Source organism: Dendropsophus ebraccatus, chromosome 12, assembly GCF_027789765.1.
Source record: "Dendropsophus ebraccatus isolate aDenEbr1 chromosome 12, aDenEbr1.pat, whole genome shotgun sequence".
NCBI classification, from domain to species: domain Eukaryota; kingdom Metazoa; phylum Chordata; class Amphibia; order Anura; family Hylidae; genus Dendropsophus; species Dendropsophus ebraccatus.
The window spans coordinates 78,772,613-78,844,701 of record NC_091465.1 but is presented as its reverse complement, the minus strand read 5'-3'; the positions used below and the strand labels follow the sequence as shown (position 1 = coordinate 78,844,701).

The window sequence follows — 72,089 nt, the reverse complement described above, 5'->3', positions numbered from 1 at the left end:
CCCCAGGATACCGATATCTGAAAAACAAAAAGGGAGAAACACACAAAAAACACACAAACAGGAGCACAACACCCATCATTGTGAGCGGTGTTGTGCTCCTTACAGATCGCTGCTTACAGTCTGGCCCCCAAGGGGTTAAGGGAGGATGTATTGCATCCCCCTTAACCCCTTGGGGGCCAGATTGATGTCAGGCTGCACCCATCCCAGCAAGGAAGGGGTTAACTGACCCCCCCTTCCTTGCTGGGAGGGGTGCAGTGCTGGGGAGGGGGTGGGGAGAGCTCTATACTCACACCGATGTTGTCTCTTCGCTGGTCCGCAGCACAATGAAGTCACTGTGCTGCGGACCGGCTCATTATATGTGCGCTCAGCCGATCAGCCAATCAGCTGAGCGCACATATAATTCTAAATGTTTCTTCTAATAATGCTATTGTCATAACATAATTAGAAGAAACATTTGATGTTTTCATTAAAGTAAAGTGATGATTAGTACAGAAAGCTCTTTTGCCGGCAATATAAATTGGCTTATGGAGCTTCCTGTACTAATTAATATTTAATTAATAAAACACATTTTCGATGAAATAAATTCAGTTTCGTTGTTCAATAATTTAATTCTAACGAATCCATCATTGTGCAATTAAATATACTGTTAAAATAAATAGATATATAAATATACATTTATTTATATATCTATTTATTTTAACAGTATATTTAATTGCAAAATGATGGATTCGTTAGATTTAAATTATTGACCAACGTAAGTGACTTTATTACAAAGAAAATGTGTCTTATTAATTTAATAAATTAACTTTTAGAGGCATCGGCATTCGGCATCATTGCCTGCTATTTTAGAAGTACTCCGTACGGGCCGCCTGTCAATCCACGGCCGCGTTTCCAGCCGCAAACAATGGTCTTGTTCATTTTTTACGGGTCCGTTTACGATCGGGCCGTAGATTCATACATAGTGTGCACTGTGCAGCCGTATATCCTATACTTTCCAGCGTACGCATGAACCGCCAAAAATACCGCCACACAATTACAGCCGCAAATACAGCCGCACAGTTACATAGTCTGAACCTGGCCTCATTGGGGGAGGGGCTTTGGGGTACTTTGTAAAACTTTTATTTATTTATTTATTTTCACTTTTATAGTTCCCTTAGGGAACTATCACTGACATACATTAGATTGCTCACACTGATCCCTGCTATGCCATGTCATCTGTGATCTTCTGATTCAACCTGCCAGTGGCCTGAATCAGAACACCAAACCGAGGAATGCACGGAGGAAGGTAAGGGACCTCCGGCAGTAAGGAAATGAGATCGGGACCCCCGCAGACCCCCGATCGCTAAGTGACCGGAGATGCTCCGGTCACCTATACTTAAATGCCGTGATCCCGGCATTTAAGGGGTTAATGGCGGGTGGCCGTGCGACCGCGGTGGCCCGCCATTGAGGTTGAGGGCCTGGCTGCAGATAGCAGCCCGTCCTCACCCGCTATGGGGCGGGCTCAGGTCATGAGCCCACTCTATAACCCGGGGCCGCGCCAGGGCGTACATTTACGTCCTCCTGCGTTAAGTCCCAGGCAGTGAGGGCGTACGCCCCATGTCGTTAAGGGGTTAAGTAGGTGGGGTTTATTACTTTGATTTTTTTAATTCTTGACACTTCCAACTGTATTGAGAAGTGGGACAGCCTAGGTTTATCCACCAACTAAGTATTTAGAGAAGAGGTGTCAAATTGGAAACCTCCAGCTGCTTCAAAACTACAATTCCCATTATGTCTGGACAACCAAAGCTTTAGCTGTGCAGGCATGATGGGAATTGTATTTGTGAACAGTTGGATGTCCACAGTGAGCGATAGTGTTATGGCTGCTTGGGCACAGAGGATACTATTATCGATGATAATTTCACCCCCGTCCCCCCGCACCATTAAATACCCTCTCTGACAAGAAGCTAGTGTCAGGGCAGGCCAGCACTCCAAGCCGTACAATGCCAGATCATGCCATGTGTCTAGCTTTGACACCTAATAGTTGAAGGGGACAGATCTGAGAGGACAATGGTGCAATCTGCTACATACTCCCTCCCCATCTTCCAGAATTTGTCCCTCGGTGACATCCTAGGAAGCGTATAGGTGGATTTATCCTGGTTGGGTGTCATGAACATTTTCCACATCTTGGATAGTGTTCCTCTTCCAGTGTTTGCCATGCTGCCTGGCCCTCTCATCTCACCTCCTCGTTGGCCCATGCAGCCAAGTCCTCTGCTAGTAGCGTTGTAAGATGGGAAGACTTTGAGCAGTTTCTTCACTAGGGCTGTGTGGTATACCTGGACTTGGGTATGTGGTATACCTGGACCTGGACTGTGTCATACAGGTGCAGTGTCCCAGAACAGGCCCTCTTATCCTCACACGTTTATTATAGACAGTTCTGTTCTGGGAAGCTATGGTCCACTGTAAACTGTGTGTATTGTGTCACCCCTCTCAGTGTTCAGGTCTGCTATTCCATTCATCTCTTGTATGCATATTCAGGTATCAGTGCCTAATGGTAGTATGTCGCCCCCCCAGTGTTTAACCCCTTAAGGACAGAGCCTGAAATGGCCTTAATGACAGAGACAAATTTTATGAATATGACCAGTGTCACTTTAGTCATTAATAACTTCGGGATGCTTTTACCTATCCGGCTGATTCTGAGATTGTTTTCTCGTGACATATTGTACTTTACATTTCTGGTAAATTGGAGTCGATACTCATAACAAATCTTTATGAAAAAAACCCAAATAATGTGAAAAAATGTGAAAAAATGCATTTTTCCAACTTTGAAACTTCTTTGCGTATACAGAAAGTGGTTATACCACATAAATTATATATTAAATAGCATTAGCAACATGTCTACTTTATGTTGGCGGCATTTATTAAATTATCTTTCATTTTTTTTAGACGATAGGAAGCTTAAAACATTAGCAGCAAATTTCCAAATTTTCAGTAAAATTTCAAAATCAGATATTTTTAGGGACCTGTTCAGATTTAAAGTGTATTTGAGGGGCCTGTATGTTAGAAAGCCCCACAAAGCACCCCATTTCAGAAACTGCACCCCCCAAACTCTGCAAAAACACATCCAGTAAGTGTTTTTACCCTTTAGGGGAGTCACAGAAATAAAAGCTAAGTGTGTAAGGAATTTGAAAATTTTAATTTTCTGTGCAAAGATTTTATTGTAATCCAATATTTTTCATAATTATAAACCTATTACCAGAGAAATGCACCCCAATAATTATTGCCCCGTTTCTGCAGTTTATAGAAATACCCCATATGTGGCCCTATTGCGCTATTTGACGCAACCACAAGCCTCAGATATAAGGGAGCGCCTAGTGAATTTCAACGCCTCCGTTATATTTGGTCATTTTTGACTGTACCACTTAAGGTTGGCAGAGGCTCTGGGGTGTCAAAACCTAAAAAACACCCCTAAAGGGACACCATTTAGAAAACTACACCCCTCAAGGAATGTAACAAGGGGTGCGGTGAGCATCTGGACCCCACAGGTGCTTCACAGATTTTCCGAACAATATGGCGTGAAAAAAGAAAAATTTATTATTTACACTAAAACGTTGTTCTAGCCTTCAATTTTTCATTTTCTTAAAGGGATAAGAAGCAAAAAAAGACAAAAAATGTGTAGCGCAGTTTCTCCCGAGTACAGAAATACCCCACATGTGGCGATAGAGTGCCAAGCGGGCGCAGGACGAGCCTCCAAAGGGAAGGAGCGCCAATTGGCTTTTGGAAGCTGAATTTCACTGAAAAGGATTTCAAGGGCCATGTCGCATTTACAGAGCCCTCGTGCTGCCAAGACACTGGAAACCCCCCACAAGTGATTCCATTCTGGAAACTACACCCCTCAAGGAATCTAACAAGGGGTGCAGTGAGCATATGGACCCCACTGGTGACGGGCACAAATGTGGAACAATGTGACGTGAAAGGGAAAAATTTCATTTTTTCACTTTCATGGCACAAATGTGCCCGTCATCAAGGGGTCCATATCCTCACTGCACCCCTTGTTAGATTCCTTGAGGGGTGCAGTTTCCAGAATGGGGTCACTTGTGGGGGGTTTCCAGTGTTTTGGCAGCACGAGGGCTCTGTAAATGCGACATGGCGTTCATCATCCATTCTAGCCAAATCCAACCTCCAAAATCCAAATGGCGCTCCTTCCCTTCGGAGGCTTGCCCTGCACCCACATGGCGCTTTATGTCCACATGTGGGGTATTTACGGACTCGGGGGAAATTGCGCTACACATTTTGTTTTTTTTCTCCTCTTTTAACCCCTTGTGAAAATGATATATTCAAGGCTAAACCAACATTATAGTGTAAAAAATGTAATATTTCATTTTCACGCCACATTGTTCCACATTTGTGTCCATCACCAGTGGGGTCCATATGCTCACTACACCCCTTGTTACATTCCTTGAGGGGTGCAGTTTCCATAATGGGGTCACTTGTGGGGGGTTTCAACTGTCTTGGCAACACAGGGGCCTTTTGAATGCAACATGGCCCCTCGAAATCCATTCCATTAAAATCCAGCCTTCAAAAACCAAATGGCGCTTCTTCCCTTCGGAGGCTTTCCCTGCACCCGCATGGCGCTTTATGTCCACATGTGGGGTATTTCCGTACTCAGGGGAAATTGCTCTACACATTAAATGTTTTTTTTATCTTTTAACCCCTTGTGAAAATGAAAAAACATGACAAGATTAATGATTTAGAGTAAAAATTTTACAAAAATTACACTAAATGTTGGTCTAGCCTTGATTTTTTTCCATTTCCACAAGGGGTTAAAAAAGAAAATGAACACAAAACGTGTAGGGTAGTGTCCCCTGAGTACGAAAATACCCCACATGTGGGCATAATGTGCCATATGGGCACAGGGCAAGTCACCAAAGGGACAGAGCGCCATTTAGAGGCTGGAATGGAGGATGGAGGCCATGTCGCAATTACAAAGCTCCTGTGCTGCCAGGACAGTAGAAACCCCCGACAAGTGACCCCATTCTGGAAACTACACCCCATAAGGAATCTAACAAGGGGTGCAGTGAGCATATGGACCCCACTGGTGACGGGCACTTACGTAGAACATGTGCTGAGAAAATAAAAAATAAATTTTTTTTCATTTTCACGTCCCAAATGTGGCCGTCACCAGGGGGCCATATCCCCGCTGCCCCCCTTCTTAGATTCCTTATGGGGTGTAGTTTCCAGAATGGGGTCACTTGTGGGGGGTTTCTACTGTCCTGGCCGCACAGAGGCTTTGTAATTGCATCATGGCATCCTCTAATGGGAATGGCGGCCATACCTACTTAGCTGGGGAAAAGGGACAATTCTAATTTATTTGGGGGTATTAGGCCAATTATTAGTTTATAAGGTTGGAAATGACAGGTGTCCATCAAATTCAACCTGTGTTGATCCAGAGGAAGGCAAAAAAAAACCCTTGTAAGGCAGACGACAGTAGCCTCATCACAGGGAAAAAATTCCTTCCTGACTCCATAATGGCGATCAGAATAATCCCTGGATCAACGTGACCCCTGAAATAGGAATAAGGGACAGAATTTAGATAATGTAGAACCCCAGTGACGTGTGGTGCGCCTTGGAGCGATCCAGTATGCAGAGGCCGGGGCGATCAGGACAGGCGTCACACTGGAAAATGGTGTCCTTCCTGATCCCCCTGTTACGCCACACTCTGCACTTCTTCTGGGGTCTCCCTTTCTCCAGTGTGGGGGACGTCACCTGGAAAATGTTGTCCTGGTGCGATACGGGGTCCTTCATATCCAGAAGCACTGGGTCCGCTCCATGGCTGCTAAATATTAGGGCGCTATTACTACTTCTGATATGTTCGGATCGTGCCGCAAGCTACAGTAGCTCGGGCAGCAAGAGACCAGAGGAGGGGGGTGCTGGTATAAAAGTTATCCCCGTACAGGTGGTAACCTTTATCCAGCAGTGGGAAGATCAGTTCCCAGACGATCTTCCCACTAACTCCGAGGATGGGGGGGGAGGGGGCATCTGGGGGCTGGATTCGGGTGTCCCTTCCTACATACACTCTAAGGGTACATGCACACTGCGGAATCGCAACAGATAACCCTTCGTGCATTCCGCAGCTGGCACCCACCGGCGGACTGATGCAGGCGCACGTCTCCATCCATGTCATAGACTCCATTCTATGCACGGACGGATTCCGCTCTCCGTCCAACGTGTTCATTCTTTGGATGGACGACGGATTCCGCCCGTGCATAGAATGGAGTCTATGACACGGATGGAGACGCGCGCCCGCATCAGTCCGCCGGCGGGTGCCAGCTGCGGAATGCACAAAGGGTTATCCTTCGCCATTCTGCAGTGTGCACGTACCCTAAATCTGTAAGTGTACCCTGAGGTACTCTCACACAGTTTGTAGAATTTCACACCATACCGTCATCTCTTATTGGGACGGTACTGGCGGAAAAGACGTGTCTGGGGGGCAGCGTACGCTACGCTACCCCCAGACATGTCACTGGATGATGAGGATGATGAGGATGAATGGAGGAAAGAAGGATCCCCCATTCATCCTTACTGGCTGTTTCGGTGTCGGAGGCAATAATAACGTATCCCTCTGATGCCGAAAACACCCTGGGGGCCATCTTTATACAAGGATTAGTATATGGGGTATGTAGTGGTGTAGTGTCAAACTTTATTCAATGTAGTGTAGTGTAATGTAGTGTTTTTTACGTGTTTTTTTACAGTAAGTATAAAAAAAAAACCTACGCCAACAAAGGAGTTGCTGATAAATGCCGCACTTATGTGCGGCACTTATCAGCAGACCGTGGCAGTAGAATATAGAAAAAAAACACCCTACGCCAAAAAGGAGGAGTTGCTGATTAGCAGCGCACTTTCGTGCGATGCTGATCAACACTCAGCGGCGATAGGGTGCGGAAAATAGAAAAAAAAAAATTGAAAAAAAAATAAAAAATTTCTACATTCTGAACATCCCTGTAGCTGCTGATAAGTGTATTACACATATCAGCCGCTAGAGGGCAGCAGAGCGCAAAATACGGAAAGAGCCGACGCTGGAGCCGAAAATAGCCGAGAGAAGCCGAACGTGACGTCACGGAAGAAGCCGAAGACCCGAACGAAGACGAGGATGCCGCGAACCCGGAAGACGCCGATCAGGAGCCCGGGACAGGTGAGTAATGTACAAATACCTGCTCTGGACCCCTCGGCTACCTAGCTGAGGGGTCCAGGGCAGGTATTTACTATTTTGTGGGACTCTGATCGCCGTGCCACCGGCCCGAACGCCGTGAACGGCCAGCCGGCCGTTCACGGCGATCGGGCCGGTGGCACGGCGATCACCATTACTTTTTACAGTAATGGCGGTCGGTGCCGTCCTCGGACAGCACCGACCGCCATTTTTTTGATTGATCTGAATTGATCAGCCTATAGCGGCGATCGTAAGCACGGGGGGTGTTAACCACCCCCCGTGCCGTGAAGCTAAGATGGCCTGCTATGATTTATAGCAGGCCATCTTCCCCGACCGCTGTGTGTGAACACGCAGCGATCGGGGAAACATCGGGCGTAAATTTACGCCCTGATGCGCCAAGTACCAGGGCGCGAGGGCGTAAGTTTACGCCCGATGTCGTTAAGGGGTTAAGTATGGTACTTCTCATGTATATTTCTCTGTATATGCCTAATGGTGTGATGATGCAATGGCTGGATGTTACGTGACTGTGTCCTGTTGCCATGGTACCCCCAATGGTCATCGAGCTTTGGCTGGGGTTACCATGTGACTTCCTGTTCTACCTCAGTCTATTCCCTATCACAGAGGGCATAGGTTGTGTGTCCGTCCTCTCTCTCTGCTAAGAGAGAGGCCTGCGTGTGCTCTGCTGCTCCAGTCCACTGGCTGCGTTCCTGTCTCAAGTCTCAAGATTCTCATTTGGGTGTCGTTCTTCAGTCATTCCTCTCATCATCTTCTCTAATCATCAACAGCAAGTATTCATCTCAGTCTCATTCCACCCAGCATCTCATCTTCAGTTTCACTACTACTCCCATCATTCAGTACGCTATCATCACAGCCTATTGCAGCATCACCCATTGCTTTGCTTTATTCAAGTCTGCCTTATACCCGGTTGCATCCGGAGAGACTGTTGCTACTAGTTACCACCGTTACAATAAATACACAACTACCGTTGTTTCTGAACCTTGGCATTGGTGTGATAATTGGTGCCCTGACTAAGGACAACAAAGAATCGCATGCCCAGTATTCCCGCATGGTCAGGAGCCCGGTTTTCAGCTGCAATCCCTCGTGCCTACACCGTGACAACCATCCAGTTAGCAGCTGCCTTGGTTCCTGCCCGCAACAACGTCCTCTCAGCTGAGTGGCCCCTAGGGTTCCGGGCATCGCACAGGCAGTCTATTGGAAGGCTTGCGTAAACTGGCCCTTAGACCTTGGGAGTTCACCGTCCGAATACAGATGAGGTGGACAACTAATTTGACATGAGAGAACTTTTTAAAAGCTCGATTTGCCAAGTTCACCAAACTCTAATGTAGAGTTCAGGTTCATCCAAACCGAACTTTAAATGAACCACACCAAAACAACAAAATTGTTGCCGGCCAACACCCCCCCCCCCCCCCCCTTTGTGTTAGTAAAATGAAGAGTGACGGAATCCGCAGCAAGTTATCCGCATGATTTCCATAGTGTGTAAGGGCCCTACCAGTGTAAAACTGACCTTTGTCTGGCACAGTCCTTGTTATCCAAGGCTTCTGATAGGAAGATTTTTATTTTTTTTATGTTTAATCTGGCAGTGGCAGGTAGAACATTTTACTGTATACCAAATAGGAAGGTACATGTAAGCCATAGCAACCAATCAGATTACTTCTCTCATTTTGAAAAGACTGTTATGACTGTTATGACTGTAATTTATGTCTACATTATGTATTTTATGTCTACATTATGTATTTTAGTATGTACAGTTTTGAACTGAATCTATAATGGGGTCCTGACCCCCCCCCCCCCCCCCCTCTTTTCTCTCTGTATTCCCCAAGGTATTGTTGTTAAAACTAAAAAACTTCAATAAATAAAGATTAAAAGAAAACCTGCTTTTGACAGTGCCCGGCATGGACAGAGGGTGCAGCAGAAAGCACTGCAGGACATACAGCAGCTGATAAGTACTGGAAGACTTGAGTTGTTTAAAGTAAAATACAGACCTGTATAACTTTCTGCCGCTAGTTGATTTAAAAACATCCCTTTATCCCTTTAGGCTCAATAAGGTCCATGGCCAATCGCTGCAGGTGGCTGACATAAATCCTTACTCTGGATTGTTCTCTTATGGACGATTGTAGGTTGCGGCTCCAGAGTTGGATCAGGTAAAAATCTTTATATCTCTACACCTGGCAATAAAACTGCTAGTGTTGCTTATCAACAGGCTCTGCCATAGAATCCTATGGCTCCACCTCATACCCATCCTGTGACTCCATCTCTTACCAGTCCAGTAACTCCATCTCCTATCAGTCCTGTGACTCCATCTCCTACCAGTCCAGTAACTCCATCTCCTACCAGTCCTGTGACTCCATCTCCTACCAGTCCTGTGACTCCATCTCCTACCAGTCCTGTGACTCCATCTCCTACATGTCCTGTGACTTCATCTCCTACATGTCCTGTGACTCCATCTCCTACATGTCCTGTGACTCCATCTCCTACCAAATATGCAAAAGAACACTGCAGAGACACCATCACATGTCTCGACGTCAGTGAACTAGCCAGACCTTCCTCCCGGAAGGATCAACCAAGCCAAGGAATGTCTACAATTAAGGAAACCACCCAAGCAAGGTATTCATCCACAGACAGCTGTTTCGGGGTATTTGCCCCTCATCAGTGTGGAGTAGGATTCTGGCTAGTGGGAGCAATGCCTAGTAAGTACATGCAAAAGTTTGCTGATTGACCTCAGTTGTCCTTTTGCATGCACTTACAAGTCATTGCTCCCACTATCTAGAATCCTACTCCACACTGATGAGGGGCAAATACCCCGAAACATCTGTCTGTGGATGGATACCTTGCTTGGGAGGTTTCCTTGAATGGAGGCATTCCTTGGCTTGGTTGTTCCTTCCCGGAGGAAGGTCTGGCTAGTTCACTGACGTCGAGACATGTGATGGTCTCTCTGCAGTGTTCTTTTGCAAATTTGATTTCCAAGGGGGCAATGTTCTAGAATACACTGACGTCGAGACATGTGATGGTGTCTCTGCTGTGTTTTGGTTGATCTCCCTGAGGTCAACCAGCGTCCTTTTCCATCTCCTACCAGTCCTGTTACTCCATCTCCTACCAGTCCTGTGGCTCCACCTCTTACCAGTCCTGTGACTCCACCTCCTACCAGTCCTGTGACTCCATCTCCTACCAGTCCTGTGACTCCATCTCCTACCAGTCCTGTGACCTCTTATCCTACCATTTTGGCTCTTAGGTATTACTGAAGTTAAGGCTTCGTTCTCACTATGGGATTGTATCGGAAAAAGGCATCCATCTATCCATAATGACGGCCGCAAAGAACGATCGTGGTCATCAATAGATAACTGCCTTCTGCCGTTAAACGATGAAACAATCCCGTAGTGAGAACATAGCCTTAGGCTATGTTCACACTACGTATATGTCTGGCCGCATATTTTTCGCGGCCGGACATATACGTGTAAAACTCCGGACGGAATTTACGCAAGTTGCGGCCGGCTAAGTACGGTTCGCGAACTTACGCCCGTAGTCTACTTACGCTTCCCGAGCGGCGTACATAGCAATCTGACAGCGGTCTTTTACTGGGATATCTTCGCCTAGCCCCGGACACCCCACAGAACCTTTTGGATCGGCACAAAAAGCTTTAAAAATGAAGAAATCACCACTACGTACGGGACCGCATGTTACGCTACGGGTGTAAGTTACAGCATTTCCGTCCCGAAACAATGGTCTGGTTCATTTTTTACGGCGCCGCATACGATCCGGGCGTAAGTTCTTACGTAGTGTGAACTGTGCGGCCGTAGATCGTATACTTTCCATTGTACGCAAACTACGTAAATCTCCGGCCGCTTATTCACAGAGCGCGCTACGGCCGGAAACTTACGTAGTGTGAACATAGCCTAAAAGTGGAATTATCAGGAGGTATATAGAACACACAAACGTTTTATACTCTGTCGACACTGTATAATTGTTCTAGTTCTGTATTATTTATAAGCATCAGATAGACAAATTCTAGGAAATGCATTGTTATAACTTCTTAGTTACAATGAAGAATTTGATTGCAATTTATGGAAATATTTATTTTTCCCCTTGTCCTCTCTTCTTAGTTTGAAGGGTTTGTACACCCGAACATTCTTGCATCACGTATTTTGATTCCAATGAATGTGTTTACTGTAGTTTGGCAAAGAAATGGAGACATGCATCCCTTAAATGCGTAACTGACATCAACTCTATCTGTGAAAAGAAATCAGATTTACAATGAAGTGTTATTGGGAGGGAAGAATGAATGATACATTTTCTATAATTTGTCTGTTCCTGATACTAATAGGGAATTCCATCATTTCTTGTTCTCTGTCATCTAATAATCTGTAAGACGTCCGAAAATAATTGTCATGACTATTATTTTGATGTCCGTGCAGACGACGTCCGCCATTTTATACATTGTGTGCATTGGATGTCCAACATTTCATTGACTTCAATGCATTGCATTGAAGTAGATTAAATCGCAGCTAAAAGCTGACTTCTTTTTGAATAGAAAAAGCGGCCACCTTTTCTGTTTTTTGAACATCATGTGAACATAGGTTTTTGCTATTTTTTTTAAATTTTTGTCTCAGTGCCATGAAGCTGGAACACATGACTTTTCTGGGTGACTGGAACATTTTTGAATCCACACTCCCTGTTATATTGTTATATTACACAGTCCAGTGCCCACCTTCCATGTAGGCATTTCCCCTGTTACCCCCCCCCCCCCAATGTAGCCAGGTTACCCCCCCCCCCCATGTAGCCAGGTTATGCCCCCCCATGTAGCCGAGTTATCCCCCCACCACCACCATCTACAGTATGTAGCCAGTTTATCTCCCACTGTAGCCAGCTATGTCACAGGTTATTCCCCATGTAGCCAGGTTATCTTGCCCTGTAGCCAGGCACAGGCCAGGCCACAGGTTATCCTTCCATGTAGCCACTTATGCCACAGGTTATCCCCCCATGTGGCCAGCTATGACACAGGTTATCCCCCCATGTAGCCAGCTATGTCCACGGTTATCCCCCCATGTGACCAGCTATGCCAAAGGTTATGCTCCCATGTAGCCAAGTATGCCTCAGTAGCCAAGTCACCCCTTCCCCATGTAGCCAGCTATGCCACTGGTTATTACCCATGTAGCTGGGTTATCCACCCATGTAGCCAGGTAATGCCCTAGGTTATCCTCGCAGGTAGCTAGACATGCCACAGGTTATTTCCCATGTGGCCAGCTATGTCACAGGTTATGCCCCCATGTAGCCAGCTATGTCACAGGTTATGCCCCCATGTAGCCAGCTATGTCACAGGTTATGCCCCCATGTAGCCAGCTATGTCACAGGTTATGCCCCCATGTAGCCAGCTATGTCACAGGTTATGCCCCCATGTAGCCAGCTATGTCACAGGTTATGCCCCCATGTAGCCAGCTATGTCACTGGTTATGCCCCCATGTAGCCAGCTATGTCACAGGTTATCCCCCCCATGTAGCCAGGTTATCCCCCCATGTAGCCAGCTATGTCACAGGTTAGCCCCCATGTAGCCAGCTATGTCACAGGTTATGCCCCCATGTAGCCAGCTATGTCACAGGTTATGCCCCCATGTAGCCAGCTATGTCACTGGTTATGCCCCCATGTAGCCAGCTATGTCACAGGTTATCCCCCCCATGTAGCCAGGTTATCCCCCCATGTAGCCAGCTATGTCACAGGTTAGCCCCCATGTAGCCAGCTATGTCACAGGTTATGCCCCCATGTAGCCAGCTATGTCACAGGTTATGCCCCCATGTAGCCAGCTATGTCACTGGTTATCCACCATGTAGCCAGCTATGTCACAGGTTATCCCCCCCATGTAGCCAGGTTATCCCCCCATGTAGCCAGCTATGTCACAGGTTAGCCCCCCATGTAGCCAGCTATGTCACAGGTTATCCCCCCCATGTAGCCAGCTATGTCACAGGTTATTACCCATGTAGCTGGGTTATCCACCCATGTAGCCAGGTAATGCCCCAGGTTATCCTCGCAGGTAGCTAGACATGCCACAGGTTATTTCCCATGTGGCCAGCTATGTCACAGGTTATGCCCCCATGTAGCCAGCTATGTCACGGGTTATGCCTCCATGTAGCCAGCTATGCCACAGGTTATGCCCCCATGTAGCCAGCTATGTCACAGGTTATGCCCCCATGTAGGCAGCTATGTCACTGGTTATCCACCATGTAGCCAGCTATGTCACAGGTTATCCCCCCATGTAGCCAGGTTATCCCCCCATGTAGCCAGCTATGTCACAGGTTATCCCCCCATGTAGCCAGGTTATCCCCCCATGTAGCCAGCTATGTCACAGGTTATCCCCCCATGTAGCCAGGTTATCCCCCCATGTAGCCAGCTATGTCACAGGTTATCCCCCCATGTAGCCAGCTATGTCACAGGTTATCCCCCCATGTAGCCAGCTATGTCACAGGTTATCCCCCCATGTAGCCAGCTATGTCACAGGTTATCCCCCCATGTAGCCAGCTATGTCACAGGTTATCCACCCATGTAGCAATCTATTTCACAGGTTATCCCTCCATAAAGCCAGGTTATCCCCCCCCCCCCCCCCCCCCCATGTAGCCAGCCACAGGTTATCCCCCATCTAGCCAGGTTAACACCCCCCATGTAGCCGTCTATGCCGCTGTTTATGCCCTTATGTAGCCAGCTATGTCACGGGTTATCCCTCCATGTAGCCAGCTATGTCACGGGTTATCCCTCCATGTAGCCAGCTATGTCACAAGTTATGCCCCCCATAAAGCCAGGTTATCCCCCCCCCCCCCATGTAGCCAGCCACAGGTTATCCCCCCATTTAGCGAGGTTAACCCCCTCATGTAGCCATCTGTGCCGCAGGTTATGTCCTCATGTAGCCAGGTTATAAAAGTGATTGCCATTATTATCATGCAGGCATACACTTATTCAAACAACGATGACCACTGAAGAATTACCTGGTTTCTCCACTTCTCCAGCAAAGGAAATGCATTTGTCATCTTTTTTTAAGCACTGAAACTCACTGTCCGCTTCACATTCTTCCAATGTGTTTAACACAAAGCAGCTTGGACATACGGGACCACTGGGCTCCTTATCTTGTGGCACTAAATCATTAAAAAATTATAAAATAAAATAAAATACTGCAGGTTCAATCCGTGATACAAACTGAATGCAAGAAAGATAGGAGCATGTTGGATGTAGCAGAGGTTAACTGTTTCTTACCATGATACTACATAGAAGGCTCATCTACAGTTCTAAGAAAGCCTTGAAGTGCAAGCTGTAATATACTGTATACTCATTGACAAAAAAAAAAAATGCACCAAGAATTGTTGGGATCACAGGATCACTAAGGGATGGAGGGAGCGTCTTTGCAGAACGCAGGCCAGAAGATTTCAGAGCATAGGTGAGTATATAAGTATGTGAGTATGCCTACATGGAGGTGGGGGGCTAACTGTTGTGGGGGCACTAACAACAGGGGGCAGGAACTACCAAGGGGCACTACCTACAGATACTCCTAACTATAGGGAGATATCTACTATGAATGAGATACTACCTATTAGGGGCTAGCAGGAAAACGAAATATAGGTGATGCCTATTGACGCTGCCTGCTGGGGGGTTAGCAGGGTTATTAACTACAGGGAGATATCTACTACATGGGGGATACTACCTATTGGGGGGTTATCTACTGGGGGGCTAGCAGGGGTATTAAATTCAGGGGATGTCTACAAAATGGGGGATAATACCTATTGAAGGTAAGCATAGGGACTACCTACAGGGGGATACCTACTACATTGGAAATACTAGTTACTGCTAGATCGGCGTTCGTTTACTGGACCGATAATCGGGCAGTAAGGGCTGCATGGACATTGTTAGCGATGTCCATGCAGCCCTTGCTCAAAGACCTGATACCTTACCTGTGCCCGTTCCTGGCGGCTTCAGCACCTGAGCGACCTGTCAGCTGACAGGCCGCTCAGACGCTGTAGCCGCCGAGACCGGGAAGCTGCAGAGCCCAGGAGAGAAGACTGGGAGCGGGGAGAAGTAAGGTATTAGGTGTTTGGGGAATTGTCAGCCATTGGCCGCGCATCGCTATTACACGTAACAATTCTCGCGCCCGACGATCTTAGTTCCAAACCTACACCAATGATCGTCTCTATTACACGGCTTTATTCGGCCAATTATCACTTCATGTAATAGGTCCCTTAGAGCAATCACCTCCTTTCAAAGTCTATCAAATTGGCAAAATGTATTTAATTGTGTCATAGAGGCGTGTCTCTCAGTTAGAGCCTATTAATAGGGAAGAGGGGGAACATTTTTATGCTTCCTTGTGGTGATTCCCAGACCTAACCTGTAATCATTTGCCTATCTACCTGAGACATTACTGCACGCAGAGTTTCGTAGAAATCTGACATTTCTATCTGAGAACATTTTTTTGGTCATAAGTTAAATTGCCAATCTGTAGTAGAGTTTGGTTATGGGGACCCCTTTATACCCCTCAACGGACATAACTACCACCATAGCAGCTGCTATGGGGCACACCGCATCAGGAGGCCCATTCTGGCAATACCTTGGGCCTCTTGAGCTGTCATCATATTACCCAGGGAGATGCCTACCATGGGGGACACTATCTACGAGGGGATACCAGAGGAGATACCAACCATGGGGGACACTAGGGAGATGTCTAACATGAGGGCACTATCTACTGGGGGGATACCAGGGGAGATGCCTAACATGGGTTATCTACTGAGTGGAGGGCTAACAAAGAGGCAGGGGCGTAGCTAGGATTCATGGGGCCCCATAGCAAAAAACTGTATGGGGCCCCCACCCATTTATATATATTCGGTGATGTGGTAAAAAAAAAATCTCTTGTGGCCAGAGGCAGAATCCTGCGTGCAGCCACAACAATGACTGAGAGAGGAGAAAGCCAATGTCTGCTTGTTCTGTCCATCCACTGTATTTCACTATAACAGCATATTAGGAGCCTCATGGTTATATACATAGGTGCAGGAGAAGACAACCTTTTGCTTAAAGGGGTAGTGCGGCGGTAAAGAATTATTCACAGACTAACACACATTACAAAGTTATACAACTTTGTAATGTATGTTATATCTGTGAATGGCCCCCTTCCCTGTGTCCCACCACCCCCACCCGTGTACCCGGAAGTGTGGTGCGCTATACATACCTGTCACGTGCCGACACCCGTCTCCAATCTTCAGCGAGTGACGTCTTCTTCGGGCGGCCGGCTAACAGCTCCGACTGTCCCGAATGCCAGCCCCCCTCTGCAGCGTCATCCGATGCTCAGCCGTGAGTGGCTGAGCATAACTGTGCTCAGCCAATTGCTGCTGAGCACAGTTGTGACGCGGCGGAGGGGGGGCGGCAGCAGCGACTCGGCCGTCCGTCCGAAGATGACGTTTGGCACAAGATGGCGGACGGCCCTCGACACGGATCAGGTAATGTATAATGCACCAACACTTCCGGGTACACGGGTGGGGGGGTGCGACACGGGGAACGGGGCGATTCACAGACATAACATACATTACAAAGTTGTATAACTTTGTAATGTGTGTTATTCTGTGAATAATTTCTGAGTGCCGCACTACCCCTTTAACCCTTTAGTTACTGCAGGTGTAAGCGACCCAGTGTTCTCTTACTTGCTGTAACACAAAGGGTTAATCCAGAAGACAATTATCTCTCTCCTGCTACTCCTGCACTGATAACCCCTGACTTCTGCAGGAGCTCAGAGGTCAGAGGTTATCAAAGAGCTAATTGTCTTGAACTTATATTAACCCTTTTTTGTGTTGCAGCATGTAAGAGAACACTGGGTCACTTACACACTGCAGTACATAAGGGGTTAAGCAAAAGGACACAGGAAGCTGTTATCTTCCCTGGGCCCCCTCCCTCCACGGGCCCCATAGCAACCGCCTTCCCTGCCTCTATGGTAGCTACGCCACTGCAAACAGGGTGTTTTCTACAGAGGGATGGGGGGGATCAGCAGTGGCCAGCTGGGTCTAAGCTGGTGCTGGGCAGGGCTAAAGGAGGAATAAGGGAGGCATGTGTTGATCGGTGAATGTACCACAAGCATTATCTTGAGAAGTGTTTATTATGGTCCGTTTACACAAAGTGATAATTCGCCCAATCGATCGTTTAACGATTTTGAAGCAAAGATTTGGTTTTTATAACGATCAGCATTTAGAAGAATAAATTGTTAGAAAAATCGTGATTGCGATCATTTTTATCGTTTTTATCGTTTGCTGTGTTTACACGAGCCGATTATCGCTCAAATGCGATGCAGACAGCGGTAATCATTGTGGAGGGTTCGGACCATCCTTACCTGTGACTCCTGGACTTGTCTCCATGCCAGGAGAGGCTAAAAGGAAATTTCTGAGGGGACTGATGTATGGGACCATTTACAAAGAAGTATTCTGTGGGTCATTTTGGTCCACTAGGCTCACGATTGTAAACTTAGTGACTGGTTTTGCGCAGGGAGTAATCTTCAACAACTAGTCCACGTTCATGAAAAACTATGGCTGAGCAGCCAGACCATCAGCCAGGTCATGATGTGTCAGCTCTGGAGATCTTGGAGCACAGCGAGGGGTCCCGCGGCCAGTCCTGACATTTGGGCACATGAAGAGGTAAGCTAGTACTTGCAATCAATTTCCCCACCGCCGTCTGCTGGTTTTTATAATCTGACGGACTTCTCCCTTCCATATTTTTTTTTTTACTTTTATGAATTATTTCTTGTTCTCCATACTTACTTTCATAGAATTTGTTATTACAGAGGTCTGTATCACAACACTTTACACAAGTTTTGACATGGGCGTCCTTGTTCATAGAGTAAAGTTTGTTATTACAAGGCATGTCACCAGAGCAACCCTTGTATATCGAGTGATAGATTCCATCTGCAAAAAAATGATTGAATGTACAGTAATTTTATTACTTTATTAAAAAAAAAAATATATATATATATATATATATATATATATATATATATATATATATATAATATATATAATATATATATATATATATATATATGTACAGTGATACCTTGGTTTAAGAGTAATTTGGATTAAGAGCAGAGCTCACAGTTTTTCAAACTTGTAACTTGGTTTAAGAGCATTGCTTTGATTTAAGAGCTCCCTGTACTGGGTGGGAGGCGGAGTGGGAGGGGCATGGTCTGCATAGCGTGGTCTACGGCCCTGTACTCTGACCCAGGAAGTCTCCCTCACCTTCCAATTCATAGTAGATCAACTTCAGGCTGGGGCTTACATCAGGGAACAGGACTAGGGAGGTAATCTCTTTATAGCTCTAACCCTTCTCTCCCTGGACAGAGAGTGCTGCTATACTGTGCCAGCATCTGTCCTGCTCATTCCTTCATACTCCCTGCAGTCTCTGTCAGCCCTTGTGTTTCCCATCCTCTCCATTCCTGCTGAATTGTGCCTGCACTCACACTCAGCTATACACACTGCTGCTATAATGTGCCTGCACTTACATTCAGCTATACACACTGCTGCTATAATGTGCCTGCACTTACACTGAGACATTGACACTGCTGTATATAAAGTTTCTGTCACTATCCTCTTGCACAGCTCTGTGATTCTCATTTCCTGATTGGTCCATGCTGAACACACACCCTCTTTCCCACTGCTGTCATGTGACCACACAGACCTCTGACAGCAGCCCTGCTTCTCTATTCTAGCCTGTTGTACTATGCTCCTGCATTATGTGGATCTGCACCTCCATTCTATATCTACAAACTGCTGCTGTGTTATCAGGGCTATGCACTTACTATACATTATACACCACATAATAATTGCTATACTGTACAGTAACTTATAATATCACATATTCAGCTGTTTCTCGCTGTTTTATCTGTTTTGAATGTTACTCGGAATTTAAAAAAATTATTATTTTGGGGGCGTGGAACCAATTGTCTGCATATCAGTGATTTCTTTTGCTTTGGTTTAAGAGTGGATTTGGATTACAAGCACAGTCCCGGAACTAATTATGTTAGTAATCCAAGGCACCACTGTGTGTGTGTGTGTGTGTGTGTGTGTGTGTGTGTGTGTGTGTGTGTGTGTGTGTGTGTGTGTGTGTGTGTGTGTGTGAAAAATGGGAAAAAAGAGAACAAAAAGCAGAAATTGATACTTATATTCCTCAGAAATTGTCAAACATCGGTCTCCCTCTGGACATTCTATTTTTTCTTGCTCACATGTCTCTGAGTTCCTTCCAAGACAGTGGTAGCATTTGAGAGCGGTTGCTGACAGTTAAAAAACAAACAAACAAAAAAAAACATATCTTATATTTAACATTCAAAATGTCCATCCTTACCTATAACTTGGATGAGGATTGCAATTTTTCATAACAGAAATTCACATAACACTACATGCTAGTAAAATCCTCAGCAGGCTCCAATTCGCATCATAACCATCAGGAAGCAAATATACGCGATTTGTATACACAACTTCACGTGCCTAAAAATATCTAGCACAGATAGGAGCGACAATAATAAAAACAAGCTTATAAACAATCAAAACCAAAGAATTGATAAAGTTTTGACAGGATAATGTTACTAGGTAATGAGTTTAAGGCTGTCATACAGTTTGGCTGTGGGCACCGCCATGGGTACCATCACACCTCAAGAAGATAAAACCTTCTGACATTTTACTATGAGATTTATTGATGGACATTAACCACTTCCACCTATAAACAGGATAAAAGTCTAAAAATCTAAATCAGAAATATGGATGGAACTCACAGCAGGACCAGGAGCTCTTGAGCTTTACCTTATTTTTACATTGTCTTTTCTTTTTAAAGGGAATTTGTGAAGTGAAAACACTTTTTTTGTTACTTTTACTTAACTGTATTGACTATGACAGTGCGACTTTTCCATATATCCCACACAAAAAATTTGAACAAAATAAACACCAACCCACATTGGATTAGTTCCACACACTAGACTCCTTAGTAAATGCCCCTGCCCCCCAACCCCGTCCCAATCCCATAAAAACAATTAACAATTAAAAACTCCCCTAATACGGGGGTAGGTCTCATAACAGCAACCCCAACCCTGTCTGCATAAATAAGTAAGATAACCTCATACTGTGCAAATATAGCAAATGGTTACAAGTAACACCAAACTCCCTCCTAATTGCAGGTTACAAAGTGCTTAGTTCCAAGAGTAAATAAGTGATCAAAATGCTGTACAGAAGTGAACAAAAAAGAAATAGAGGCACATAGTAAGAAACAAAAAGATGGACATAAAGGAGGGGTGTAAATATCACCAATGGTAAGGTATGGGGTACCCATGGACAGGATACACGGAACTCCACACGTTCCATCCACCTCCTGGACTTCTTCAGGGTTAATGAGACAGTGTGGGGGTCTATATATATGTGTGTGTGTGTGTGTGTGTGTGTGTGTGTGTTTGTGTAAAATATTTATGGCTGTCATTTTGAGCTCAAATAACAGACACTATTTTAAAATTTCATATGTCATTTGGGCTCAATATGACAGCCGTTCCCAATATTTGTAAGTCTAAAGCCACTTCCATACAAAGGTTTTTTGTTTTTTGTTTTTTGTTTTTTTTTTTGGGGGGGGGGGGGTTACGTTTGACTGCTTTTTTTTGAACGGAAGTCATTTTATAGCTAAGTAAGGTCCAGTGTTTGAAAATACCAAGTGTTATTTTGAAATAAATAGTGTCCTTTATTTGGGCTTAAAATGATGGCCGTCCAAAAAGACGGCCAAAAACAGACATTCTGTTGTCATCGTTTCTAAGAAAAAAAAATGCGATATAAAAAATTTAAAATCTACAGCTTGCGGTGCTAAAATCGATGTACACTATCTATGAACTATGAAAAAAATGAATGCTGAGGCAAAATAATGTTATCGGTCATTAAGGAAGAATTAGACTATGTTCACACTACGAGATCATAGCAGGGAAAGGTGGCCGTCTTGTAACATTGACTGCTGCAAATAACGATCATCTGTCAAGATTGCTAGACGGCCACCTTTCCCCGCTATGATTTCGTAGTGGGAACATAGCCTTGGCATGATTTTAATGTGTTTCTGCTATACTCGGACATTCTCTGGTTATATATTTGGGTACTTAAAAAAAAATCCTTAATTTAAATGGAATTTAAATAATACACAGATAATTATTGCAATTTGTGTTATCATAAAACCTCTCCCCCCCCCCTTCCTTTGACCTACACACTGAACTCCTAGGGGGGGAATTAATGCTTTTACCAGAAATCCAGTGTACAAAAAAAAAAAAAAAAAAGTTGCAACTTGGGAGTAAAGTAATGGCCCATAAAACTGATACAGTTATACACCAAAACCTATAGAAATACTATTGATAAATACCCCCCCCCCCCCCCCCACCACCACCACCAGAACCTACCTACCAGTGGAAAGTAAGAAGCTAAAAATGAAGACTCTTGGTATAACAGATTTCATTTTTGCTTTGGCCAAATATCTTGAAAAATCGAGAACCTTTGAGATTTTGAGAAGAGATGGTGAAACGCTAAGCTTCAGGGTTCTTTTCTGTCAAGCAATGAGATTTTATCCCGGCTAGTACTATTCTTATAGTTGTAACGATTTTGCTCAGTAAACCTGTGAAGTTTTGCAGACTTTCTAAACCAAATAAGTTTTCTAATGAGCTTACACTATTTGATCAGCCTTGGAGGCTAAATTGTGATCAGCAACGTAAAAGCAAATCAGATGATAGAGAAGACAATGTGGTGATTTCATATGGTTAACCCCTTAATGACCCCAAACTTTTATTTTAATCATAGGGCTGCTAGGGAGGTATGATAAGGACTCGGGTCTCAAGCCCCTTGCATACACAGTGACTCTCTGGTGCTTTCAGCAACTGGAGGCTGCCACTGATAGTTGGCACAGAGCAATTACTGTTCAGCTTTTTAACTATTCAGATGTTCAAAACTGCAGCAGCATTTAAGTGTTCTAGCTGCAGAGCATTGGTGATGTAGTGATTTCGATTGGCTTCCTGAATAGAGGGAATTGATCTGTTGACAGGGCAGCCTGAAGCCTCTGCTAGGCCTCCCATGACTCTGCAATTGATACAAACTGCCTACAGCAGGCTGAAGCAATAGAGTGCCAAGCTACTGGTAGGTACTGCATTGAACTCTATGAGCAATAGAGATAACAGATAAACAGTCTCCTAGGGGTCTGGAAAAGTGTTTAAGGGTCTGTTCACACGTACAGACTCGCAGCGGAAAACGCGCAGCGAGAGCCGCTACGACTCAAGGTGCTGGCAGGTGCCTGTACTACATACTCCCTTAACCCCTTCAGCTCCCGCCCGGCTACCGCTCCGCTTTCTGTATACATTACCTCTCCTTGCTGCACAGGGTCCCGGCGTCCTGATCTCCCGCCCAGCCAATCAGTGTATTGCCCAGCCGCAGCCACTGATTGGCTGGTAGGGAGAGCAAAACGCCAGAACCCATGCAGGAGAGGGGTAATGTATACAGACAGCGGAGCGGGAGCCGGGTGGGAGCAGAAGGGGTTAAGGGGGCGGCTGCATTACATACTGCGAGTATGTAGTACTGGGACCTGCCAGGACATTAACTCGTAGGGCATCTCGCTGCAAAACTCGCAGCGAGATTTCCGCGAACAGACCCTAATAATCTTTTTAAAAACATAAATAAAGGGATCCCACAATAAAAAATTTTAAATCAATAAAAAGGGTAACCCCCCCCCATAAACATTTGATATCGTCTTGTACAGAAATTGCCAATGTATTTAAATATAATGCTAACAAGAGTGCACAATGAATAAACATAAAAGTACTTGTCATAATAGAGAACAGAGTAAACCTAAAAAAAAATATTGTTAGAATTGCATTTTTTTTGCCCGATCCCACAAAAAAAAATTAAATGGAATTGGATTAAAAGGTCAAATCTATGCAAGCGATACAGATAAAAACTATAGAATACCACACAAAAAAACTAACCACAAATATAGCCCTTGAGACAAAAGATGTAAAAGTTAAAATTTAAAAGTAGTAAAACATGAAGGAAACTTTACAAAGTGGGCATTGTTGTAATAGTACCAACCTGAGGAAAGAAAACAACATGTCAATTTTACCAATATAAAAAAAAAAAAAAACAAGCTCTGATATGGCTCTGTTGATAGAAAATTAAAAGAATTATGGCTCTTCGAGGGAATAGAGGAAAATAGTAAATTGCAAAAATATTAATTTCCAAAATGACCTCAAATTCTTTATTTTTGTGATTGGAGTTTTATAAAGAAGCAGGGCTGGGTATATAGACAGTTTATACCCACTGTATGCATATGACTGAACACTGGGGAAGCAAATGTAGTGGGCCTTATGATTGCACTAATAAGAGAGAAATAGATGAAGGGACAATACAGAAGTTGCCCCAAAAAAGTTATGTGAAGTTGGATCTGTGGCTGCTACTGATATACTGTAGGCTTATATTGATGTATGTCAAATAAAGATAACTAATAGTGATGAGCCAATACTGTTCGATCGAATAGATAATCGATCTAATAGTGAGATATTTGAATATTCGATATGCGTACGAATATTCGATCCAATATTCGATAAATATTCGATAAGCGTTCAAATCCCCCAGCTTCCGGTTTTACCCTCCAAATGGTCAAATAGATATTTTTCACGAATCGAATACTTGTTCCCATAGACTTTAATGGAATCGAATATTCGATCGAATATTCGAATATTCGCAGAGTATTCGTACGAATATTGAATATTCGAATATCTTACTATTCGCTCATCACTAATAACTAAATCTCCTGCAAATGATTTCTCTGGTAGGAAAGGGTCAATGTTAAGGGCCTTTTACACAGGTCGATTATGGGCAAGTACGACAGTGATCAGTCAAGGAGTGGGAAATGTCCAATCCTTGTCTGATCGCATCTTTTAAGCAGGCCTTAAAATCATCTTTTACCGGCTGTGTAAACAGGAGATGTGTGTCCGATAACAATGTAGTTAAATGGCCACACAAATAATAAAGGGGTTGTTTGTGCGGCCTGGCAGCTCATTTAGTTGTGTTGTCTAAAGTCACTGTAAACGAATGTCGACTGTTACATCTAAAAGGATCCTTAATCTTGTGCTCTAGGGCAGTGGAGGGGTAATTCTCAGCAGCGGTGGCATTGAAGGATGCAAAGGTCTCTCTGAATTGATTTTGGACTCCTCCCCTTTTGTTAGCTGACTTCTCACACACAAACACTGCATCATGTGCAATCAGCTGAGCATAAACTAATGAACTACTAATGAAAAACAGTATAGCATAGTTTTTTCAATATTAGCTTTGAATTACAGTGGGATTTGAAAACAAAACAAAGCAAAAGTGATCAAACTAGAGCAAGGGCTAAGGGGTAAAGTAGAGCAAGGGATAAAGGGTAAACTAGAATGAGGGCTAAGGGGTAAAGTAGAGCAAGGGCTAAAGGGTAAAGTAGAGCAAGGGCTAAGGGGTAAAGTAGAGCAAGGGCTAAGTGGTAAAGTAGAGCAAGGGATAAAGGGTAAACTAGAACAAGGGCTAAGGGGTAAAGTAGAACAAGGGATAAAGGGTAAAGTAGAGCAAGGGATAAAGGGAAAAGTAGAACAAGAGCTAAAGGGTTAACTAGAACAAGGGCTAAGGGGTAAATTAGAGCAAGGGATGAAGGGTAAATTAGAACAAGGGTAAAGTGTAAATTAGAGCAATGGTAAAGGGTGAACTAGAGCAAGGGCTAAAGGGTAAACTAGAGCAAGGGCTAAAGGGTAAACTAGAGCAAGGGCTTAAGGGTAAGCTAGAGCAAGGGCTGAAGGGTAAGGTAGAGCAAGGGCTAAAGGGTAAAGTAGAGCAAGGGCTAAAGGGTAAAATAGAGCAAGGGCTAAAGGGTAAAGTAGAGCAAGGGCTAAATGGTAAAATAGAGCAAGGGCTAAATGGTAAAGTAGAGCAAGGGCTAAAGGGTAAAGTAGAGCAAGGGCTAAAGGGTAAAGTAGAGCAAGGGCTAAAGGGTAAACTAGAGCAAGGGCTGAAGGGTAAAGTAGAGCAAGGGCTAAAGGGTAAAGTAGAGCAAAGGCTAAAGGGTAAAGTAGAGCAAGGGCTAAAGGGTAAAGTAGAGCAAGGGCTAAAGGGTAAACTAGAGCCAAGGGCTAAAGGGTAAACTAGAGCCAAGGGCTAAGGAGTAAACTATACTATTACATGTGTTTCTCTTTTATGTCTAATTTTTGTCTATGTATATGTCCCCAGAATCTATTGCCTATATATATATATATATATATATATATATATATACTGTAGATCCTCAGAGCAGCATAATGCCAACCTGGTAGCTACAGTAATCACTTTTTCTTATAAATATTCATAAACTCTCTGCAGGGATGTAGCTGATTTGCTTTAAAATCCTGCTCATGCGTAGTAACTCTCTACTATACACTAAAAATGCACCCAGGGTCCAGACATACTTATTTACATAATCCATTTTAGATATATTTCTTAGAAATGGTTCAATGAAGCCCTGAGGCTATGTTTACACACAATTTTTGGCGGTATTGCATAACTAAAGGTCCAGCAGTAATTTTTAACTATAGAAATATCTGTTTGTTGAACTACTTTTTTTGGTTGATTTTATATTACAGCCGTATTTTAGCCTTATTTTTAAATTTTACACTTTTGCATTTCGTGTGGGGCAAAATAGACATGTCCGTTTTTTTTGTGCGGCCACATAAAACCCTGGCCATAGTGTATATAGTGTGTATACACTACGGATGTAGTTCTATATAATCTAATGTTAAACCACATGAGCTTGGCCTAAAAATGATGGCCATCTTTCACAGAAATTTGCACAAGAAATTTGCACAATGACAGCTAGTATTATGAAATTTTTTGCATAGTGTGAACCCAATAGTATATGAAGATGTTATGGCCGCCCGCTTCCACCGGCCGACCTACTCCCTCTCCCGTGTCCCGGCCGCTGGCTCCCCTCACCCGGTCCGTCACGGACACTCTCTGGGGTCCCCTCGGGCTGCCGCTGTCCCCTCCTCTCTGCCTGCTGGCGCCTGGTCCGCGCTCCGCATTGTGACTGCACCTCCGAGCCAGCGCGCGTCCCCGCCTCCTGGGGCACGCACGCGCCGGCTCTGCTATGTCTTAAAGGGACCGCGTCCCAATTATTGGTTATGGACCTTTTTCCTGTCCCTCTTGCCGGATCTATAGTGCTCTTAGCCTTTTTGTGAAAGCGTTCCCTGAGTTACTGTGATTTATAGTGTACCAGTCCCTTGCTTACGTTCCTGACTCCGTCCTTGTCTGCCGCCTGCCCTGACCGCTCTGCCTGCCCCTTACTACCTCCCTGCCTTACGTCTTAGTACTTCGCCTCTACTCGCCACCTACACAAGCTAGTTGCGCCAGGGGTAGCGACCTGGGGGTCGCCTGTCGCAGCAAGCCCATCCTGCCTTGCGGCGAGCTCTGGTGAAGACCAGCGGCCCCTTAGACTCCGCTCCCTGGTGCGGCTTAACTACCATCGCTTGTGTGGGCTACTCGGATCCACTGAGCCTAGCTGTTACAGAAGACCAATAAATAATATTAAAACTTAAATTTTATTTATGTAATTTAATCATGTAATCTCAGTGGTGGGTGGGGTTACAGATGAGTTGTTACAGTTTGTCTGGCAACAGAAGAGTGAAAGAACAGAACAAGATGGTGCCTCATCTGATACCACTGTGGAAAGGGAGACTGAACGTAGAAAAGATGCTCACCTAAAAGCCCCTCGGCCTTTATGGATATCTCCTCTGAATAGGCGGGATAAACGCAGACGGTTAATTCAACTTGCAAGATCTCTTTGCTCTACGTCTGTGATCGCTCAATACTATCCGTATTCAGTATGGTGTGATCGGCTCAGTCAACCCTGCGTGTTATGACCTCCTAGTAACTACTAATCTATAGAAAGCTATCTAAGTGAAAGCGTTTCAACTTGAATTTTAAATTGTTATTCTTTGATGCAAGTTTGTTTGTTTTGTGTATATATGGTAAATGTTGATGTCACTGACCCAGCTTCCACACTTTAGGGACGCCCATGTGGGCGGTTCATTTGTAGTCTATTTAAGCATGCTAGTCCCCCCACTATCTGTTATGCACCTTTTTATATCTGAGGAAGAAGACACAAGTCTTTAAAACTTGTCATATCATATCTTTTTTTTTTAAATATATATACAATTAACAATTTTCTTTAATTAATCTATTTGGACACTGTGGGTGTTTCCTCCTGGACAGCGCTGACCCAGAGTACCATATTTTTATTTCATTTTTGTTTTAATATTTACCATTGGTCTTCAGAGACTATTGTTGTAGTTTCATAGCCGTCGCGAAGACTATGGTTCTCATTTTTGTTGTTGTTTGTATTACAATTCAGTTCCATTCACTACAATAGAACTGAGCTGCAAAACCACACCCAAAATAAGGACAGAATAACATAGTACAGCATAGTATACAACAAGCTCCTTTTATTATTGAACTTTTATGTATGGTATTTTAAGTTTAGTATGACAGAAATAAAGCTTGAAATGCTATAAGGGTGAAATATGAAATTGATCATTACAGAAAATCTAAATACTGTATAATTGATGTGAATATTTGCCTTTATTACATTGAAAAAAATCTGATTTGATTTGATTTTGCTTCTTAATTCCAGAGCAGAGCATGTTTTCAGCCCATGGTACAAAATCATTTCCTCGGGGGGTCTGAACACTTAAACGTTTTTCCATTAGGTACTTTTATCCCAAAAGTCTCTTCAACTGGTCTTTTACATTCTAAGGCCGACGCACATCCTTTAGCTGAGTAAGTGGCTGGAACACCATCTGTGAAAAATAAAATAAAAAATGTTATATACAGAGTGTGTTCAGGGGTGCACATTCACTTTAGTCATCCCTGATTTTAAGGTTATTTTTGGTTTAGATTATAGTATATTTAGAAAGTGAATTACAAATGTTTTCTGTGAGTAATTTATAAGATTATAAGTTATAACATCGGCCACTAGGTGTCACTACATGTTTGTTCATGACAGGTGTATGGCTTGGTTGAAAGAATAGGTGAGCAGGCAAAGAGCATTAGGAATTTTTGTTGTTGTTACTGTCAGGGCTGGCGTCAGCACCCGGCATACACGGGCAAGTGCCGGGGCCCACGGCCGCCCAAGGGGCCCCCGACACTTGCCCGAGCAGTGAGCCAGACGCCCGCCGCATCACCGACCCCGGGGGAGCGGGTGCTGCCGACCCCAAGTCCGGGGAGGCCTGGAGGGGCTGGGGAAGGACCTGCCGTGTTTGCTGCACTGGGAAAGGACCTGTGGTGACGTCATAAGGGGGCGGGGCTGAGAACGGGAGAGGATGCAGGTGGATGAAGGACCTGTGATCATTGTCATGTGACATGAGGGGGCGGGGCTCACTTATACCTTCCCTCTGTATGCTGTGAGTTTTAGTCCTCCTCTTATATCTCCTTCTGTTATGTCCTCTGATCTCCCATAATAACAGGCTGGACACGATGGGAGTTCTAGTCCATTCTAGCATGGATGCGCTCTCACCAACAGGTGCAGAGCGATGACGTCATCACGCTAAACATGTCGGCTGCACATGTTAGCTTACAGTATTGTCTTTTGGCGTATAGTTTGTGTATAGTGGAGAGTAGGTTGCAGCAGGTGGTTAGAGCAGGGAGAGAAATACAGAGAGATAAGGAAAGAAAAGAGGAGAGGAAGGTGGATTGTGGGTAGTTTTCTGTGGGAGCAGTGAAGCCATTGTCCAGTAAACCAAGTATAACAAGAACAGCTGTTAGGGTATAAAAGGAAACTTTCCTGGAGCTGATGGTGGTTACCAAAAATATAAGATCACCTACAGTTACCCCCAGACCCTCTGACTCCTTGACATTTGGCTTAGAATTAAAAAGATTTTTTAATAGGTTTGGCAATCAACATCATCTATAAACAAAAGTTTTGTTTATTTTTCATATAAATTACCTGGTTTCTCGACACCCAAAGCAAGAGTTATGCATTTGTCATCCTTGTGGTGACACCTGATCTCTTCGTCACCATTACATTCCTCCAAAGTGTCTCCCACATAGCACGTTGGACATAGAGGCCCAATGGGCTCCTCACCTTCAGGCACTAAATTAAAAAAAAAAAAAAAAAAAGGTTTAAGCTGTGGCACAGACTAAATTCGGCTATGATTTATCAGTATTACCTATATAGCGGTAAGAGCAGAACAAAGTGAAGGTTCTGGAGTGGCCTTCTTAGTCTCCAGACCTCAATATCATTGAGCCATTCTGGAGAAATCTCAAGCGTAAAGTTCATGCAAGACAGCCCAGGAATTTACAGGAATGGAGGCTTTTTCCAAAAAGAATAGACAGCTTTACCATCTGAGAAACTAAAGAGCCTCATCCACAACTACCACAAAAGACTTCAAGCTGTCATTGATGTTAGAGGGGGCAATGCACAGTATTAAGAACCGGGGTATGTGAACTTTTGATCAGGGTCATTTGGATGTTTTTGGTTGTCATTATGATTACAAGAAAAAACACAGTAGTTTGACAATAAATGGCTTCACCCGACCACTAATCATGAACGGGGGGAAAAATTGTGTTATTCACATTCTCTCTCAAAAAAAAGGACAAGAAAGCAAAAATTCTGCTGGGGTATGTAAACTTTTGAGCACAGCTGTATGGGTTGTGTGCGGTGTTACAGCTCAGGGTTACTCTTATTAATTGGGCCCCTATTTAATTGAGAGCTGCAATACTAGACACAACCTATGGACAAATGTGGCACTGTTTCATGAAGAAATTCTGGAATTGAAAAAAGTTTGGTCACTAATATATTACAGGGTTTCCTCATTCACACACGGAATCAGCGCAAAAATTCTGTGCGAACCCCCCACTCGTGGACTCGGCGTTGAATCCTGCCTGCTATCTGCTGGAATGGGAGGGCGTGCGCCTCCGCTCTACGTGCCTCTCCAATCAAAGAGCTGAGTGGAGAGAGGAGGCACGCGAGCCCTCCCATTTCAACAGATAGCAGGCAGGTTTTGGCGAGTCTACGCGCAGGGGTTCCACACAGAATTTCTGCGCCAAATCAGTTGTGTGAATAGCCCTAAGGCTATGTTTCCAATACTTAAATTTACAGCTATCTTTTCGCATAGCCGTCATTTTAACATGAAAAGATGGGCGTCTATTGGTGATGATGGCCACAGATAAAAAAATCTTAAATTCATTAGTATGAATTATTTTTTTTCCTATTGTGTTCCTATACTCTGTACCTACTTTCATAGAAGAGGTCATCGTTACAGAGGTCTTCATCACAGCACTGCAGGTAAGTTGCTAGATAGAGGTTATCGTTCACTATTGCATAAGCTACGCCAGCACAAGGAAAGTGACCAGAGCAACCCTTGAAAATTGAGTGATACGTTTCATCTGTAGAATAATAGTAAAGTTATTTATTCATCATTCAAAAAAAAAAAAAAAAAAAAAAATTTATATATATATATATATATATATATATATATATATATATATATATATATATATATATATAGTGGTGCCTTGGATTACGAGCATAATTCGTTCCGGGACCGTGCTTGTAATACAAATCCACTCTTATACCAAAGCAAATTTTCCCATAAGAAATCATTGAAATGTAGACAATTGGTTCCACACCCCAAAAATCATTTTATAATCATTATAATCATTATAGCAGCAGTGTGTATAGCTGAGTGTGAGTGCAAGCACATTATAGCAGCAGTGTGTATAGCTGAGTGTGAGTGCAAGCACATTATAGCAGCAGTGTGTATAGCTGAGTGTGAGTGCAAGCACATTATAGCAGGAATGGAGAGGCTGGGAAACACAAGGACTGATAGAGACCGCAGGGAGCATGAAGGAATGAGCAGGGCAGATGTGGACACAGTATAGCAGCACTCTCTGTCCGGGGAGAGAGGGGTTAAAGCTATAAACAGATTACCCCCACAGTCCTGTCCCCTGGTGCAAGCCCCAGTCTGAAGTGGATCTGCTATAAATTGGAAGGTGAGAGAGACTTCCTGGGTCAGAGTACTGTGCTGCAGACCCCGCTATGCAGGCCATGCCCCTCCCCCACTCACGCTCCCACCCAATACCAGGAGCTCTTAAACCAAAGCAATGCTCTTAAACCAAGTCACAATTTTGAAAAACTGAGCTCTTCTTGCAAAACGCTCTTAAACCAAGTTACTCTTAAACCAAGGTACCACTGTAGTGCTTGAATGCTTGATTGTGTAACGAACCCCACTAAAGGTCAACGGGAGATTAGAGCATTTTTTCAGGAGCCCCTAACTGGCAGAGGGAAGAGTGTCTAGCCCATCTAAAAACCTCAGAAAGTGATAGAAACTGAATGGGAACAGCAGGGGAGCATAAATGGATGCATCTTAGACCCTCAGGTCGCTGTATTAGCTGTTCAAGCTGTATACCGTACCACTATCAGACTGAGTAGACCATCTAATACTGGTATATTATACGGTGTCAGTTGCTTTTTTCTTTGTCACTATTCCTAAAAGCACTTTTTCTTAGTTGTGGATTAATGTTAATACTTCTACTGCATACTCCAATAACACAAACTGTAGTAGCTATATACCATTACTGTACCACAATCGGTATAAGTATACCATATAACGTTGGTATATTGTATGCAATATAGTTTTTTTTTTTGTTTGTTTTTTTTAATCGTCACACTGTGAGATTACTAGTTGTGAAAGGAACTTTTGGGTGTTAGTTCGCTAGTTGCCTACCTAATTATTAAAAATAAGCCCTACACTACTGTATCTATGTCCTTGCTCCAGCAGTTTTCGGCTAAATTTAAGCCACCAAAGAAGCAAGGAGGAGATATGCTACAGTATTTTACCACCAGGCATTGTTAGAGTATCGAGTAATATAAATTAGTGTTTAATCAATCAAAGTGAACTATGCAAGTACCAGATGTTTTTTTTAATCAAAAATCTAAAATGTGAAGGGCAGAAATTGAGACTTACTGTTTCTATACACCTCAGAAATGGTTATACATCGCTCTCCTGCTGGACATTCTATTTCTTCTTCCTTACATGTCTCCGCGTTCCTTTCATGACATTGGTAGCACTGGAGAGCATTGGCTGGGAATGAAACACATGTAATATATAACATACAGATGTGTCCACCCTATCTTAAATTTAGTTACAGACTGAAATTTTTAATGATAGAAAAAAGTACAACATTACAAAAGTCTAACAATGACCAACATCTGCCCAGAACAAAGAGATGGCTACCAACATCTTCCCAGAACAAAGGGATGGTTACCAACATCTTTCCAGAACAAAGAGATGGTTACCAACATCTTTCCAGAACAAAAAGATGGTTACCAACATCTTCCCAGAACAAAGAGATGATTACCAACATCTTCCCAGGACAAAGAGATGGTTACCAACATCTTCACGGAAAAAAAAAGATGGCTACCAACATCTTCCCAAACAAAGATGGCTACCAACATCTTCTCAGAACAAAGAGATGATTACCAACATCTTCCTAGAACAAAGAGATGGTTACCAACATCTTCCTAGAACAAAGTAACCCAGGCCACAAGAGTAGGCAGTCATGTGATTGACGGACATATTGAGCTTTGACTCTATGTACTGGCAAGAATTCCTGTGTTTAGTCAGTTTTTTTCAACCAGCATAAGTCAGGAAATCTGCCTTCAGGAGACTGGACCTGGATTTCTGGTAGGTACAGCTTTTTTTTACAGCATGATAACAAAAAAAATAAAAATAAACGTTTATTGCAAACTTTATTTCACATCTACTGTTGATTTAGATTTTGAATGTAATAATGACAGTGACACTTTAAATTTACATGTTTGCCCCTTTTTCTGGCTATTGTCCATAGACTCTGATGCAATTTTTATTCAAAACAGTGGCAGTTGTTGGATCATCAAAACAACAGCTGTTGTTTTGAGTGCCAAATAATGACCGTTGTTTATACATTGTGTGAAGATGTAATTATTTTATTTGGTTAACATAAACTTAGCATTCACTCAGCATTAGTTACATAGTTACATAGTTAATACGGTTGAAAAAAGACACATGTCCATCAAGTTCAACCAAGGAGGGGATGGATACAGGGAAGGGGGATAGGTTCTATACATATGCATCTATATTATTTTGGTCTAAGAACTTGTCTAGCCCTGTTTTGAAGCCTTCTACTGTTTTTGCTGTGACCAGATCCTGTGGTAGACTGTTTCACAGATTCACAGTTCTCATGGTAAAGAAGGCTTGTCGCCTCCAGAGATTGAACCTTTTTTTCTCCAGGCGGAGGCAGTGCCCCCTTGTCCTTTGAGGGGGTTTTACCTGGAACATCTTTTCCCCATATTTCTTGTAGGGGCCATTTATATATTTAAATAAGTTAATCATATCTCTTCTCCAGACTAAACAAATGTAATTCTTTTAATCTCTCCTCATAACTAAGATGCTCCATTCCCCTTATTAGTTTAGTTGCCCGTCTTTGTACCCTCTCCAGCTCTAGAACGTCCTTTTTATGAATCGGGTTCTAAAACTGGACGGCATACTCCAGATGGGGCCGCACCAAAGCTTTATAAAGCGGTAATATTATATCCCTGTCCCGAGAGTCCAGGCCTGTTTTAATGCATGACAATATCCTGCTGGCTTTAGAAGCCACTGCCTGACATTGTGTGCTGTTCTGTAGTCTATTATCTACAAGTACACCCAGATCCTTCCCCATCAGCGACTCTCTCAGAGTAACTCCCCCCAGGACATATGATGCATGTGGGTTATTAGTACCCAGGTGCATAACTTTACATTTATCCACATTGAACCTCATTTGCCAAGTGGACGCCCAAACACTCAGTGTGTCTAAGTCATCCTGTAACATCTGCACATCCTCCATAGACTGTACTGTACTACAAAGCTTGGTGTCATCTGCAAAGATAGAAACATTGCTGTTAATTCCATTCTCAATATCATTAATAAACAAGTTAAACAGAAGAGGGCCCAGTACTGACCCTTGGGGTACACCACTTATGACCGGGGACCATTCGGAGTAGGAATCATTGACCACCACTCTCTGGGTACGATTATTAAGCCAGTTTTCAATCCAGTTACACATTAAATTTTCCAAACCGATAGACTTTAACTTACCCATCAGACGTCCATGAGGAACTGTGTCAAACGCTTTTGCAAAATCCAGGTACACGATATCCACAGCCGCGCCGCCATCCAGGCTTCTACTTACCTCTTCATAGAAACATATTAGGTTGGTTTGACAGCTTCTGTCCTTAGTAAAGCCATGCTGGTTATCACTTATAATACTATTAGCCACTACATATTCCTGGATGTAGTCCCTTATAAGCCCCTCAAATAGTTTCCCCACAATGGACGTTAAGCTTACAGGTCTATAGTTACCTGGGGAAGTTCGAGAGCCCTTTTTGAAGATCGGCACTACATTTGCCTTACGCCAGTCCCTCGGCACAATACCAGTAAGCAAAGAATCACGGAATATTTCATACAAGGGTAGAGAAATTACAGAACTGAGTTCCCTAAGAACTCTGGGTATAATCCATCAGGCCCTGGAGCTTTGGTTACATTGAGTTTATTTAATTTATCTTGGACCATATCTATAGTAAACCAGTTCAGTACATTACATGTGTTAGCAGCACTGGTCCCACCCACCTCAGTACTTGCCCTGCCCACAACAGCTCCATCCTCTTCTTTTGTATATACAGAGCTGAAGAAGCCATTAAGTAACTCAGCTTTCTCCTGATCCCCAGTTATTAATTCCCCTTCACCATTATTTAGGGGTCCTACATGCTCTGACCTTGGTTTTCTTGCATTAATATATTTGAAGAATTTTTGGGGGTTTCTTTTGCTATCTATAGCTACATGCCTTTCATTGTGGATTTTTGCTGCTTTTATTACATTTTTACAGGTTTTGTTGACTTCTTTGTAATGTTTAAATGCTACAGCTGACCCCTCTGATTTATATTTTTTGAATGCCCCTTTTTTCTCATTTATAGCCCTTCTAACCTCGGTTGTAAGCCATGTGGGATTGGATTTTAACCGTTTATATTTGTTACCCATAGGAATATATTTGGCAGTACAGTTATATAATGTGGATTTGAAGATTTCCTATTTATTAGCTGCATCAGTATGTGACAGCAGCCGCTCCCAGTCTATGCCCTGAAGTTCTGCCCTTAACCCAGGAAAATTGGCCCTTTTAAAATTAAGAGTTTTTGCCCTCCCGACATGTTTTTCTTTTCTACACTTTAAGCTAAAAGTCACTATATTGTGGTCACTATTACCCAGGTGGTCATGGACAGTGACATCCCCAACCAGCTCAGCGTTGGTAGAAATAACCAGATCCAACAAGGCATCACTTCTAGTTGGCTCCTCCACAAACTGGCCCAGAAAATTATCCTGCAGGAGGTTAAGAAATTCCCTCCCCTTTGTGGTTTTAGCTGAACCGTGACCCCAATCTATATCTGGGTAGTTGAGGTCCCCCATTACCACTACTGTTCCCTCCCGGGCAGCCCGCTCTATTTGTCTATTCAGCTGAGCATCTACCTCCTCAGTAATGTTGGGGGGTCTATAGATTACACCAAGAATAATTTTTTCACTCTTTACCTCCTTCTGTAGTTCTACCCACAATGCTTCCACATCATCACAGTCATCGCCCACTATTGCATATTTTACACTTACTTTAATATCATTTCTGACATACAGACATACTCCTCCTCCCCTTCTGCCCACCCGGTCCCTTCTGAACAATGCAAATCCCTGAATATTGACAGCCCAGTCATGTGAGGAGTCCAGCCATGTCTCAGTCACACCAACCACATCAATGGACTCCTCCAGAACCAAGGCCTCCAGCTCCCCCATCTTGCTGGCTAGACTTCTGGCATTAGTAACCATATACTTTATATTACCATCGTGTTTAACCGCTTCATTATAATAAATAGGATTTATTTCTGTGCTGTGGCTACAATCATCCCAACTGTTCATCTGCAACATATGGATCTCCCTATGCACTGCTCTTATCCTCCCCCCACAGGACCCTTCTCCTCCCACCTCAATGTTCTGTCCCCTCTCTAACCTATCCACCACTATATTACACACTACATTGTTGTCCCTCCACATCCCTAGTTTAAAAACCTCTCCACCCCTTCTAGGATTCTCTCCCCCAGCACAGCGGACCCCCTTCCATTAAGGTGCAAATTATCTGCGGAAAACAGTTTGTATCCCAATGAAAAGTCAGCCCAGTGGTCTAAAAACCCAAACCCTTCTTCTCTACACCACGACTTGAGCCATGCATTTAACTTCCTAAGCTCCCGCTGCCTTTCCTGCGATGCGCATGGCACAGGCAGTATTCCAGAGAATACCACCTTGGAGGTCCTTCCCTTCAACTTAGCACCTAGTTCTCTAAAATTATTTTTAATAGACCTCCACCTACCTTGTATCCTGTCATTGGTTCCCACATGGACCGCGACAGCTGGGTCATCCCCAGCACCCCCAAGTAATTTATCCACCCTCTCCACCACATGCCGAACCCTGGCACCAGGGAGACAGCAAACCATTCGGTTGAGGCAGTCTTGGCGACAAATTATTCTATCCGTCTTCCTGATTATAGAATCCCCTACAACCACTAACTGTCTAGGCCTACCTACAATACCATCCTGCCCACTACTAGTTGGACTGTTCCCCCGGCTGTTAGGGAGAACAGGTTCCACTAGAGCTGCCATTTCTGACACTGATGCCCTCGCATCGTCACCTAACTTGGCAATTTTGCTTGGGTATACAGTAGGAGAAGTGGCCTTCCTTTTCTTGGATCCCTTTCTGGTCCCTCTAACTACATTAACCCAGCTACTTACTTGGGCCTCCTGATCTATATCACCACCCTCCATCACTACCCCACTAACCTCCTGCTCAGTGAGCCGAAGTTCCCTCTCAAGGTGGCCAAGTTCCCTCAGTGTTGCAATATGCTTCTCCAGATCTCTAACTCGAGCTTCTAGATGGGCAACATGCTCATATTTGTCACAGCGGTACTCACCTTGGAACTCCTGCTCCAGTTGTGCGTACATGCGGCAGACTGCGCACTGAATGAAACCTTCCATCTCGCTAGCCATCATCCTCAGTGCAAAAAAAAAAACAGTGAAAAAGAAAGAGATTTAGCACTTACCAGAACTTTTAACTCCACTTATTCAGACCACTTGTCAGCAAACCACAGCAGTGAGCAAGCACACACAGTGAGTGCTGAGCCTTGATTTAAGCACCTGAGATCAATTAACCCCACCCCCAGGTGCAGAGCAGACCAGAGGGAAAAAAAACTGTTTGGACCTGTTTAACCCATAGCTGCACCAGGACGTTACTGAACGTCCTCGTGCCGCTATGGGAGTTCAGAGGGGGGTCGCGCAGCGACCCCCCCTCTGAACTGCCGCGATCCCGGGTGCCGCATGTAGCCCGGGATCGCGGCTATTAGCGGGCACGGTCCGATCGCCGTGCCCGCTAATTAAGTACTTAGAAGCAGCTGTCAAAGTTGACAGCTGCTTCTAAATACTTGCTCATATCCATCCCTGGTGGTCTAGTGGGGGGATCGCCCCCCTGCGGCGCGATTGCGGGGGGGCGAACCCCGCATCCATCCCGGGCCGGGGTCTGCGCTGTAATGGTGCTGATCCCGGCTCGGCATTCTATTGCTTTTGGCTGCAGCAGCCAAAAGCAATAGAACACCGATCTCATGGATTCATGCAGTATAACTATACTGCATGGATCTCTATGAGAGATCAGAGTGCATATACTAGAAGTCCCCCAGGGGGAATAACCCTAACCCCAGGGGGGCTTCTAGTATATGTGTAAAGTAAAAGAAAAATGTATTTTTAATAACACAAAATCCCCTCCCCTAATAAAAGTCTGAATCACCCCCCTTTCCCCATTTTATAAATAAAAATAAATAAATAAATAAATAAACAAACATGTTTGCTATCGCCGCGTGCGTAATCACCCGAACTATTAATTAATCACATTCCTAATCTCACACGGTAAACGGCATCAGCGCAAAAAAATCCCAAAGTGCAAAATTGCGCATTTTTTTGGTCGCATCAAATCCAGAATAATTGTAATAAAAAGCGATCAAAAAGTCGTATATGCGCAATCAAGGTACCGATAGAAAGATCACATCATGTCTCAAAAAATGACACCTGACACAGACCCATAGACCAAAGGATAAAAGCGCTATAAGCCTGGGAATGGAGCTATTTTAAGGAACATATATTTTCTTTAAAAGGTTTTAATTTTTTACAAGCCATCAAATCAAATAAAAGTTATACATGTTACATATCGTTGTAATCGTAACAACTTAAGGAACATATATAACGAGTCAGTTTTACCCCAGGGCGAACGGAGTAAAAACAACCCCCCCCCCCCTAAATAAAAAAAAAAAAACATTTTTTTTTTTAATTTCACCACACATATAATTTTTTTCTGGTTTCCCGGCACATTTTAGGCAAAAATTACATCTGCCATAGCAAAGTACAATTAGTTGCGCAAAAAATAAGGGCTCATTTGGGTCTCTAGGTGGAAAAATGCAGGCGCTATGGCCTTATATACACGAGGAGGGAAAAACGAAAACGCAAAAATGAACACTGGCTGTGTCCCCTAAGGGTTAACTAAGCAGCTATTGTACTAGCTATCTATGCGCTGCAGCAATGCACACCACACAATTGCACAAAAACAATAATATAGCAGTCACTCCAAACCCACAGAATCACCAACAACTCCTTTTTTCAACTCCACTTATTCAGATCACTTGTCAGCAAGCACAGCAGTGAGCAAGCATGAGCGTGAGCATTATATGATCCATTCCAGTTTTACTATAATCCTCTTACTAGCTGAAAACTATAAAATGTGGGTCACAAATCAAAATTTCTTAGAACATACTTACCAACAGAAAGTAAGAAGACAAGAAGCAAAACGTTCATGATACTAGTCTTCATTTTCGCAGTGGTAAATTTCTTCAATGATTTCGTACTTCTGAGATATGCCAAGGAGAAACCTTATACTGGAGAAGCGTAATGTGTATATATATATATGTATACATAGTGTCAATGGCTGGGGGGGGGGGGAGGGGAGTTGATGCAACTAGTAATTTTCATAAACATATTTTAAGCCAGATTAACATACATATAAGCATACACTATGTGATCAGCCTTGGAGGCTAAACAGCACTTGGTTATGGGAAAGTGAATCATATGACAGTAGAGATGAGCAAGAATGCGAGCTTGGTACTCGAGTATTAGGGTACTCGATGGTACTCGTTAGTCGGACGAGCATCTCACGATACTCAAGGCAATGGCATCTTCCTCTTCCTGCATGTTTGGCGGCTTTTTCTCAGCCAATCATCATGCAGGGGAGGCTTTGGGAGCTCGTATCATCACGTGGAAACCCTACATGTCGATAGCAGCGATTGGCTGGCCAGATTAGATGATCTGGGCATATAAGAATCAGGTCTCGCGGTGCTTGCGTCAGACGCAGGCTGGAAGAGATTAGGGAGAGAGCTGCTGTCAGGGAGAGTGTTAGGCAGGGAATTATGCAATTACGCAATCATGCAATCTTCCCTGTGCAGAGCTTTGTTCCCCTGCAAAAATGCTCAAGTTTCCCATTGACTTCAATGGGGTTCGTTACTCGAAACGAGCACTCGAGTATTTTAGTACTCGCTTATCTCTATATGACAGAGATAATTTGCTTTATTTACACATTTCTTTTCTTTTTTTACTATATATAAGACAAATGGTAATAATCTATCATTTACGTTTAACTACAAAATGGCCCTGAGACCTGCTGAAATCATGAGATATACCCAGCGACATTGCTCTCCACTCCCAGGCCAGCAAAGTGATCCAGCTGATTTCCTCGTTAGGGGGGGGGGGAGGTATAGGGCAGGGGTTAATAGGTGGCCAGGGAAAGGAAAGGGAGGGGGGAGGGGAAAGGAGGGGGAGGAGAGAGGGAGGATGGAAAGGGTAGTGGGCAGAGGTTGACCGATGGCCAGGGAAGGGAGAGGGCGGGGGAACAGAACTAGTAAACGATCAGCTACTTATACCCAAACCAAAGTATAATAATAAGGAAAAGTATGGCGCCAGTGACAAAAATCCTAATGGTGATACAACAACATCTATACCTGAGAACAGTACATTTCAAGGTCACAGTGCTGGGACCGAAGCATCCACCGGCCATGGTTCCCATTTTTTCAAATATCCCTCATATACGCCTGTCCGGCGTGCTACGAGACCCTCCATAGTTCTGTTATAATTCACAGTAGTCATAATAGACCTAACGTCTGGTAGTTTAGATGACTTCCAATGCCGAGCTATAGCTGTTCTGGCAGCCATTAAGATATCAAAGGTAACGGTTAAATGAGGCATAGTGAAGTCCTCCAAACCCAGGGAGAGAAGTGCCACCTCCGGTCCCCACCCAATCGGGAAGGGTAAGATTGCAGAGAGTTTGGAGTGGATTTGAGTCCACAGGGGCTGTAAGAGGGGGCATGTCCACCAAATGTGGAGCAAAGTTCCAACTTGTTTACCACATCTCCAGCACACTGGTGATGATTGGGGATAATTGGGGTATAATACCACCTATAGAGAAGCTTACGGGACGCTTCTAGGTGGTTGACACATTTAGAGACTTTGTAGGGGAGCTGAAATATAAATTTCCATTGTGAAGTTGTGAATGACTTCCCCAAGTCAGATTCCCATTTAGTTTGAAAGAGGAATTTCATAGGTGTCATAAGTGCAATTAAGTTAGTGTAGGCCTGAGAAATCCCTTTAGTGGTTTGGGTTGGGTCTTTAAAGTACTTTTCATAAGCGGTAGAGGGGGAATCCCATGTCCACTTGAGGGTGGACAGGAGGTGGCAACATTACAGATATTTAAAGAAGTCATTCCTCGGAAGGGAATATTTAGATGCTATAGAGTCAAACGGGAGGAGAACATCTGTATCATATATATCCTTTAAGGTATGTATACCAGCAGCTACCCAATTATGGAAATCAATATCCTTGATTACTGCTTGGATGGCCATGAGGGGCAGGTCCTTAAGACGCAAGAGGCACAGGAGCTGGGTCGGGTTAGCTGACACCCATAGTTTGGCGCTAGCAGAGATGGAAGGAGAGATGTGCTTCTTGGGAAGTGGTGCTAATAGGTGTAAAGACCACAGCCAGTTACGCATATTGGGATTATTCACTATTTGTGCTTCTATGCCTACCCATTGGGGCGAGGTGTCAGATTGCCACCACCATTGTTTAAGTTGATCCAGAATGGACGCTCCATAATAGGAGAGTAAACGGGCAACCAAGGCTTCCTAGGTGTTTTGGTAGATAAAGTACTGATACCGGGACCCTGGGCCTAGCGTGTTGCCAAATGAAGGACATGAGGGTGGATTGCAATTTGCGAATAATTGGGAGGGGAATAAGTACTGGTAGATTTCTAAATAAGTATAAAATTTTGGGGAGTAATATCATTTTTGCAGCGGCTATACGGCCAAGCCATGAGATGGTAAGGGATTTATAATTAGCAATGTCTTTAGAGATATGGGGCATTAACGAAGAGAAGTTAAGGGATATTAGCTTATTGGGGGACCTAGTAAGGATGATGCCTAAATACGTTATTTCCCCTGTGGACCACTGGAAGGGGAAAAGCCTTTGGAGGGACTCTTTCAGCTCAGGGGGGACATTAATATCCAATACTGTGGACTTCATAACATTCAGTTTGTAACAACTAACTCGGCTAAAGGATTTTATTATGGACATAACTGCCGGCAATGAGGTGGACGGGTCAGTTAGAGAGATAATGACATCGTCGGCAAATAAGCCGATACGATGCTCGTGATAATTAATGGTTATACCTTTAAGATTTGGAGATAGGCGAATGTGTTGGGCAAAGGGCTCCATAACTAGGGCGAATATTAAAGGGGATAGAGGGCACCCCTGGCGAGTGCCATTGGTGATAGTAAACGAGGAGGATAGTGCACCAGAAGTGAATACCTTGGGCCAGTGTATAGGGCCATTATAGCAGTAATAATTCTAGGGGGAAATCCAAAGTGTTCCAGGACCGAGTGGAGATACCCCCAGTGCACCCTGTCGAACGCCTTCTCCGCATCCAGGCAAAGGAGCAGAGAAGGCGTTCGACCAGCACAAGTCCGGGATATAATATTTAAGAAACGGCGCGTTCCGTCAAGGGTCTGATGACCCCGCACGAAACCCACCTGATCTGCCGCTATTAAGCCGGGCAAGACGTCCCTTAGCCTGTGTGCTAACAATTTGGCATATATCTTCAGGTCACTGTTAAGTAGGGATATAGGCCTAAAATTGGGTGGTGTCACCGGGGCCTTCCCAGGCTTAGGTAAAGTGGCCACTACCGCCTCCAGCATCTCCTCCCTGGGTCGCATTCCCGCTGCAAAATCATTAAAAAGTTTTACTAACATGGGGCTTATTATATTACCATGGGTCTTGTAGAATTCATTTGGCAGGCCATCAGGCCCAGGGGATTTATGAGCCTTGAGGGTTTTTATAATGGACCATACTTCATCCTGTGTGAATTCAGCCGTGAGGGATTGTTCCAGTTACTGAGAGAGGCAGGGAAGTCTTGCCTCCCGCAAGAAGGCGGAAATGGCTTCATTAGACGGCTGAGGTGTAGTGCTATCCTCTCCCAAATTATACAATTTCGCATAATACTCAGCGAATCTATTAGCTATGCCTTGTGGGTCATACACCTTTGTGCCATCTCCTCCAGACAAGAAAGGTATGCGAGCTTTAGCTTCACGTTGCTTCAATTGTCTGGCCAAGAGGGCTCCTGCTCTATTCCCCTGAGCATAGTATGTCATTTTCAATTTCCTTAGTGCCATATCATAATTATGCAAATTAAGAGTGTGGAGTTTAGCGTGTACCTCAGAAATGGCGGAGGCTCTACTACTGGAAAATGATATCATATTTTGCCTATGGAGGTCTGCCAACTCCAGCTGTAATGCCAACCGCTGCCGCTGTTTAATCCTCCTGTCATAAGAGGTTTGGCTAATAAATTGTCCTCGGAGCACAGCTTTAAAGGCGCACCACAGTACATCATTAGCCACTGCACCTGTGTCATTAGTGCTAACATAATCCTCAATATTGGCTGCTATTCGGGTACGGTATTCAGGGTGCTGCAAAATATAATTGTTGAGCCTCCATAAGGTAGCTGGGTGGTGGGGATATTGTTCCTTGAGCGTAAGGGAGATAGGGGTGTGGTCAGTCCAGGACATAATCCCTATATCGGCTTTATCAACAAGGGGAAGCAGTGATTTACCTACCAAAAAATAATCGATACGGGTGTATATCTGGTGCGGTGAAGAATAGAAAGTAAAGTCTCGAGCAGTCAGATTTAAGACCCTCCAGGCATCATAAAGATCCGATTTGGAGATCAGGGAAAAGAATTTAGTTGGCTCAGCGACAGCAGTGGCAGAAGTGGAGTCAACAGAAGGCCATAACGTGTAGTTAAAGTCGCCCACTATCAGAAGGTGACCCTCGCTAACACTTTTCGCTTTTTTCAGGGTAGAGCGGAGAAAAGGAAGTTGCTTGCGATTAGGGCTATACAGTACTACCAGGGTGTATGTAACATTGTTAAGAGAGCGAGACCCCTGCCGGAAGGCATTTTCCCCCTGAGTTGTGATGATGATGTCCCAGCGGATGGAATGGCCGCTCAGCCAATCAGTGACTGGAGCAGCGTCCCGCCACTGACCAGCCAGTCCATCAGCCCAGTTGTGACGTGTCAGGCAAGTTGTGATGTACCCTGAGGCCGGTCCCACCGCTCACCGCTGGTACCGGGAGAGGTAAGTTTGTACTCCTGATCAAATTCCCCCCGCCCCTGCAGATTGCCAGATTTTAGAAGGAGATTTCTCCTTTAAAGTATACCTATCATTTTATTCTAGTGGCAGGATAGGCTATATAAATCCTACCAGTATACTTACTGTTTAGGGCCATGTTCACATAGCATATGGGTCACGGAATGGCCGATCTCTGCAAAGATCATCCCGGCTGGTACTGCAGTACCGGCCGAACGATCTTTCCGGTCGCAAGCATCAGCACGCGCCCGCATCAGAACTCCCCATAGCAAACAATGAAGCAAGCGGCCGGAGCCGCTCACTTCATTGTGCGAACTGACAGAGCTTTCAACGGCTGCTATTCAATGATTAGCGGCCACAGAAAACTGACATGTCAGTTGTTTGCGGCGCCGCTTGGAAACCCGGCCGGAGCATTTGCTATGTGTACACGCTCCAGCCGGGATCCCATAGAAGAACATGCAGGGTGTCTTGGCGTACAAAGTACGATTGCAAAAACGGCCGTACTTTTACGCTGTGTGAACATAGCCTAGGAGTGAGTCGGGGAAGCACCATTGACTGAATTGGAAGCGCCAATGTACAATGCAGTCAATGGCGCTTCCAGAAGACTTTTGTTCGCGGCTAGCTTCTGAACGGAAAGCATATTTTAACAGTGTATCCTGCCGCCAGACTGAAATGATAAAGACCTTAAAGTGTAACTGTCGTTTTCTTTCTTTTTTTTTTTTTTTTTTTGCAGAAATCAATAGTCCAGGTGATTTTAAGAAACATTGTAATTGGGTTTATTAGGCAAATATGGCATTATTTGCATTCAAAAAGACTTTTCCCAGGTTCGACCTTCCCCCTTCCTCTCTCTCATTCATGTGTATCAGGAAATCTCAACTCTTTTACATCAGTCGGGCCCTGTGTAACCTATGGAGAGGGGAGGAGGGAGAGTAGTCGCCAGCAGAGAACAAAGGAATACACAGTGGGAGCTTATGAAAGCCGGTATTCAGAGGTCAGAGAGGTCAGTGCTGACCCCAGATGTGATGTAGCTGTAAATTAACTCTTTGTTGTCCTGTTTTGGTGCCTCTTCTCCCTCCACCCCTCCCCTTTCCATAGAGAACAATAAAGACAGGGGGGAGAGCTTCAAACTGCTTTTTCATGATAAAAATGCATTGTTTAGCATTGTACTATTGATTTCTGCAAAAAAAATGTAAACGACATTATGCTATGTTCACACTACGTGAAAAACACGGCCGTATTTTATAACAACAGCCGTGTTTTTTTACGTAGTGTGAACCCGGCCGCAGGCTATGTTCACACTACGTATATGTCCAGATTTACGTAAGTTGCGGCCGGCTACGTACGGTCCGCGAACTTACGCCCACAGTCTACTTACGCTTCCCGAGCGCCCGATGTAGCGATATGACAGCGGTCTTTTACTTGGAAAGCTTCACCTAGCCCCGGACACCCCACAGAACCTTTTGGATCGGCAAAGAAAAGTGCAAAAATGAAGAAATCACCACTACGTACGGGACCGCATGTTACGCTACGCCGTAAGTTACGGCATTTTCGTCCTCAAACAAGGGTCTGGTTCATTTTTTACGGCGCCGCATACGATCCTGGCGTAAGTTCTTACGTAGTGTGAACTGTGCAGCCGTAGATCGTATACTTTCCATTGTACGCAAACTACGTAAATCTCCGGCTGCTTATTCACGGAACGCGCTACGCCCGGAGACTTACGTAGTGTGAACATAGCCTTAAAGTGTAACTGTCATTTCAGGATAAGCTGTTCTGTGTTCCCAAATGAGCAGCATTATCTCTGGTAATTCTATCTCTTGTATAGGGCATTGCACTCATATACATCAGGGGATCCAGACTCTCTACCTCTCTGTAACAAACCCTCAGATGTTGTAGTATCTTAGATGGTAGTACTGAGAGTGTAACCTGTGAATCCAGCACCTTTTATAAAAAAAAAAAAGTAAGCTATCAGAGTTCATGTCTGTGTCTATGTACTTGCACTTGCCCTCTTCACCCATCCCCCTTAACCCAACCTCCATAGACTTGTATGGGCAGTGAAAACTAAAGCTGCAATCAGCTGTCTGAGCCCGAACTCTCGGCATTTGATCACCAGTGGCTGAAGAAGTTGGAGTACTGAAAAAGATCGATAAACCTTTGGGTGACGATACCTTAAATATTAATCAGTATTAAAGGGAAACAGCACAATTTTGCAGATATGGTGGGAGATTTATCAAACATGGTGTAAAGTGAAACTGGCTCAGTTGCCCCTAGCAACCAATCAGATTCCACCTTTCATTTTCCAAAGAGCCTGTGAGGAATGAAAGGTGGAATCTGATTGGTTGCTAGGGGCAACTGAGACAGTTTTACTTTACACCATGTTTGATAAATCTCCCCCATGGTTCCATGCAGCAGTGTATAGAACTACTATGCAGCTTGTGGAGCATATACTAGCAGCGGCTGCAGCAGTAGCTTTACATCGAGAAAAAAGATGTTTTGTTATGCTGCGCAAGGCCGGGAGAGAGGCGACAACTAATCATCTGGGCGGGAGCCACCCCTGACTAGTCATGGCTCTCTTAGCCTGTAAGTGTGCAGTGCAGGGTTGATTGACAGGCAGAGAGACCCGTTAGTAACATCTCTGTCTGCCGATCGTCCCCGCAGAGTGCACTGACAGGCAGAGAGCTGCTGCAAGGAAACATAGCAGCACAATCAAGCCAATTGAGCACCAGGTGAGGGTGGCTTCAATTGATATTTCTGGGACCCTCTGTGATCTGTACAGGACCCTGAAGACGCTCCCATCTTCTACTAAGAAAGTCATTTACAGTCTCCAGTAGCTCCTTCTGACTGTTATATGTAAGGACTTACTTTATCCATATTAATTATCAGCTTATTTTCCTTTAAATCTTATTTTTCTCTTATTTTGAGATGACATTTTAGGGGATTAAGGACCAATTACCAGTTTTCCATTGAATTTTGGTCGCAACATACAATGGTCGTCCTAGAACCAATTAATATTGTATGTAGAGGGACCACTGTACTAACCAAAGACAATTCTCAACAAAGCAAATGTAAAATATTATAGGTTAGTATGATTTTATTCTTATTTTCTGTACTTACTTTCATAGGAGAGGTCATTACAGAGGTCTTCATCACATCTCTTTATGTTAGATACTAGAAAGAGATCATTGCTCACCTGTGCGTAAGGTTTGCTATCACAAGGTAAGTCACCAGAGCAGCCCTTGAAAATTGAGTGATAAGTTTTATCTGGGAAAAAAATAATAATAATAATAATAATTGGTGCATAATGATGTAATTATTTATTATTTGTAGAAAAAAAAAAAATTACATTAACAGACTAAAGCCCCTATTACACGGGGTGATTCAAAGGAGAAAACAAGTGCCGAGGTGTCAGGTCAGCGCTCACTTGCTCCTTATTCCCCGCTTGCTGCCGGCGCAATTACAGGCAAGAGACGGGGCGGGGGGATGGGTGAGCTGCAGGGGAGCTACCTAAGTGATCGCTAGATCATCCCGGCAGATCATAGCAGATATCGGTGGTCTGCTGCCACGGAGCATTGGCAGTATATTGCGGCTAACATCATCGTTGAGCCTTTAACATGTTGAAAGACAACAATCAGCCGACAATGTGCATGTCGACTGATAGTTGTCTTCTATTACAAAAGACAATTATAGTCCGAATACGGCCGATAATTGCTTCTTGTAATAGGGCCTTAAGGAAGTATTATTAGGAGGTCAGGGTTCTGCTCCAGAATGTGATTGGAACAGCAAGAGTGAGTGGAAAGAGAAGATGTCAATCACCTAGGCAAAACTGAGGTTAACTGTGAAGTGTCCAGAAGGAACTCAGCAAGGAACAGACGGGTGTGGCAAATAAATCAATCAGCCGAGTAGAAGGAGAAGGACAGTGTTCAGACAGAGCTCAGACAAATGCCAAAGCATATAACTCAAAAATAAACATTACTACAGGCGCAGCCTTGAATCCAAACAGGCACAGGCATGACAGACACTTACTTTTTTTTATATAACTCAGGGATGGTTATACATTGCTCTCCCTCTGGACACTCTATTTCTTCTTGCTCACATGAATCCGAATTTCTTTCAAGACATCGGTAGCATTGGAGAGCATTGGCTGGGAATTAAACACAAGTAATATATAAAACACAGAGGAGTTCACCCTCACCTTTCCCTGAATTTAGTTAAAGAATCACTGTCATGAAAAATAACTTTTAACATGTCGAAAGTCATTGATCACAGCAGGTGTCCCTGAGGAGATCTGCTGTGATCAGGAGATGCAGATGGGGAGAAGGTGGGTAAGGAGTGGGATTCACTCCCCAAACATTGACATTGACTATTTCAATAAAGTGCTAACTCTCTTATCTTATTCTTACTGATTATTATGACATTTTGTTAGTTTTCTCCTTTGTTTCTTTTCAGCAAATTTTTCTTACATGCCATCCTCTTGTTATGTATTGCAATGTATAGATGTACAATTATTACCTTTTGTTGTCATCATAAACCTATCACCTCTCAGCATTATATGATCCATAGCTATTACTAGATGAACAATAAAATGTTATTATTTCCAGTCTGACACAGTGCTCTCTGCTGCCACCTCTGTCCAGAGCAAGAATTGTCCAGAGCAGGAGAGGTTTTCTATGGGGATTCGCTGCTGCTCTGAACAGTTCCTGACATGGACAGAGGTGGCAGCAGAGAGCACTGTGTCAGGCTTAAAAGAAAGCACCATTTCCTGCAGGACATACAGCAGCTGCTAAGTATGGGAAGACTCAAGATTTTTAAATAGAAGTAAATTACAAATCTATATAACTTTCTGTAACCAGTCAATTTGAAAGAAAAAGATGTTCGCTGAATAACCCCTTTAAATTCTTAGCTTATACTTACCAATAGAAAGAAAGAAGGCAAAAAGAAACATTCTTAGTATAACAGGCTTCATTTTTTTTGTGGCTGAAGATCTTCATGGACCTTGTACTTCTTAAATGTCCCAAAGGAGGTACCTTATACTGTCCAAGTGTAAGGTGCATATATAGTGCCAATGACCAGGAAAGAGTTGACAGCACATTTACATATTTAAATAGATTTTCTAAGACAAATTACTATTATACAGATGAGCTTACACCATGTGATCAGCCTTGGAGGCTAAATGGCTCTTGGCAATGGAAAAGTAAATCATATGATGAAGAGATCAATTGCTCCTGAAAAAATACTCGGTATACAAAAGGAGCAGGGGTGGGAATTACGGATAATGAAATCCCACTAATACATCTGCATGAACACTAGGGTGGTAAGTCCACAGGGCAATATGGTGGCACTAATATGAGCAGGGGCGTAGCTAGGATTCACAGGGCCCCATAACAAAAAATTTTAAGGGGCCCCCCTCCCTTAAGCACAACACAAAACACTGCGCATACTGATGGTGCACTGATAACCCCTGCAAGGAGCTCTGCACATTTTCCTCTCCTACTTGATTGCCAGCTAGAGAACAGAGGTCAGGGGTTATCCGAGCAGTGAAGCAGAGATCTCTGTCTTCTGCTTGTTAATCCTTTTTTTTGGGTTGCAGCATGTAAGTAAACATTGGGTCACTTACACACTGCAGTACATAAGGGGTTAAGCAAAAGGACACACCCTCTTACCTTCTCCCCCAGGCCCCTTCCTGCACGGGCCCCATAGCAACTGCCTACCCTGATTCTATGGTAGCTACGCCACTGCATATGAGGCACCAGTGGCAAAATTGGGGCCAGTGGTTGTCCCTATTATAGTTGAGATGAAACTACTATTGAAATAATACATTGTGGCCGGCACTATTATTTTTAATCCTGCATTGATGGTTATGAAATGGTGAAAGATTAGAATTATTAACCAGTGACTGGGAATTTTGTTAAAAAAAAAGAAAAAGAAAAGAAAAGAGAGATCTAATCTGCTGTTTGTATAAACCCTTCACATGTTGTCCAGACACATCAAAAGATTAGATCATATTGGGTGTCAGTCCTGAGACCTGTTGAGATCATAAGTTTTACCTAGGTGAAATAAACAACAGTGCACTTCAATCCCAGGCGTACAACCTGATGCAACTGAATCACTCCATTATAGTCTATGGAGAGCGCCAGTCAGATCAGGCAGCAGGCCATGGAGGGAAGCGCACTATAAGCGGCTTATAATTTACAATTGCAGCAGTTCTCAGCACTGAGACCCGACGTGACCTAAACAGCATGGAAAAGCCATATAAACTGACAGTAATGCTTTAAAGGATTTCAACTGGTTTCCTCTGATTCTGGCCTTAATGGTTCGTCAGAATTATTGGACTATCGAATTTCAGGCTGTCAGATTTCCTAGACTATAGGGCTGGGAAGGATAAAAGAAATAACATCCCCCACTCCGGCCCTCAGGTCCCCAGTCACTTCCTGGTCTGAACCAGAACCCGGGTCATGATGTGTGAGGTCCGCTCAGCCTGTCAGTGGTCATAGTGGGGTCCTGCCTTGGCCGCTGACAGACTGAGCGGACCAAACACATCACGATCCAGGTTAGGCTCAGACTAGGAAGCAACATGGGACCCAGGGACCAGAACGGCGTAATGCGGCCACCAGCGCTGGCACGGGGGAGGTAAGAGCATGTTATTTTTTACTTTCCCCTTCCCCGGGCGCATTGCCTGAACTTCTCCTTTAATCTTAAAGGGGTAGCTGATGGTAGGGGAGCTAACCTCTGGGATCCTGACTAGAGATAAGCAAACCTCGAGCATGCTGGAGTCCATCCAAACCGAATCGTTCGGTATTTGATTAGCGGTGGCTGCTGAAGTTGGATAAAGCCCTAAGGCTATGTGGAAAAGTTCAGCAGCCACCGCTAATCAAATGCCGAACGATCGGGTTTGAATGGACTCAAGCATGCTCGAGGTTCGCTCATCTCTAATCCTAACCAATCCCAAGAATAGGGACCCCAGTCTCTAGTCAGAATAGAGTGGCAGGATGCATGTCCACATAATCACTTTATTCATTCTCTATATCAGGGGTGTCAAACTCAAATATACAGTGGGCCAAAATAAAAAAAATTGGACAAAGTCATGGGCCAACCATGATATTTAATGAAGATCGCATGCAGTGTTTCTGCCACTGTCACAGCAGCGTGCAGCGTTCCTGGCACTGCCTATCCTAAAATAATTTTCCTGACATGAAAGTTACCCATTATATCCCTCAAGCAGTCGGTAATCCCATAATTGTATCCCATGTAGTAGCCCCCCCTGCCAATAGTGCCCCACATACTAGCCAGGACTACTATTAGAGACCCACATAGTAGCCAGCCCTCCTGATAGTGTTCCATATAGTAACCAACCCAAAATAGTGTCTTATATAGTAGCCAACCCTCCCAATAGTGTCTTATATAGTAGCCAGCCCTCCCAATAGTGTTCCATATGATAACCAGCCCAAAATAGTTTCTTATATAGTAGCCAGCCCTCCCAATAGTGTCTTATAAAGTAGCCAGCCCTCCCAATAATGTCTTATATAGTAGCCAGCACTCACAATACTTTCCCATATAGTAAACAGCCCCCAATACTGTCTCATATAGTAGCCAGCCCTCCCAATAGTGTCTTATATAGTAGCCAGCCCTTGCGATAATGTCTTATATAGTAGCCAGCCCTCCCAATAGTGTCTTATATAGTAGCCAGCCCTCCCAATAGTGTCTTATATAGTAGCCAGCCCTCCCCAATATTCTCTTATATAGGAGCCAGTCCCTAAAATAGTCTCCTATATAGTAGTCAGCCCTCTCCAATAGTTTTTATAGTAGCCAGCCCTCCCCAATAGTCTCTTATGTAGAAGCCAGCCCTCCCTTAATAAGTGTCTTATATAGAAGCCAGTCCCTAAAATAGTCTCTTATATAGTAGCCAGCCCTCCCCAATAGTGTCTTATATAGTAGCCAGCCCTCCCCAATAATGTCTTATATAGTAGCCAGCCCCCAATAATGTCTTATATAGTAGCCAATCCTGCCAATAGTGTCTTATATAGTAGATAGCCCTCAAAATGGTCTCTTATAAAGTAGTCAACCCTCCAAATAGTGTCTTATATAGTAGCCAGCCTTCCCCAATAGTCTCTTATATAGTAGCCAGTCCTCCCCAATTGCGTCTTATATAGAAGCCAGTCCCTAAAATAGTGTCTTATATAGTAGCCAGCCCACCCCAATAGTTTTTCTTATAGTAGTCAGTCCTCTCCAGTAGTCTTATATAGTAGCCAGCACTCTTCAACAGTCTCTTATGTAAAAGCCAGTCCTCAAGAATATTCTCTAAAATAGAAGCCAGCACCTACTGTAGTTGTTCATGACTGCCCCCTTAGCTTGGACTCTTCCTGCGGCTCCAGAGCCAATACTGAGATACTTCTAGACCATGAGCTAAAAACTGCCTGCGGCCTACGAGATTATAATATGGGTGGTCCAAGCAGCTCTACGGACCATCAATATTATAATCTGCTGCAACGTCAGGTGGGCCAAATTTAACACAGCAATGGAAAAGCATAGCGGCCAAAAATAATAGCACCACGGACCAGAGTTTGACATGACTGCTCTATATCATCTGCCAGTGTGCACAGTGTTCAGCTTTTTCCACAGTTCCCACAGAGAATGAATAGAGCAGCAGCAGCAGCAGCAGAACACATGGAGGTCCCGTCACTTTATTCTGATGAGAAATTCAGGTCCCCATTCTCAAGGATAATGGAGGGTCCAGTGGACAGACCCCCATGTATCGGCGTTGTTATCCTCTATCCTTTGGGTAAAAGGAAAGAAGCCGAGAAGTTGTCATGCTAATAAAAATTACAATGTAGTTTTAGTTAATGTTTACAATACAATAGAAAAAAATCTTTGCTTTTCTGAGGATGACGGTGTGGTGTGATGACTGGCAGCAGGTTATATATATATATATATATATATATATATATATATATATATATATATATATATATATATAAACTCCAAATACAAATATTTTGCTCCCTATTTTCAGCTAAGGCCCAGTGACACCTTCCCGCTTCTGTGTATCTTACAGGTTGTAGGTACACAGAGAAGTCACAAGTGTATGTTTTACCATAGGGTTGGTAAAAGTAGAAAAATAATCCAACACTTTTTAACTTATGCCTCCTTTTTACTTCGAGCCCTTTGCCTCAGAGAACATGTGATAACTACTGAAAACTGCACCTACTGGATTCCACTTATTGGTATTGGTACTTGATATGCTAATAAGAGCCCGAACTATCACTCAGTTCTTAAAGGGGAGAGCAAATTACAGTCTATAGATGGTTGCATTATTCAGTCAATCACCACTACTTAAAGGAGAACTATGACATCTTTATATGCCATCTGATCTGGCCAACCAGCCACTGCTATCAACATGTATAGGTCCCACGTGATTGCAGGATGTACCAAAGAGCGCAGGGCCGATTCTGGGGTCTCTGCCACCTAAGGAAAACCTCAGGCAGCTGCCTCTTACTAGCGGCTCCCCCCCCCCCCGGAAGCCATATCACCTGTCCTCTCCCCCACGCCCCCCCCCCCCCCCCCCCCCACCGGAAGCCATGTCACCCGTCCCCACCGTGCGCAACCCTATCACCACAGTGCGGCCCCCGCCGGCCCCTGGCACTTACCACAGCCTGGAGGTCGATGGGAACAGCCCGGTGGCAAGTATTTTTCCATTCAGCATCACCTTACATTTGATTCCAGATATGTAATTTAAGTCATACAATGTTCTTGTAAATTACAATATATTGGCCTTACCACCCAATCGTTATGTAACCGTTTAAATGGCCATAGAAATATTATTAAAAAAGGCTTCCTAAAACATGGTCTCTCTAGACATTGTCACCTAACACATAATGATGATCCTAGTCACATTACAATTTTGCCCATTGATTTTATTCCTGATAGCGAGGTATACTGGAAGTACAAGCTTAATACATTTAACCCAAATGGTTTTAATGAAGTTTCAGATACCATTATCTGTTGATTCTATTTATTGAAAAAAAAACAACATATATTTTGCAATCTTTTAGCATTTTTGAATCTCTTGTGTGTGTATATATATATGTATGTGTTTTGTTTATATACATCACTGTGTTTTAATCATGTGTGAATTATGGTTAATTCTCCTAAACTGACCCCTGCCTATTATGATGTCAGAGTCCTGAGCATTTTAAATATGTTTGTGTCTGATTGTGTTTAATTTGCACATACCTGATGAAGAGGACGTTTCGTTCTCGAAATAAAATAGTTTTTTTTGTCGTATTAAGTGCAATATATGTTGTATTTTATTCTCTGGTGTAGCTCCTGATACAAGATCCCCCCCCCCCTTTTTTTTTTCCTTTTCTATTCTTCTTTATTAGTGATGAGCGAGTACTAAAATGCTCGGGTGCTCGTTACTCGAAACAAATATCTCCCAATACTCGAGTGCTCGTTTCGAGCAACAAACCCCATTGAAGTCAATGGGAGACTCGAGCTTTTTTGCAGGAGACTCAAGTTCGGTAGAGAGAAGGTCGTGTGAAAACCTGTCCACCTCAGAAATTGATGGAAACACAACGGAAATGGACAGGAAACAGCAGGGGCTGCATGTATGCATGCCTCTGAGGCTGCCTAATGGCACCATTATGCCTAAATCTGTGCAACAGCCTGGTTAAAACAGAGGTAGGCATAGGGATCACCCAAAAACTGAGCCTGACACAGCATGGCATTGAGAACACAGGGAACCATTAAAATAGAGGTAGGCATATGGACCACCCAAAAACTCAGCCTGACACAGCATGGCAGTGATAACACAGGGAACCATTAAAACAGAGGTAGCATATCATGAACCAGCCAAAAATTCAGCCTGACACAGCATGGCGGTAAGGACAGAGTGAACAAGGTAGAAGCGTTAGCCAGTCAGCATCCCTAAAATTATACCAGACCTAGCATGGCATTGAACAAACAGAGAACAATTAAAAGTGAGTGAGGAAGCAAGTGAGCCTCGCCAAAATCAGGCCAAACACTGCATGGCATTGAGCAAAAGAGAACTCCTGGGAGCAGCAGTAGCCAACATGGAGGCCAGGCAACATGGAGGCCAGGCAGGAGCAACAGTTACCAACATGGAGGCCAGGCAGGAGCAACAGTAACCAATATGGAGGCAAGGCAGGAGCAACAGTAGTCAACATGGAGGCCAGGCAGGATCAGCAGTAGCCAACATGGAGGCAAGGCCAGGCACACCAGTAGTCAACATGGATGCCAGTGAAGGTCCAGCAGTAGTCAAAATGGATGCCAGTAAAGGCCCAGCAGTAGCCAACATGGAGGCAAGGGCAGGCACAGCAGTAGTCAACATGGATGCCAGTAAAGGCCCAGCAGTAGTCAACATGGATGCCAGTTAAGGCCCAGCAGTATTCAACATGGATGCCAGTTAAGGCCCAGCAGTAGCCAACAAGGAGGCAAAGGCAGGCACACCAGTAGACAACATGGATGCCAGTTAAGGCCTAGCAACAAGGAGGCAAGGGCAGGCACACCAGTAGTCAACATGGATGCCAGTTAAGGCCCAGCAACAAGGAGGCAAGGGCAGGCACACCAGTAGTTAACATGGATGCCAGTTAAGGCCCAGCAACAAGGAGGCAAGGGCAGGCATACCAGTAGTCAACATGGATGCCAGTTAAGGCCCAGCAACAAGGAGGCAAGGGCAGGCACACCAGTAGTCAAGATGGATGCCAGTTAAGGCCCAGCAACAAGGAGGCAAGAGCAGGCACACCAGTAGTCAACAGGGATGCCAGTTAAGGCCCAGCAACAAGGAGGCAAGGGCAGGCACACAGTAGTCAACATGGATGCCAGTTAGGGCCTAGCAACAAGTAGGCAATGGCAGGCAAACCAGTAGTCAACATGGATGCCAGTTACGGCCCAGCAACAAGGAGGCAAGGGCAGGCACACCAGTAGTCAACATGGATGCTAGTTAAACCCTAGCAACAAGGAGGCAAGGGCAGGCACACCAGTAGTCAACATGGATGCCAGTTAAAGCCCAGCAACAAGGAGGCAAGGGCAGACACAAGTAGTCAACATGGAGGCCAGTTAAGGCCCAGCAGTAGCTAACAAGTAGCCTTCTACAACCAGCACCCATTCGATTTTCAATTTGACTGTAGCAGTTGGGGTAATGTTCCCTGCATAATGTAACTACTCACTTCTACCCCCACCACCCTTTCGATTTTCAATTTGACTGCAGCAGTTGGGGTAAAATTCCCTGCATAATGTGACTCACCACCTCTCCCCCCACCGCTGTTTTGATTTTGAATTTGACTTTGATCCTTGAGGATCTGGCAATTGTCTCATACAAAGGGATCATCACTTGAGGGGTAGTGTACTACAAATCCCAGCAATACAGTGTAGTATCCACTAGTTTTGGGGGGGGGGGGGGCTGTACGGTACAATCTGGTAGTGGCTGGACCTAGACACACGCTGTGATACCCCATTTCAATGAGCAGTGAAGTTTTATGCAGGTGTACTACAAATCCCAGCAATACAGTGTAGTACCCACTAGTTAAGGGAGGCTATACGGTACAATCTGGTAGTGGCTGGACCTAGATACACACTCTGTGATACCCCCTTATAATGAGCAGTGAAGTTTATAGAGGTGTACTACAAATCCCAGCAATACAGTGTAGTACCCACTAGTTTAGGGGGGCTGTACGGTACAAACTGGTAGTGGCTGGACTTAGACACTCACTCTGTGATACCTCCTTTACAATGAGCAGTGAAGTTTTATGCAGGTGTACTACAAATCCCAGCAATAGAATGTAGTATCCACTAGTTTAGGGGGGGGCTTTACGGTACAATCTGGTAGTGGCTGGACCTAGATACACACTCTGTGATACCCCCTTACAATGAGCAGTTAAGTTTTATGCAGGTGTACTACAAATTCCAGCAATACATTGTAGTACCCACTAGTTGGGGGGGGGCTGTACGGTACAATCTGGTAGTGGCTGGACCTAGATACACGCTGTGATACCCCCTTACAATGAGCAGTGAAGTTTATAGAGGTGTACTACAAATCCCAGCAATACAGTGTAGTACCCACTAGTTTAGGGGGGGCTGTACGGTACAATCTGGTAGTGGCTTGACCTAGATACTCACTTTGTGATACCCCCTTACAATGAGCAGTGAAGTTTATAAAGGGGTACTACAAATCCCAGCAATACAGTTTAGTGCAGACTAGTTTAGGGGGGCTGTACAGTACAATCTGGTAGTGGCTGGACCTAGATACACACTCTGTGATACCCCCTTACAATGAGCAGTGAAGTTTTATGCAGGTGTACTACTAATTCCAGCAATACAGTGTAGTACCCACTAGTTTAGGGGGGGGGGGGGGCTGTACGGTACAATCTGGTAGTGGCTGGACCTAGACACACACTCTCTGACACCCCCATCCAATGAGCAGTGAAGTTATATGCCAGTGTACTACAAATCCCAGCTATACAGTGTAGTACAGCAGCACCACAAGCCCCAAAATAAAAAAAAAGGGTACACTGAGCACTTCTTAGGGGTCTATATGCAACACCTAATGCCCCCTTTCTGCCAGCAGCCGGTCGCCACAGTGTGCTGGTGAAATTGTGGTAGCAGCACTGCAACTCCCAGCCAGCAGTCTGTAGTAATACTATTAAAAAACGCTTTTAAGCCCTGAAAAGGTCTGTTTGTTTGTATTGCTAGTTTTCCCTGCCTACTGGAACGCTAATTCCCTCCCTGACGCTCTCCCTGAGAAGCGTCAGCTCTGTCCCTAATCTCTTTCAGCATACATGTGAGCCGAGCCTTTCCGGACGTGCTTTTTATATGGCAGGGTCATCTGATCTGGCCAACCAATCACTGCTATCGACATGTAAGGGTCCCACGTGATCGCAGGATGTACCAAAGAGTCTCCTGCATGTTTATTGGCTGAGAAATAGCGCCGAAACTTACAGGAAACGGATGATGAGATTTTCTCGGGTAACGCAAGATGCTCATCCGAGTAACGAGTACCATAGAGTACCCTAATACTCGATCGAGTACCAAGCCCGGACGAGCATGCTCGCTCATCACTATTCTTTATCCTATTTTCTACGGATTGTAACATTTTGGCATCGGTATTTCTGTAAAAAAATAAGGATGACTCATAGGTCAAAGAGTTTCCCCGCTGTCGGCATGATATTGACACATCATGCCAGGCAGGGAACAAATCCATTACAATCCTTCTCCATCGGTAACGTCCGCAAATGCCGAAATGGGAATGTAGCCTTAGCTAGTCACTAGTGATGAGCGAATACTATTCGATCAAATAGATATTCGATCGAATAGTAAGATATTTGAATATTCAATATTCGTACGAATATCCCACTAATATTCGATAATTATTCGATAAGCGTTCAGATCCCCCAGCTTCCGGTTTCACCATCCAAATGGTCAAATAGATGTTTTTCACTAATCGAATACTTGTTCCCATAGACTTTAATGGGATCGAATATTCGATCGAATATTCGTGAGATATTCGTACGAATATCGAATATTCGACTATCTCACTATTCGCTTATCACTACTAGTCACCACTATGGCAGTTACCAGACTCTTTTCATGACAGGTGTTAATAGGAAAACTTTAATACGGACGCTAAGTGAAGTGACTCTTAAAAGTTACAGGGGTACTGTGCGTCATAATGAACGCTGATTACAAGTGTTGTTTCCACGTGAGTTATCAAGGTCTTTGGGCAGTTAATAACTCATGTTTCTATTTATTGCAATATTTATGCCTATTCAACTTTATTTAAGAATATTCATGTATGCTGCTTTTATCCCATATAAGCTATATTTGCTGTATTTCAGAGGAAAAACTTGCAGTTATTGACCCATCTGTGGTCAGCAGCCTTGTAGAAAGTTCTCCACAGGTAAAAGACTTTTTTGCCGTTGTACTTGATGTTTGAGTAAAGTCACTGTTGAATAATAATACCTTGTCTCCCTGTTTAGCTGCATTCTAGTGCACCTCACCAACACCACGGGACTCCCCTAAGCACCTGACAGATGACTCGCTGGGATAATTTCACCCAGGAGAGCTGCGGACAAGTAGTACTGGCACACAAATCAACAGGACAGGAGCGAAATGACAGCTACACAGCTTACACTGCTACCATCACACTATTCCCTATCTGTACCTGATACCTAATAAACCTTTTGAAACCATCTCCAAACCTGCCTCTCTCCATCTCTACTTATCTCTTTCTAGCTATTGTAAATGTATTGTATGGGTTCAGTTCACTTTACAGGAGCTGACTTTCCCCAATGAATATATATAGTTAGGCTAGGTTCATACTACGTAAGCTTCCGGCCTGGAGTGCGCTCCGTGAATATGCGGCCGGAAACTTACGTAGTTAGCGTACAATGCAAAGTATACGATCCCGGCCGCACAGTTCGCACTTCGTACGAATGAACGCCCTGATCGTATACGGTGCCGTAAGAAATGAACCAGAACATTGTTTCCGGCTGGAAGGCTGTAACTTACGCCTGTAGCGTATCCCGCGAATCCGTACGAAGTGGTGATTTCTTCATTTTTCCACTCTTCTATGCCGATCCAAAAGGTTTTGTGGGGTGTCCGGGGCTAGGCGAAGATTTTCAAGTAAAAGACCACTGTCAGATTGCTTCGTAGGGCGCTCAGGAAGCGTAAGTAGACTACGGGCGTACGTTCGCATTGCGTACACATTGCGTACGCATCCGGCCGCACATCGAATATTCGCACGCCCGTAGTTTCAGCCGCACATGTACGGCGCCGTACGAAATGCGTACGGATTTGTATACAGTGTGAACATAGCCTAAAAGAGAAAGTGTGGTGGGAGGTACCTTGTTACCCATTGCCCGGCTGCAAGGGATTATGGATAACCCCTTGCACCTGCACTTTTGCTGTAATGTAATGTACCATGTGCATCTGCCATTTTGGACAAACCTTTGAGTTAATGTTTCGAAAAATTCAGTTAGTTTCCGAATAAAATTTTTGGCAAAGTCTTGAATAAACTCAGTTCGGGAAGTTCGGTCCACTCATTCCTACTATTCAGAAGACATTTGTGCATCAAACTCAATAATAATAATAATAATAGAGTACAATAAGGTCTCTGTAGTGATGACTGCATTATATTATTAAGCAGGTAAAGGTAAAGGTAATTCCACATTTTGGAGAAATGTAGCTCCGAGATGATAAAGATAAAGATTTAGCACAGAATTGATCAGTATAGAATAATGAATCTATTTGGATATAAATAAAATAAAAAAAAAAAAATTTAGATTTTCTTTAATTTTGCAGAATCAGCTGAAGGCCATGTTCACACAACGAATGTTTTGAATTAATCACGGTCGTTGTTGCAGATTCGCCATGATTAATTCAAAACTTATGTGTACTGCAGGTTGAAGGATTCCCGGACGGAGTGTATACACATAGTATAAACTACAGCCGGAATCCCTATCGGCCGCACGAAAAACTGACATGTCAGTTTTGTGCTGCCACTATTCATTGAATAGCGGCCGCACAAGCCTGACAAGTCACACAAGTCACCATTGTCAAATATGGTGAATTGGGATATGGGTGCACACGGATGTGATCGCATTCCAATTCAGCACAAATGAGGATCGTCTAGCCGGTACTGTATGATCTTCACAGACACCGGCCGTTCTGTGACTCGGCCGGGTCACAGAACGGCCGGTGTCTTACGTTGTCTAAAGATAGCCTCAAATTTTATTAGCAGCAAAGAACATTCCTTGGAATTGGTTCAGCCTTTAGCTCCCACACAGGATTTGATTTTAATTTATAGTAAAAGCTAATTTTTTGTCTTTTTCTGAGTTATCCGTACACTCAAAAATGTGTTCTTTTAGTTCTTTGACTCCAATCATGGCGCTCACATCCAGTTGGCATCCAGCAGCGTTTGTGCATCCTTTTGTGGAATAACTTAATAATTCGCCATCTGTAAAAAAACAAACAAACTAAAAACATAATAATATTAAATCATATTTACAATCAAGGATTATTAGGAAATAAGATGAAATTACATATTTTCTATTTTTTAGGGCTTGTTTTGGTACTTATTTACAAGAATGGTAACGTGATTGAGATTTTCATAAAGACTTAAAGGGGAACGGGAACTGCAGTTAAGAGGAATTTAACCCAGTCTTTTTTTCTCTGATCTATGAAGATGAATAGATAGATAGATAGATAGATAGATAGATAGATAGATAGATGAATTTTCTTAAAAATTACCTGGTTTCTCGAGATCCGCAGCATACGATATACATTTGTCCCTGTCGCCCTGGCACTTTATTTCCTCTTCGGATTCAAACTCCTCTACAGTGTTTAAAGCAAAGCAGTTTGGACATACAACCCCGTTGGGCTCAACATCAACTTCTGGAACTAAATTTTAATTAAACAATAAAGGATTAAATTGTGATACAGGCTAAATAGACAATCCAACATTAATTTAAAATGTAACATTCTCACGCCATCACCTCCATGCTGTTAGTGGTTCCGACAGCTGTTTCGTGCTATGCACTTCTTCTGACAACGTCCCTTCCACTACTAGCACAGGTAAAATCCCTGTGCATTGACGTCAGTCAAAGGGGTGGTAACACAACTAAAATGTTAACGGAGACCTGTCACCCCCCCGTGCCGTTGTGACAGGCTCCCGACCCCCCGTTACAGCCCCCTATACTCACCTGATCCCGCCGGGTCCCGCTTCCTGATCGGGTCGGGTCACAGAGACATCAGCGCCTGAAGCCCGGCGCGCGCGCGCTCACAGGAGAATCCAACGCTCATAGAGAATGAATGGGGAGTCTGATGCTCCGCCATTCTCGATTTTCTTTCATTTGCATTCTATCATAAATTTTTTAAATGTCTTTAATCTCCGCTTTTTTGCATAGAAGCCCCTTGTAGGTAGAAAATCCTCCCATGTACAAATCCTCGGTAAATAGAGACGGTAAAAAAAAAAAAATCCTCCACCAATATGTAGAAACCCTTTGTAAATAGAGAAGCTTATCATAAGTACAAAAAAAAAAACACCCCGTTAGGTAGACTGCTCCTTCCACACTTCACACCACTAAGGTTTGCTATTGCTGCTGAGCACTATCCACTTCAGTGAACTTAATTTGCAGTTCTAAACACAACCTATAGACAGACATGATGAAGTTTCTAGAGGAAAGCAACCATTCCTAAAACCACAATCTGTTTTATGAACATTTGGCACCTGACTTTTTAAGGCGTTCAGGTACTGTAGGTCCATACAGAGACCAATATTCCAAGCATTTAGATGGAGTTGGACAGGCTGGAGACTTCATATCATATCAATATTAGTATACCTGCTCTGTCCCTTAAAGGGGTATTCCAAGAAATATTAACTTAGGTGAAAAAAAAAAAAATTACGGAGGGTCCAACCTCCAAACCCACCAGCAATCTCTGTATTGGCTCCAAGCTTCTGTGTTATGAATAGAGGCGCCGGTATGGCACAAGACCCGTGACTCTAGTCATTCCTATGGAGGAGCCGAAGAGAGCCGAGTAAGCCGAAAGATTGCTGTACTCAGTTCTTTCCAGCGGCTTCTTAGGAATGAATAAAGCCACGCGGCTGTATTCATAACACAGAAGCTGGGGGCTGATACGGAGATCAATGGGGGGTTCAGAGGTCAGACCCCTGTGACCTCTTACTTGTCCCTTATACTGTGGATAGAGGACAAGTAAATTTTTCCTGGATTACCTCTTTTAATGGAAAATATTATTGGATAAGTATATTTTGCCCGAAACATCCTGCCATATCTTGACCTGATTTATAATATTTATTTGATTGTTACTGCAAACATAATTTCTATCGAAGTATATTACCGTGTTTCCTCGAAAATAAGACAGTGCCTTATATTTTTTTCCCCTCAAAAATATTATGTCTTATTTTTGGGGGATGTCTTATTTCTCTATGTTCATTGATCTTATTCTCTGTACTTACTTTCATATGATTCATTATTACAGAGGTCTTCATCGCAGCACTTTGTGTTAATCATTAAATAGACTTAATTTTTTTCCCTTTGAGAAAGGCATCAGCTCATCACACGCCCCGATACTGCGAGCACAACCCTTGCGTATCGAGCGATAGGTTCCATCTGCCAAAGTAATTTATTATTTGATTAACTTTTTAGTATTTTTTTTTTCTTTTTAAAAACACAATGAAGTAAAAAATGCAGAAAGGACAAAAATTCATACTCACCCATTATATATTGTTCAGACCTTGTTACACATGGGTCTCCCTCTTGACATTCTACTTCTTCTAGATCGCATGTCTCTGAGGTCCTTTCATAACACTGATAGCATTTCAGAGCGCCAGCTAAGAATAAAATACATGGGATATTTATAATATAAACATGATAATATGAATATAAACAATAAACCAAATATAAGGAATAAAGAAACATAATAATATAAATATAAACAGAAGCAGGAATTATAGTGTAGATCTTGATGGCGCCATAGGTAACAACCAAATTCCAGATTAGAAAACCTCCTAAACTTTACCAAAAATGACCACCCTCTAAAGGTCCCCATCTACCTTAGGCCCCACGGCCACAATACTGACTGCGATTGCAGATCTGCAATTACGGACAGCAATTTATAAAAAAAAAGGGGGGGGGATATTATGGGAGCGCTACCATTCTTTCAGTCTGAATGGGACATGTGGCAATTTCACTTACACTTAGAGAGTGGTGTGCCTCCACCACTCTACTTCAAACAACAGTGCCTATCCGATTGGGTTCTATCGGGTTCGCTACAATCCTACCGAATCCAATCTTGGGATCCTCACCGGTGTACAATGTGCAAATATAGAAATATATGAAGATACCAGGTGAGTAGGTTTAAATTAAAAAACAATTTATGGTGCAGTCCAACACTTGTTCGAGGCTCCAACACCTTCCTCAGGGACACCAACTGAGGTCCCTGAGGAAGGGTTGAAGCCCCGAACATGCGTTGGACTGCACAATAAATAGTTTTTTTATGTTGATCTTACTTACCTGGTATCTTCATCTTCTTTAGCGAAGAGTCCATCCAAACAACGGTGTACTGGCCTGGTGTTTCTGGATGGCATACATACCTGACAGAGCGGGCGTTCAGCTTTTGTTTAAGGCAATCCTGGCCAGGGGGGAGTGTGGCTGCATTCCCCTCTAAGACGTGAGTACTTGCACGTTTTGAGTTTTGTCTATCTCTGAATATCTGGTGAAGAATAGTGTTTACTCTCCTATATTTCTCCTTTTCTTTTTGCAATTACGGACATAAAATGTATTTCAATGGCCCCATTCACACTTCTGTAGGTCTGTACAGGGCCGTGAGCTATGCAGCAAAAAAAAAAAAAAAAAAAAAAAAAAAGGAAGGAAGGAAGGAAGGCCCTACTGAAATTTCTCCACAGACATACTTATAGAACTCTATGGGATCTGTATTTTTGTGGATGCGATCCACAAAAAATACGAATGTGCAATCCGCAAATAGTGACTAGTTTCATTTTTGCAGATCAGCAATAAATACGGATGCAATTTTGTCGAATAGACCCTTAGGGTATATGCACACGGAGTAATTCTCGCGGAAAACTCTGTGCGGAATCCGCCGCTCATCCCAGCGCACTCCCGCTTTCCTCTCCACCGGCTCCATAGACTCCATTCTATGGTTGGGCAGATTCCGATGTCTGCCCAAAGAACTGACATGTGATTGAGTTTTCCATGAGAATTACTCCATGTGCATATACCCTTCAGGCCCGTTCACGCTGAGCAATAGGTGAGAATTTGAGTGGAAATCAAGCAGAATTCATGCGGAATTCAAGCAGAATTAAGGGTACATTCACACTACAGAATCCACCCAGATAACCACCAGCGGCGGAATCTGCTGGAAGTTCTCCGAGCGGATTCTGCAGTGTGAGCGCACACCCTAAAGTAGAGTTCAAGCCCCATAGGATTCCGCAGCGCTGTTGCAAACTCTACACAAAATGTTATCTCCAATTCTTAGCATAATATTGATTGCAGTATAATTATTTAGATGTTACAGAATTATAACAAATGGGGCATGAAATAAACCCTATAATGCACAATACTTACCTATTGGCAGTAAGAAAGAAAAAAGGAGGATTCTCATTATGGCAGGTTTCATATTGCCAATCTTGTACTTCTGAGACTTTTCTATAGAGATAATCTCATATTGGAGGATCAGTATATATACATACATAAGTGTCAGCGCCTGAGGGGGTGGGTGTCTTCCCTGTTTTAGCCCCTGACAAAATAAATGAATAAATGTTTATTAGAGCTTATTTGATCAGCCTTAGGGGCTTATTCTTAAAATTATCCATATAAAACAAGTGATAGAACACACAACCTGCTCATATGACTCTAGAGATGAGTCAATTGTTTAGCAGAAGTCACGTTTGTCCTAAATTAAAAAAATAAATCACTTTTGCTTGAATCTGCTTGAATTTTTATTTTAATCTGAGTCATTTACACTGTATACATGTCTGCAAAGACCCAGAGACCTGATTTGAATTGCCAGCACGGGCTCTGACAAATTTGGCTGTCGCCACTGCATCTGGGACCAGGCATGGTCGTGTGTGATAATGGCCGTAACATGGTGGCAGCTCTGGAGCATGGAGAACTCCAACACGTTTCATGCCTGACCCACGTTTTTAATTTGGTGGTGCAGCCCTTTTTAAAGACCTACCGGAGCTACTGGTGAAAGTGTAGCGCTTGTGCGCCCACTTTTGCAAGTCCACCATGGCGGTTGCTAGCCTTAAGAAGCTACAAAGACATTGGCTGTTATGCGATGTCACCACTCAGTGGAATTCTACATATATGTTGTCCACGGTGTGTTAGCAGCAGAGGGCTCTCATGGAATACCAGCTCCAAAACCCACGGGTGCCTTCACCTCAGCTCACTCACTTTGCCAACCATGAGTGGCCATGGATGGCAGACTTATACGAAGTTCTAAGGGTATTCGAGGAGTCCACAAAGAGAGTCAGTTGCGAAAATGCCACAGTAAGAGTAACCATCCAACTCCTATTCGTTGTTAAAGAATCTCTCATCGCCATCAGGGAGAACACCTTGCACTCACAGGAGGCCGGGATAGGAGGAGACGTGACGGAACTGAACAGTCAGACTACACTCCTGTCAGCTTCTCAGCATTGATTCCTAGAGGAAGTAGATGAGGACGAGGCTATTGGCCACACTGTCGGCGAGGCTAGCGGTTCAGTTGTATTTGTCCCTTTGGTCCAGCAAAGATGGGGCGAAGAGGAGACAGAGGAGGAGGAAATATTGAGCGATCCTTCTGGTGGGGGCAGCGAAGTGATGCCAATTCACAGCCTGGCACACATGCCTGAATTTATGTTGGGCTGCTTTGCGAGGGACAAACGCATTGTTCACAAAATGGGGAGCAAAAAATACTGGGTTTTCGCAATGCTGGACCCCCGGTATAAAGAGAACATTTCCTCATTCATTCCAGTAGAGGAGAGGACCACCAGATTCCTTGAGTACCAGAGAGAACTGCTGCAGAATATGATGGAGATATTCCCACCTTCCATTGCTGGTGGCAGAGAAGAGACTTCCTCCCAAAGCCAGACAACATCCATCAGGTCCACAACCATCAGGGGAAAACTCTCCAAAGTATGGGACATGTTCATGGCACCCCCTCGCCAAAATACCATCACTGCAGGGCCTAGTACGAACAGGAGGGACAAGTATCAGCGGATGTTGCGGGAGTACCTGGCTGACCACAACCCTGTCCTTCCCGATCCTTCTGTGCCCTACACGTATTGGATCTCCAGTTTGGACACATGGCTCGAACTCTCATTATACGCCTTGGAGGTGCTGGCCTGCCCTGCCGCCAGCGTTCTGTTTGAAAGAGTCTTTAGCGCAGCTGGAGGCTTGATCACAGATAGGCGCAGCCGCCTGTCAACTGACAGTGCTGACCAGCTGACGCTCATCAAAATGAACGCCCAGTGGATAGACCCAGACTTTGCTTCTTCACCATTAGAAAGCCTCAAGAAGTGAAGTCGCATGTTTCAGCTCTAGGTCATTTCCTCCTCCGCTACCATAGAATGGGCCATTTGAAAAAAAAAAAATAAAAACAATTATCAAGGCTCACTTGAATCCAGGTTCACATTTTTTAAGGGCTTCCCTCATGGGCCTAATTTCATAGGCCTCTATACAATTTTTTTTAAAGGCTCACCTTATGGGCCTAAGTTCATAGGCCTCTATACAATTTTTTTTGAGGGCTCACCTTATAGGCCTAAGTTCATAGGCCTCTATACAATTTTTTTGAGGGCTCATCTCTTGGGCCTCAAGCTAATTTTTCAAGGGTTCACCTCATGGGCCTTGTGAGAAGAAACTGTTTGTCATTTTAGAGGACAGATACGTGTCATCGAGGTGCCTGGCCTTGGTGAAGTGAACTGGTAGCTTTAGACAGTAACTGTAGGTTATTGACAATTTTATTTAATGCATCAGTTGTTTCCACAGCTGATCCGGGTCCGGTTTTACTGGAGCAGTCAAAGCGATGGGTGGGACGACTGCTCCCACGTATTCCAGGCTTTTCCATTGCCTCAAAAAATAAAAGGACTGCTGTTTGGCTAAACAGCATGGGGAGAGACACTCTATTGCCGTTTAAAGTAATCCCCACACCAATTTTGCTTTTTGTGATTTAAATGGCTGCATGATAAATTTTCTTTTGCTCAATATTTGGCTTTCTGTCCACACTAATGTAAAGGAAATAAGTTGTCTGAGTATTTTTTCCATTATGCAAAGCGGTTATATTGTGTTTGGTGTCTATAGTTGATAGTCTTTGATAGTGGCGTAATACTGAAAGTGGATATGTATATATGCAATATATTCATGTGTGCAATTCACATCACTAGCTGGGCAATATATAACTCTGCAAACAATTGTATTTAGTGTAGTGAATAAACAAAAAACAAACATACGCTAATATTACGCACCACCTAATATGTACGCATGTACCGCTAGACCAAAAGGTACACTTCTACTTTACGTTCATTTGCATTCCAGAGGTGTTGGCATCATTTCCTGAGGTTTCATTGTGCACTTGGTGACCTCCTAGTGGTCGAATCTTGATTTCCAGGTCCCAAGTATTTTTCTCCCATAGACTATAATGGTATTCGATATTGGTTCGAATAGTCGAATATCGGGAGCTATTCGAATCGAATTTCAACTATCGAATATTTCACTATTCGCTCATCTCTAACTGTATTTGTGTGTGTATGTACTGTATCTGTATGTATATACTATATTTGTGTGTGTGTGAATATATACAGTATATTTATACTGTATTTGTGTGTATTTACTGTATCTGAGTGTATGTATATATTATGTATTTGTGTGTATGTGTGTGTGCATTCATATACTGTATTTGTGTGTATTTACTGTATCTGAGTGTATGTATATATTATGTATTTGTGTGTATGTGTGTGTGCATTCATATACTGTATTTGTGTGTGTATGTACTGTATGTGTGTGTATGTAAGTTTATAGTGTGTGTGTGTGTGTGTGTGTGTGTGTGTGTGTGTGTGTGTTGCCCACCCCTGGTAGTATGGAGGTAGGACGAACGGTCACTTGCCAGATGGTAGTTGGCCGAGATGCAGCCAGCCCTGGAGATGTTACGTTGTAACGCCAGTGCCAGTTGGGCACACAGGTATGGTGGCACACCTGCTTTTAGTTTAAAGGGCCGTTTTACCTTGTTCCCCTGTGAACAGTGACTTGCCGGGTTGTTGCGTAGTCCCTTGGGTTGTCGTCAAGGTGGTCCATAGTGGAGTAGCGACCCACCTGGACCATTGGCACTGCCACCCACAGAAAGGGGAGATGACCCAAGGAATGTATATGTGCTGTGTTGGTGCTTGATGAGGAATCACAGAGTCTCTTTATCATAAATAAAATCTGCTTTACTCTGAGAATATACTTTTATGCAGCAGGTCATACAGCTTTACATTGACAGATGTTACACTTAATAAGACACTTGATAACTCAGGATTCAGATCTGTAGTGAGTGAATAGGAAGCAGTACAGTTGTGCCGACTGAGTTGCGAGGTTTATAGAAGAGGTTCAGAAGAGTAGAGAGGAGGATGTCGTGAGAGTCCCAACCCAAGTAGTACTGTGCTCTGCTGGGATGTCGGACATAGAAATAGAAGAATACTTGAGAAGAGAGAGAAAATACTTATGCCCGTGTTTTGACTCCTGGGTCTTTGCACCACCTACTGTATTGCCCTACCAGTGTCAGGGGACCCGTCCTAGTGGGCGACACAAACCCAGACCTTGCCACCTGGGATGAGAGGAATGCTGAGGGTTCCCTGATGACACCTGCGCTGCGAGATAGAGTTCATGGGCTTCTAGTAACTTTGTTCTATCAGGATCAGTTTCTATCCTTGCCTTTTGGATGCTGTCCTGCACTGTGACTCTCCTTGTCCACGGCGTGGGTTGAGATTATCTCTAACATCCTCTTTAGTGAAGGGTCTAACACTGCGTAGTGTCGAGTGGAGTTACTTGAGAAGAAGAGGTTAGATTCATGTGCCTGCCTGATAAAGACGGCTGCTTGATGAAAGGATCTTGTCTCAAAGAGGATGAAAGCAGCTGTAAAATTATTTAGAGGTGAAGGTTACAAAGTGAAGGTAAAAGAAGTATGAATAAATATGACTCAGAAAATTAATATGTCACAAGCAAGTTGGGAGAAAGTTTTCCCAACGGCAAAAACTTGGGGCTTAGAAGGCCAAATTCTGACTCCTTGCCATCTGGGTGTCCCCTTACAGTTTACATAGTTGACACTAAGAAATGAACACATAGGGGGAGATTTATCAAACATGGTGTAAAGTGAAACTGGCTCAGTTGCCCCTAGCAACCAATCAGATTCCACCTTTCATTTTCCAAAGAGTCTGTGAGGAATGAAAAGTGGAATCTGATTGGTTGCTAGGGGCAACTGAGCTAGTTTCACTTAACACCATGTTTGATAAATCTCCCCCATAGGATTTATTCAGTTGCCTAATGAAACCATCAGGACTTAATCACACTTCCCGAAATCTACGGATCCGTATTTCCATATCCGTATTTCCGTACTCGAGTTAGTGCACATTGATGTCTATTGGACTATTCACACGTGTAACCAGATGGGTTCATTTCAGAAAATTTAAGTGTCTTATTGATGTGATGAGAGGGAATGTATTATTTTAATATCTTGTGTATATATATATATATATATATATATATATATATATATATATATATATTCGTATGGCTATGTGTGTAGAAGTCATTGTAGTTGTGTGTATGTATACTGTCACACCTATGTTAACTGTCCAGCCATATAACTTCACAATAGTGTAAATATTGGAGGATACAGTTGTTTGTTGCTATTGTTGTATGGCTGAAAGAACCTTGTAGCTGTAGTGGTAAAACTGGGTCCCCATTGTGCTTGGTAAATATGTACAAGGCCAGGGAAACATCCAGGGATAACTTCCATTCATGGTCATCAGTGGTCTACATAGACATAGAAGCACATCACCCCCACCCAAACTTACTATAAAGGTCAGGGGTATGTAGCTTCTAGTGAGCCTCAGCTGGGACCATGGATGGAAGGTGCCCAGCACTCTGGAGGTCATCGAGGGAAATGGGCGTATATTAGACCATAATATACAAAGGGGCTCCCCATTTCAATGTGGATGAAACATCTATGCATCTGTACCATCTGTAACTACAGCTAAGTATTGTTCTTTGTATTAAATACCTTTTTTTTCTATAAATCTGTGTGGTTATAGCCTTCTCCGACTATTATCAAAAGCAACCGGTTACATAATGGTGTCAGAAGTGGGATAATAGTCATAGAATTGCTATAACTGTGTAATAGAATATAATGTACGTGTTAGCTGAGATGTGTAGTTGTGGGGTAGATGACAGAGCGAGTCCAGTCCCCTGGTGGGTGTATAGTTCGCGACCCTGTGCACCCAGCACTCGAAGATGGTGACACCATTTCAGCTGACAGACCCCAGTCGGCTGGTGGTGGGTCTTGTTATGTCTCTTGAATGGCGGAAGACCGCAGCAGATGTGGGATGGATCTGTCTGCTGGTGCGAATTGAGAGAGACATACAAGAAAAAGAAGTGAAGCAAGTGGGCTTCATGGATGTGGAGATTCTAGGGTGGGAGCAGGCTCCTCACCAGGTTTTGGCCAATGAGCGGTCACAGTGTGTTGGTTTATAGGTTTGAAGTAACTCATGGTAAGAGTTTGAGACATGTGAAACCTGTAGTAATGTGTTAGCAAAGAGGATGAGTAGAGGTTGTGTGTTATTGGCAGGTAAGAATGGAGGTTATTGTTTTACCGGTATTGGAACGACGAATGTGTAGAAGGTAACAGTGTGATAGTAAGAAGTGTAACTTCCAGCCATAAATGAAGGCTTGTATTTGTTGTGTGTTGTAATGGTTTGTATTGTCATGACATGTAAGAGTTTCTGACGTTGCATGTGTTGTTGCACTGCAGAAAATTTTGTTTGTTTATTTGTATTCTGAAAAGCAGGGCGAGTCTTGAGCAGTCAATAGCCTTTGTTCAGCTTCTGAGACTGATGTCTATATGTTTGATATGGAGTTAGTGGAGTAAAGTTTCAACTTTTAAGTTATGTTTTTAAGTCTAATGTTACTAGATATTCATGTTTGGAACTAATGAAGGAAATGGTCATGGATGTGATTTGTTAGTTACTTTAGAAAGGTATAAATGCAAGTGACAGAAGGTGATTTGTATTTTGAATCTCCAGAATATGGGACTTGGTTGGTATTTTGAGTAGTATGTCATTTTGGAAAGCAGGGTACAGGGAGATACTCCTGCTCAGTAATATCTGTGTGTTGGTATTCAGAGAATGTTTATAAAAAGACAAGGTGTAGGTCATGGGAAGTTTAGTTTCAAGGAAAGATGACTAGGAATGTATATTTCTGCTGCTGTGGAAAAGTGTGTTAGTTGTTTGTTTT

General features: G+C 43.7%; 2 protein-coding genes and 1 long non-coding RNA gene across 5 annotated transcripts; 1 reads left to right on the top strand and 2 right to left on the bottom strand.

Moving 5' to 3' along the window:
• Nucleotides 1-27,691: 27,691 nt before the first annotated feature.
• LOC138769179 (phospholipase A2 inhibitor NAI-like) lies at nt 27,692-39,269 on the bottom strand. 3 transcript variants are annotated; one of them, XM_069947455.1, is made up of 7 exons: nt 39,157-39,269; nt 37,270-37,349; nt 34,365-34,460; nt 32,214-32,330; nt 30,484-30,633; nt 29,192-29,338; nt 27,692-28,046 (listed from the first exon to the last, which is right to left on the bottom strand). In XM_069947455.1, exons 2-7 carry the CDS (start codon nt 37,346-37,348, stop codon nt 27,913-27,915), a joined length of 723 nt encoding a protein of 240 aa, XP_069803556.1. In that variant the 5' UTR covers nt 37,349; nt 39,157-39,269; the 3' UTR covers nt 27,692-27,912. The 3 variants fall into 3 exon arrangements, with proteins under 3 accessions (XP_069803556.1, XP_069803557.1, XP_069803558.1); XM_069947456.1 differs by lacking the exon at nt 34,365-34,460; XM_069947457.1 differs by lacking the exons at nt 34,365-34,460; nt 37,270-37,349.
• A 7,231-nt stretch (nt 39,270-46,500) lies between these two features.
• On the top strand, nt 46,501-59,233 carry LOC138769914 (uncharacterized). Its single transcript, XR_011359349.1, has 4 exons — nt 46,501-46,926; nt 47,199-47,292; nt 58,923-58,984; nt 59,064-59,233. It is a non-coding gene; the product is annotated as an uncharacterized lncRNA (long non-coding RNA).
• Nucleotides 59,234-60,881: 1,648 nt separating this feature from the next.
• On the bottom strand, nt 60,882-63,143 carry LOC138769897 (protein RoBo-1-like). Its single transcript, XM_069948632.1, has 3 exons — nt 63,062-63,143; nt 61,336-61,485; nt 60,882-61,042 (listed from the first exon to the last, which is right to left on the bottom strand). The coding sequence occupies exons 1-3, from the start codon at nt 63,114-63,116 to the stop codon at nt 60,882-60,884; spliced, it is 366 nt and encodes a 121-aa protein (XP_069804733.1). The 5' UTR covers nt 63,117-63,143.
• Between the last annotated feature and the right edge of the window lie 8,946 nt (nt 63,144-72,089).

Excerpts from the sequence above, each read along its gene's own strand:
- LOC138769897 (XM_069948632.1), bottom strand. The coding sequence starts at position 63,116 with ATGATTAACACAAAGTGCTGCGATGAAGACCTCTGTAATAATGAATCA. Across the intron at positions 61,486-63,061 it reads TAATAATGAATCATATGAAA|TTCCAGAAGTTGATGTTGAG; the intron begins GTAAGTACAGAG and ends ATTAAAATTTAG. Across the intron at positions 61,043-61,335 it reads TGCGGATCTCGAGAAACCAG|ATGGCGAATTATTAAGTTAT; the intron begins GTAATTTTTAAG and ends GTTTTTTTACAG.
- LOC138769179 (XM_069947455.1), bottom strand. The coding sequence starts at position 37,348 with ATGATGGCTAGCGAGATGGAAGGTTTCATTCAGTGCGCAGTCTGCCGC. Across the intron at positions 34,461-37,269 it reads ACTGGAGCAGGAGTTCCAAG|AGGTAAGTAGAAGCCTGGAT; the intron begins GTGAGTACCGCT and ends GTTTCTATGAAG. Across the intron at positions 28,047-29,191 it reads TTTGGGTGTCGAGAAACCAG|ATGGTGTTCCAGCCACTTAC; the intron begins GTAATTTATATG and ends TATTTTTCACAG.